At 36.8% G+C, this 72089-nt stretch overlaps 1 non-coding gene across 1 annotated transcript; it reads left to right on the top strand.

Annotated features, from left to right (window-relative positions):
• The first annotated feature begins 39218 nt into the window (after window positions 1–39218).
• LOC130027913 (small nucleolar RNA U13) lies at window positions 39219–39321 on the top strand. The gene has a single exon (XR_008793118.1). It is a non-coding gene; the product is annotated as a small nucleolar RNA U13 (small nucleolar RNA).
• Window positions 39322–72089: the final 32768 nt, after the last annotated feature.

The raw sequence follows: 72089 nt of genomic DNA, 5'->3' as shown, positions 1-72089 counted from the left end.
AGAAAAAGAGGAAGAGGAAGATGAAGAAGAAGAAGAAAGAAGAAGTAAAGAGTGCCTGCTATAGAGTCAGATGGGGGTGGCAGAAGGGAAACTGGGGACATTGGTGGTGGGAAATGTACACTGGTGGAGGAATGGGTGCCGGAACATTATTTGACTTGAAACCCAACCACGAACAGCTTTGTATCTGTGTATCTCACAATGATTTGGTTTGAAAAAGCACAAAACAAAACAAAACAAAACAAAAAGCTATCCTCCAAAAAGAAATAAATAAAAATAAACTTATTCAAGTTTTAAACTAATAAACAATGGAAAATATGTTCATAGTTTGGGTTAGATATAGTTATTTAACATGATATTATAGCAAGCTCATGGAAAAAATATGATAAATTGTATTTTATTAAAATTATTTTTTAATAAAATCCTCAGGGCTTTATTCTAAGTTTATGCTCAGGGATCACTCCTGATGATGCTCAGGGGACCATACATGGTGCCCAGGACTTCAGTGAGGTCTGTGAATATAGGCAATCACCTTAACACATAGACTTTCTCTCCTACCTCTATTCCTCTTTATTGGGAGGGGATATTAAAATTTTCTTCTGGGACAGGATTCAGCCGAAGAGAAGGACTACATGGAGGGCGGGATCCACAGATCCCGAAGGAAAAAAAAAATAAATAAACAGTTTTCAAAAAGAGCCGAGCTCATCGGGAAGTCCGAGATGGGGTAGGTACCGCATCCCGCCTCCCCCAGATGGAACCCCGGTGACCAGAAACCTCTACAAGCACAGCTCGAGTATGTGGGAACTAGGACTTTTCCTAAAATTTTCTTCTGCATAAAGCTATTAAGATAATTAAAAAGCTTTAAGAGAAAATATTTGCAATTCATGCATCCACTAAGTAAGTACAAAATTGGCTACTTTCCTTTCATTATCAACTCTACAATTTAACTACAAAAATTCTGGCTCCAATTGAACAAATCACAAACTATGGACTATATAAATTTTACTTCATACTTTTAGAAATTATCATTTGGGTTTGAACTTCAAGCCTGTGTTTTCCCTTGAGCATGTATCTCACTTGCTTCACAAAAAAATCATTATTTATGTTAGATATCTCTGCCCTAAACACTTAGTATTTGTGATTATCAATAAAAATAATTTTATTAAGAAAAAGAAAAATCCCTGAGTGAAAATATTTAACCATTATTCTTTAAGAAAACAATAATTGCTCTTATGTTAATGTTTCTAAATCTCTCTGTGGTGACCCTTATTGTTAAATGTTGCATGAATTTTAATATGAACTATTTCTTGTATAGCTACATTTGTTTAGTATTTTCCTTCCTAAGTCAATATTTCTAAGTCGGAATTCCATAGGCAGCTTTTAACTAAGAAAGTTTAACAAATATCATAAAATTTCATCATAATAATATAGATCTCAACAACTGTGAAGCTTAACAATTTGGAAAGTCCTAAAATAAGATTATTTCAATGGGTACTTCTAAAAGATATTTGTAATTAGGCTAGTGGGCTAACAAATTATCAGTTCTATAAATTCTATATCAGATAAAAGACACAGTGCAAAATATCACTAAAAACATGTTTTATGTCTGATTTGCAGACTTGTTAAAAATTAGAATTTTAAGTTCTACAATTAAGTTTCTATCTGCTAGCAAGTATACATTTGCATAGAACATGTGCTCTCAAAATGGAAAGTAAAGAGCTGGAGAGATAGAACAGAGATAAAGCACTTGCCTTGCAATGGCTGATCCTAAGTCAATCCCCCAACACCGTATATGGTCACTTTGAGCATCAAAGTCATGAGTAAGCACAGCCTGGTTTGGCCCAGTGTCCATAAACATACATACATACATACACACACACACACACACACACACACACACACACACCTGCAGACCCTTTCACACACCCCCGCATCCCCCTCCTTCCCTCTCCCCAGACACAACTAGTTGAATGAGCTTTGGTGCATACTCAAAAGTCCTTCATTGATTTCAGGCATCTCATGCCCCATCATCCCCACTGCAGCACTATTTGGCTGGTACTGGGTCCCCAGCACTACTGGACTCCCAGCAATATGTCACTGGGCCCCAGTGTTAAAAGATGGAGCTTGGTTGGCTGAATGTTACAGAATGTTAGCCCCTGAACCCTGTTAGCATTGTTTGGGAGGCTTTCCTGAAAACAAAAACAAAAAATGAGAATAAGAAATAAATTAAAATGACTGAACTATTGAGAATAATTTAAAACTTGAGAAAATAATGCTATTTTAGATTTTGATAAAATTGGAGCAATAGCACAGCGGGTAGGGCATCTGCCTTGCATGCAGCCAACATGGCCGACCCGAGTTGGATTCCTCCGCCCTCTCGGAGAGCCCGGCAAGCTACCGAGAGTATTCGATATGCCAGACACAGTAACAACAAAGTCTCCAATGGAGACGTTACTGGGCCCGCTCGAGCAAATCGACGATCAACGGGAGGGCCTTTACTTCTCCATATATTAAACATTTCAGCAATTGTCACATTTTTTATTTTTCTCATCAACCCTATAAGTTTGACAAGTATCATTTCCCCGCCCAAACCCCACCCCATTTCCCAGATGAAGAAATTGAAGTGCTAAATTATTTCATGCCATGTCTTAGAATAATGTCCTAATTAAACTGCCAGATTTGAATTTCAACAGATTCATCTACTCCTCATCATCATCTGACAAAAGAGCTACCTGAGAGACAAAAGATGACCAGGTATTGAAAATGTTAGAGGGAATCATAGATTCTTTTTGTCTCCTAGTTAAAGCTTTTCAATTGATATGAAGAAGAAAAATAATTTAATAGTATTTAAAATACAAAGAAAAAAATGCCCTCATCTATTTGTTTCTTCTCAGTTCAAGAAATGGAAGGAAATTACTATTGGGATAACAGCAAATAATTCAAAATTTAAACACCAGATCAAACCTCTGATCTGGGTGTTTTAACACCCAAATCAAACCTCTAGCAGTTGCTGAAATTTAGAATCATGGTTCATTTTTTGGTTAATTATTATGATTTAAAATATTTCATACAGAAGTGTTTTCTGAAAAAAAGTAAGTGAGCCTAAGATTGACTGGAATTTACAAGCTCATTTAAAGAAAAGTCTCTACTATTTTTTCTTACAAATATAATACCTCCCCAGATGGCAGTCTTTGTAGTTTGTGGCAGTGATTCAAAAGGCATATTAACTGCTGCTCTCCTAGCTGCATCAAGCATTTACAGGCCTCCCTACAGAATGGGTTCAACAGTAATTAAAATAACACCCTTCCTCCTGGTGAAGTTACACTTGAAGAGTTTGGGGATGTTTTTTTTCCCCCTTCCTTTAAGTCAATAATTCCTCCCCCTCCTCTTACCTAAAATATGAGAAAAAGATGAAAGGGAAGAGCTTGAGAGAAAAGAGAAAAGAGCTTGAGAGAAAAGAGACATAGGGGTGTGTGTGTGTGTGTGTGTGTGTGTGTGTGTGTGTGTGTGTGTGTGCGCACATGCATGTGTGTGTATGTTTCTGTATGTTTTGGGGATGCAGAGGTGGGAGTTGTGAAGAGAGATTCAAAATAACACTCCAGAAGCTAAGTCTCATAAATTATGTTAAAATGTTAGTATTTCTTTCATTCCATAGCAGGCATTGATAGACAAACAGCTTAAAGGGAAAAAAAAAAAGAAAAGCAAGTGGGGTGGGGGAATACCATTTACTCACTGTAGCAGCAGGAAATCAAGGAAAGAAAATAAACAGGGCTTGAATTGTGGGCCTTTAACCTGCTAGTCAGACAGTTTCATTCGGTAGGTATTTGTGTGCTGGTAAACGGTGAGGGGAGGTAAAAGGACTGAGGCCTGTGGGATTCTTGGGACTCCCACAGCTACCAGTCCAGCTGTACAAACACGCGCAAGCTTTGTTAAGGTACAGTGGGCAACAGGCTGAAACTGCTGAGCTATCTGACCTATAAATCCCTGCAAAAGCTCCAGTTGAGGGCAAGCCAGAATGTATGTGTAAACGTTTTATCCAGCCAGAAGCCAGCTATTGGTCATTTCCGTCTCTGCTCTCTCTTTTTTCTGTCAATGGATACTCTAACCAGCTATGTTTAAAAGAGTAAGTTTAGATACATAAAAGGCCGTTTTAAATTCTACTTCCTGTAGGCCCAACCAAACAGGGAGTAATGACACAGAAGCTCCACCTTTATGTCTTTATGACTTGGACTGCAAATGTCCCACAATTATAAGCAGTTAAGTATAGGCAAAGCAATGGACATCTCTGTTCTTGGATTTTGAGTGTCATTTTCAAAGTCATTAAATGTATCACTTCGGAATCATTATGAAGCAATATATTTAATGAATTTAAAAAATAGTCTTCGAATTATTCAGGCACCAGTGATTTGAGATATTCTCTGAAATATGATACCACTTACACTGTACCGATTTTTTGTTTTGTTTTCTAACCTGATTCAAAACAGATAGTATTAGCATGGCATGTTATACCTCAAGTAAGAACAATTAAAATGCTTGAATTGCTAACCCCAAGGAGAAAGTTCCCAAGAATTTTTTCTTTCCCAAACATTTCTGAACTCTCAATAACCTCCTTTTATGAAGCCTCAAAAAGACATCTAAACACCTTAAACATCATGGAATTAGTAAGCTACGTAGAGCAATTTTTTAAGGAAACCCCCAAAAATTTGAGACATAAATTAATAATAGCATATTCATGTTGGTTTATTAGCTGTGATAAATGTGGCATAGAATGGCAAGCAAAAACAATGCATAGTATTTAGAATATTTTATCACTTTTTTATAAATCTAAAACTATTCTAAAGAGATGGTTATTAAATTCTTTAAAGGCCTAGAAATTGTTTTATATAGGTAATAAAAAGGTAGCTATAATATTTGTAAATAATTTTTGCCACTTTTATTGCTGTGGCAATTGTATTAATTTGAAGTCTTGATTAACAACGAGTCTATACTTTTTAAAAAATTATTTCATTTTTTGATTTTTTAATATAGCCTAATCCCCTCCCCTCAAATTCTTATTTTGATTTTTATATGCACATCCTTCATTTGATTGTTGTAGCTTCTTGATTCTACTGATTTGTCTGACTTCTCAAGCGTATTCAAACTTCCAGTTAGTCAAAGACCACTTTAATTTATATCTACTGTCCCAGCTAATGATGAACATCAGCCCTTTTCACATAAAAAGATAAATTAAAAGACCATTCTACTATAATCAATTGCTCCCCTCATGTTTTGTGTGCTCTCCCATGAAACTTCATCACCATCCAGCTAATTCTTACTCTATTCCTTCCCATCACTGCTGCCTAAAATAATACCTTAATAATTAAGCAAGATAGTCATTTTGGTTGGTTACAGTCTTCTGCCTCTTACTCTCTACCTGAAAAAAAATCTTTTTAACCTCACATGAAGGGAAATGTGATCTTGGATATACCTCAAAACTGTTCATGACTGCAATATTCAGCAGTCATGGTTAAAATATTGTGTTCTAAAAATGTGGCCCCAGCTTGCTCTTCAAGCCTGTGCTCTCCCTTGAACACTGGTCTCACTTGCTCATCTCTGTGTCTCAGCTTTATCCCACTCTGGAGCAGTTTGTGCTCTCTTGAACACATGCTTTCTCTATCCCTCTCCTCTTGCATCTTTCTAAGTGAGTTTCATTCAATAAAAACAACATTGCGTCAAATAAATAAATAAAAAGTGTGGATCCTTGTGATTTGAAGGGTGTTTTCCTCTGTTCCTTCTCTGTGCCACACTACATTTACAGTCCCTCCCAGGGAAGCTTTGACTGTACTTAACTTGATAAGCACCCGATTTTGTACCACATCAGGAAAGTAGAATTCCCTTTCTTCCTCCCCCTTTTTCCCCTTTCCATTTTCTTCTATTGTTTTCTTTATTTTATTCCAGTTGAAGTGAAACTGGAAAAAAAAAGTTAATATACCATTGCTAATGGTATACATCATTAAAAATCAACTTGGGATAATACTACATTAAATTCATTAAAAATTAGGAGAAAGGGCACAAAACAATGACAAACAAGACAAGCTAAAAATTTAAGTAGAATGCAGATTTTTTGTAAAATATAGAGAAATTTCTACACTAAAAATATTGAAAGTTAATTTGGATTTTCCAAAATCCTGAAGAGAGAGGGAGAAATACTGTCCACAATAAACAAAAAAGATACAGAATAGCATGGTAGATGTTTACTCTCTGCATAGTTTTCAGTGAATTAAATGATTTTGATGACTCAAGTTATATTAAACACAGATATATTAAGACCATATTTTCCAAAAATATCATTCTGTGGAAGTTTAAAGATTTGCTTTAATAAATGACTTCTGACTGAGCAAAAAATCTATCACACTGAGTGGTTGGTAGAATGGCTCCTGAAGAGACAGGGAGAAATACTGTCCACAGTAAACACAAAAGATACACAATATCACGTAGGTGCTTACTCTCTGCAGAGTTTTCAGTGAATTGAGTGATTTTGATAATAACTTCTTACTGAACAAGAAACAAAACAACAAAACCCAAAACTACCAGATAGAGGAAATCAATAGATATTACATTGCAAACATGATCATCTTAAAACTTTTCATGAGTGGGCGTGGCTTCCCCAGGCAGCACGGCACAAGGAAGAAGCAAATGGAGAGAGAGCCTTCTCAGCAGTTGCATGTGCCCAGATAAGTGCCTAGGCACTCTGCGTTTTTAGAAGTGCAGAAACTGGCAATGGGACTAGAATTGTGAATTCAGGATCTACACAAAGGTGTGACCCCTCCCTCACAGGTAAACATTCGGTATAGGGTGTGGCTTCCCAAGTGGCCACCAGTCAATGTCCCCTTCCATTTTGTGTGCTCAGGAGTTTGTGTTGCCTGTTAAACAAGCTCCTATAATGCTTTTGCAAGACGAATTTCCTTTTTAAAAAATTTGATTTAAGTTTTATAAAGTTGTTCACAATAGTTCATTGCAGATACTGTTCAAACACCAATCCCACTACCATGCACCTTCCCACCACCATAAGAGCAAAATGTATGAAGATTGTTATATTTCATCCTGAAGCCATTTAAGCTCTACTTACAAGTACCTATGTTAAACTCAAACAAATGTGTGCTACTTTGTAGCACAGTGGGTACATCAGTGGGTTAGAGTACAAGAGGTCCTAGGTGCCCACTCCAGGACGTTCTGTGTCACTCTCTTCTGGGAGCTTTATTTCATAGTCTCTAGATCCTGGCCATTGATGAAATTATATGGTGCCGGGGGCAGTTTGTGGTATGACTGCCAGGCTACTGGAAAACTGGGGAGCTGTGGGGAGGAGGTTCAGTCCTGATCCAAGTGAACTTGGAGATCTCAGTCACAGGTTCTGCATAACTGGGTTCCTATGCCGGTCCTTTATGCATGAGGTTCATCCGAGAGTGTGGAGAGTGGCCTTGATCATGGCTGTGGTTGGGTTCTGGAGGTTTTCAGCTGGCGAGGTTCTGCTGGGGTGGGAAGGGAAACTCAACCTGCCCCACTCTGAGTTGCCCTGGTGAAGACAGCCTGGCGCAGGGTCAGCATATTCTGTGCAAGATTAATTTTAAGACTATGAATTCTGTAAACTCTTGCCGAAGCTCTATATCATTTCTTCAAATCTGAATGATAATCTAGCTGGATTGAGTCTTGGTGATCATTTCATTCAGTGTTTGTACTACACACCTCCAGTCTCTTCTGATCCATCTAATAGTTCTCATTTGATATATCTCATTTGATAGATCTTCTATAAAACTTATGGGATTTTTTTAAATCTACATTTCCTTTTCAATCTTTCTAGTTTCCTTTCAATAATCTTTCTCTATCTGTGAATTTTGTCTTTCTGTGCAAAATGTGTCCAAAAGTCTTTCTATTTGAGTTTTTTTTTACTGGAATCTTTTGGGTTTCTTGGATCTTGGTGCCTCCATTCCTCAACTCAATTCTCTAAACACTACTGGGTGTGGCCCCCAAGCAAAAATCAAACAAAAACAATAAATGTGGTTTTCACATCTTATCAACATTATGTGCATTTGCTTAGAGGTAAATTCCTACACACAAATATGTTTATACAAATGGCAGAGTTAGGATTTATTCATTAAATTATAGTTGGAGATAAAGGTTCACTTGATCACTTGACATCCTGTTACTCATCGATTTGCTCAAGCGGGTTCCAGTAATGTCTCCATTCATCCCTGTCTCATGCTAGTGTAGTCCAATGGCATCTGCTCACTCCAGGAACATGAAGAGCCTCAAACTGTTCAGGGCCTTGACGAAGAAACATGACATCTCATTGGCAGCCATGCAATCTTTTGACGTCCGTCCAGTGGAATCCAGTCGGTAATGACTCTAGTCCAGCAGTGGCCTCCAAATCACATTATGTGTCCAGCCCATCTGATTTTCAATGCCTTGGCAAATAAGACAGCATCCCTAATTCTTGATCATTGATGGAGTTCGGAACTCCGCATTCTTTCTCTCACTTGAGTGAAGTGTGATACTCCAAGCATAGCTCTTTTGATTCTTCTTTGGGAAACCCGAATAGCATTCTTAGCCTGTTTGCATAGGGCCCAGGTCTCTGAGGCTTATGTTAATGCAGGAAGAACAGTAGAATCGAAGAGATGTGCCTGGAGCCAGAGGTTCTTCATCCTCTTAGCTATTTCTTTGCAGCTCTTGAAGGCATTTCAAGCCTCTCTCTTCCTCCTGTGCAAATCAGGTGCCAGGTCATTCATCATGTTGGCTTTTCAACCTAGGTACACATAACTGTTGCATTCGGAGATGTTCATTCTGTTGAGAGCAAATGGAATGTCAGGAATGAGACCGTTTCTCATAAACATTGTCTTGGTGATATTCAGCTGCAGTCCAACCTTTCCACACTCATGATTGAAGTCAGCCAGTATTTGTGCTGCTTGGCTAATGTTTGGTGTTATTAGAATGATGTCATCAGTGAAGTGGAGTGGAGGTGGTGTAGTTGCCAACCACCTATCTTCACTACCATTCCTTCCCATTCCAGTTGCTGCATGACATTCTTGAGGGTGGCACTGAAGAATTAAGGTGAAATTGGTATCATCCTTCCAAACCCCTCTCTTGACATGGATGATTACTTCCTAGTAGAATGGTGAGATCCTGGTAGTGAATCCGTAATACAGTGCATGGAGGATCCTGATGTATTGAGTTTGAATGCCCTATTTGGCTTAGGGCTTCAATTGATCGCTTCAATCGCAACCAAATCAAAGGCCTTCTTTAAATCAATGAATGTTAGACAGAGCAGCATCTTGAACTCCTGAGAAACCTCAATGAGCTTGGTTATTGTGTGGATATGGTCGATAATGTTGAATCCTTTTTGGAACCTGGCTTGCTCGCATGGTTGTCCTTCATCTAGTCTTCTGCTAATCTTAGCACGGTAGCACAGTCCTCCCATTGTACATCAGTTTGCTAGAGTAGGCCCAGTAACATCTCCATTTTGAGACTTGCTGCTTATGTGTTTGGCATATTGAATACATCATGGGGACTTGCCTGGCTCTGCCATGTGGGCAAGATACTCTTGGTAGCTTGCCGAGCTCTCTGAGAGGGGCGTAGGAATAGAACTCAGATTAGCCATGTTGGCTGCATGCAAGGCAAATGCCCTACCTGCTGTGCTATCGCTCCAGCCCTAACCTATTCAGGATAAATAGGACTAAAGGTTATCCTATTGATCATTTGATCACTTGACTTCCTGTTAATCATCAATTTGCTCAAGCGGGCACCAGTAACATCTCCATTTGTCTCTGTCACGTGCTAGTGTAGCCCAGTGGCGTCTGTTTGTTCTAGGAACACGAAGATCCTTAAACCGTTTGTTCATGATCTTGATGAAGAAGTCTGACCATCTGGTAGGTGGGCAGTCACGTGGTCTTTTGACATCCCATGGAATCCAGTTGGTAACGGCTCTAGTCCAGCGGTTGTCTCTAAAGCTTATTACGTGTCCAGACCATCTGATTTTTGATGCCTTGGCAAAGGAGACAGCGTCCCTGATTCTTGATTGTCGACAGAGGTCGGAACTCCGGATTCTTTCACTCATTTGAGTGGAACGTGATACTCCAAGCATAGCTCTTTCAATTCCTCTTTGGGAGACCCGAATAGCTTTCTCATCCTATTTACGTAGGGCCCAGGTCTCTGAGGCATATGTTAATGCAGGAAGAACAGTGGAATCAAAGAGATGTGCCCGGAGCCAGAAGTTCTTCATCCTCTTAGCTATTTCTTTGATGCTCTTGAAGGCGTTCCAAAGCACTCTCTTCCTCCTGCACAACTCAGGTGCTAGGTCATTCATCATGTTGACTTCTTGACCTAGGTACACATAACTGTTGCATTCAGAGATGGTCATTTCATTGAGAGCGAACAGAGCGCCAGAAATGCAACTGCTTCTCATAAACATTGTCTTTGTAAGATTCGGCTGTAGTATCCTATTGATACTTAGATAAAAAGATAAAGGTTATCCAATTGATACTTATTGATTTTACAGATTAATCACAATTTTGCTGCAATAGTTACCTTCACTTATTATTGAATATATTATGTGAGGTAGGTATATTTGCTCCCTATTCATTCTACAAATTTATTGAACTGATCATTTACATTTGTATTCTAAATATATCCCTGGTTCAGTGAGACTATTTTTGAATTTTTTTGTGTGTGTATGTGGCTATGCAGGACTAATTTGAACACTTAGGTTTTGTTTTATACTACAAATCCTCCTGTGTCTCTAGGATAGGTATTTCCTCGTCTTGTATATTTATGATAGAAAGCTCAGAGACTTGCCATTAGAAATTTATAATTGCCACGTATCACAGAAGGGAAATAATATTGATGAGTCTATGAATGTTCTTATTTGTCATTATTTACTTTTTTATGATTTACTTAATAACTTTTTAGTAAACAATGCAGTTAACATCTAGTTAGCTAGGAGACCTTCAACCTGTACTTAAATAACCGTAAACTATACCACATTTTGAAAATACAAAGACAGAATAGAACTTTTGCATTTAAAATCATTTGATTTATTTCTCCCAAACTAGAAAAGTAGCCTAATCAGGAGAAAAGCTTCAGACAAAGTTAAAACAAACAAAGAGAAAAGGCACATGACTGACCTGAGCTTGATCCCCAGCATCCCATACGGTGCTCTGAGACCTGCCAGGAGTGATCCTTGAATGCACAGCCAGGTATAACCTCTGAGCATCACTGATGATGATGATGATGATGATGATGATGATGATGATTAGGCAGATGATGATGATGATTTTGGGGTCACATCCGATTATGCTCAGAACTTACTCCCGACTGTACTCAAGGATTACGCCTGGTGCTCAAGAGACCATATTGGTTGTCAGGATTGAAGCATTGTCAGCCACTACGCTATCTGTCTGGCCTGATCAGTGATATTACTAACAAAGTTCTTCCTATATTATAAGAGAATGCATTGTCCTTCTCAGGAGATTAATTCATAAATTTTTTAAGACAATACTATATATTGACCTGATAACCTGGACTTTAACATGACAGATTTTACGAACTTCACCCAAATGAGCATAGGCTTTGAAGTTCTATGTCACTTTTGCATTGAAAATAGGAAAAATAATAAATAGTAAAATAGAAAATACAATGTATCTGGAGTCTATTTTTTATTGATAGAGGGAAGAAAATATAGATCTATAGTATTATTTGTGGGTTTGAGGTAAAATAGTGGAAAAGGGGAGCAGAGCAAATAAGTGACAGAAGTTAACATTTAACAAAAAGAAATGGAATATGCCCTGAACACCACTGGGTGTGGTCTCAAATCTCACACCTTCCCAAAATGAAAGAAAGAAGGAAGGAAAGAAAGAAGGAAGGAAGGAAGGAAGGAAGGAAGGAAGGAGGGAGGGAAGGAAGGAGGGAAGGAAGAAAGGAAGGAAGAAGGAGAAGGAATAGGGCCAGAGAGATAGTACAGCAGGCAGGGTGCTTGCCTAGACCTGGGTTTGATCCCCGCAACCTCATATATTCTCCTGAACCCCCCCAGGAATGATCCTAGAGTACAGAGCAAGGAGTAAGCCTTGAGCACTGTCAGGAGTGACTAAACAAACAAACCAAAACTATGTCTCTTTTAAAGAGTATAATAAGAAAAAAAAAACATGCAAATCGTGTATTGGAAAGAGAAAAACAAAATTACTCTATTCATTAGGAGTAAAACTCCTGCTTTTTGTTGAACCTCAGGAAAACACTGATTTCATTTTTTCTAAACATATATCTTAACCATCCCTAGCTATTAGCTGTCACTGTAGCATTGTCCTCTCGTTGTTCATCTATTTGCTCGAGCGAGCACCTGTAAAGTCTCCATTGTGAGACTTGTTGTTACTGTTTTTGGCATATCGAATACACCACAGGGAGCTTGCCAGGCTCTGCCACGCAGGCTGGATGCTCTTGGTAGCTTTCCGGACTCTCCAAGAGGGACTGACTAATCAAATTTGGGTTGGACGCGCGCAAGGCAAACACCCTACCTGCTGTGCTATCGTTCCAGCCCAGCTACTAGCTACTGACCTTTATTCAGTTATTTCCAGCTATGTGGGGAAGACTTCATTCTTTTAAATAAAAGGAAAACATCCAAATTGCTAAAAGTGGGCATGTTTTTAAAAAGTACCACAGAACAGAAGATAATAAAGTCTTCAATTTAAAAAATATAATAATATTGTTTAGGGGGCATGTTTCACACAGGAAATGATGTTTTCTTGGGGAATCATAGCTATCCCCAGCTGTTCTGTGAAAGCCTTGAGCCAATTCAGCTCATAATCTTTTTTGTCTTTGATGTTTCATCATAAATAGGTTCCAGGAGTTACCCAACCAAAAATATGACACCTCCCAATAATGTATATGTATTAATGGTAGACTAATTAAAAATGCTGGAAGTAGAATAAAGATCATGTATGTTTCCATCTCACTATTTCTCTTCCGGTCATTTGTATTGAATAACTTAGCTATACAGTTCCTCAAAGTAGAAATACAATTGGCCAAAAGGCACATGAAAAAATGCTCTACATCACTAATCATCAGGGGGAAGCAAATCAAAACAACGATTAGATATCACCTGACTCTACAGGGACTGGCACATATCAAAAATAATAAGAACAACCAGTGCTAAAAAAAAAAAGAATAACCAGTGCTGTCTCAGATGCGGGAAGAAAGGGACTCTCATTCATTGTTAGTGTGAAAGCTGGATGGTCCAGCCTTTTAAGAAAACAATATGGGTATTCCCCAAAAAACTAGAAATTGAGCTTCCATATGAACCAGCAATACCACTTCTGGGAATATACCCTCGGAGTGCAAAAATACACAGCAGAAATGACATCTGCACTTGTATGTTCATTCCAGCACTATTCACAATAATCAGAATCTAGAAACAAACTGAGTGCCTGAAAACAAACAACTTGTTAAAGAAACTGTGGTACATCTACACAATGGAGTACTGTATAGTTATTAGGAAAAGTTAAGTCACGAAATTCACATATAAGTGGATGGACATGGAGAGTATCATGTTGAGTGAAATAAGTCAGAAGAAGAGGGTCATATATAGAATGACTGAACTCATTTGTATGATATAAAAATACAAGATATGAGGCTAATACCCAAGAACAGTAGAAATAAGGGCTAGGAGGAATGGTCCACACTTGGAAGCTGACCTCAACGTCAGGTAAACAAACCACAGAGGGAAGTGGAATAGAGAAGGGACCATTATGAGAATGATGGTTAGAAATAATCGCTCTGGATGGAAGATGTGTGATAAAAGTGGATAAAGGACCAAACATGATGGCCTTTCAGTATATATGTTGCAAACCATAATTCCAAAAAGTAGAAAGAGAGAATGAAAGAGAGCAAAGAGAGAATAAGCATAAGAGACAGAGTGTATATAAGAGAGAGAAAGACAAAGGGGAAAAGTGCTTGCCATTGAGGGATGCTGGGGGGAGTGTGACTGGAGGGGTATGAGGACATTGGTGGCGGGAAATGTACACTGGTGGAGGGATGAGTATTGGAACATTGTATGACTGAAACTGAATCACAAAATTTTTGTAACTGTATCTCACGGTGATTGGATTTTTTTAAAAAAGAACTTAGCTATAGCTGGTGCTCTTCGTTTAGCAGACACTGTCATTTGCCCACGCACTAGGCTTCCCCACCCTTTTCTTAGTTCTTGACTCCTTCCTATAAGTCGCTTTCACCTGCTTTCAGAAGTGCATGTAAATTTGTTTTCCAAGCAATCATACTCATTCCATTCCTCTTGATAATAACCTTTATGGGTTGATATTCTATGCAGGCTAGACAAATGAGAAAAGGAAATTTGAACATTTCAGACATAGTTCTTCCTTTCTAGGTGGCAAAGGATCCTCTCACTTCAACTCTTCCTGACTTCAGCTAAATCTAGTAATATACTGGAGTCAGTTCTTACAGCCTCCTGATCGTGAGCATGTCTTCGCAATGCTGAATTCAGTGGCATCATATTAGATCTCAAATTGGCATGACTGGAAATTTTGCAACGTGGAAATTGTGAAATGCTGAAAAAGTTATTTTCTTTTGTTTTTGTTTTCAAGAGTATGTCATTAAATATTTCCCAGAGACCTAATAGCATCCCCTGAAGATGAGATATTGGGCCCTAATAACATCTATGAATGTTGTCATTCCGAACACATTGAAACAGTGTGGCTTATGGAGACTGATATGATTGTGATGCAAAAATTGTTTACAATCCTTCATCTACTGATGCTTTGCTTCAACACTACTTAGGTCATGGGCAGGTCCTGACTGTTTAAATGACTACTATTGGACACCTTATAACTTTACTTGACGCTGAAAAAATTTTTTTCCAGGCTGTTAAATTACACGTAGCATAGACCCAATCTCTCAACTAGAAAGCTTTTGAATTTTATCAAAGGAAAGAAGAGAGGAGAGGAATATCAATTGAAAGCATTCCCCTTTGCTTTAAGTTTATGGGCCATTGAACAAGAAGAAAATAAAGTCACACTGTCTATTTCTCTTGTAAGTTAGGAATACGATCACTAACATTTTCCTTGATTGCACTATTAGGGACACATTGAGTGTTGGTGAAGCAAAATGTTTGGAGGAAAATAAAAGAGTCAGGGCTAGAGTAGCAGGGAGAGTGCAACTAACCACTGAAATAATATAATAATTCTTCTCACCACACAGGGACTACGAAGTCATAGTCAGATCCAATTCAGACTAGAGTTTGAGAGAAGGATTTCCATGAAGCTGGGATCTTGCCTTGAATTTCTTGTATTTTGGACTCCAATTCCTTGGGCAGTGTGATGAGGACAGTGTGAAATGAGCTGCTCTGGTTTCATCTGAAACCAATTATCCTGAGTGGACCCAAATGCGCAGACTGCTGCTGAGCTGCCGCATCCCAAGTGCAGCTGGGAATCAGCTGGTGAGTGGCCGGCAAGAATTCTCTCCATTCATTGATTCCAGGCCAGCCTGTGATTGCCTTTCACCTCTCAAACATCACTTTATCCTTGCTACAAAAACTGTTCCAAATGACACGAATTTGCAAATATAATTAAGGAGAGGGCCGGGAAAGATGGGGAGAGAAAAGATCCTAGAAAGATTCTACTAGCAAATTTGGCAGAGGACTGTAAAGAATTTACTTTCCGGGTAAATCCACGTTTATCTCAGCTCAGTTTTAGAATGAATGGATTGTTCTTCCTCATGCCAAAAGACGTAAAAAACTATGCTGCCATTTAAAGAAAGTCTCTAAAAGCAAGAATGATTGGTTGAATAGCTTTGAAATCAGAATTCTATTTTCTGCATTATTTTAGTTCTTAATTAAATTTTTTTAAAAAATTAAATCATAGTGAGATACACAGTTACAAAATCATTTATAATTGGATTTCAGTTGTTTAATGTTCCAACAACCAGTGTACAATTCCCACGATGAATGTCCCCAGTTTCCCTCATCTCCCCACCCCCAAATTCCCCTCACCCCTGCATGCCTTTATGGTAGGCACTTTTTCCTCTCTCTCTCTCTCTCTCTCTCTCTCTCTCTCTCTCTCTCTTGATTACACTCAGTGGTGCTCAGGGCTTATCTCTAGTTTGTGCTTAGGATCACTCCTGGTGATGCTCTGGGGATAATTGGTAGTGCCAGGGACTAAACTAGGGTCGATGTGTGCAAGGCCAGTGCCATAACCCCTATGCTCTTTCTCTGGGCCTTTAACATTTTACTTTAAACTAATATTCCTCAAATCTGTTTTCCTCAGTTTTCATCTTTTTCATTTCATAATTTGAGTAAATGCACAACTTTTGAGTTTCCATGATCAAACAGTAGTTTTAAGAAAGAGATTTTTCTCATACCTTGCAAATATTTTTAGAAAGACAAAAATGTTAATATGTTATTAACATTTTCATTGACAGTTTACTATACTAAAATATAATTTGTTTGCAAGGAGCTATATAGCAAGCAAGCTATAAAGTGTGTCTCATTGCCCAGAAGTTCCAAAATGTTTCTGCAATTAAGAATTATTTTGGTATTTCAAAAAATATACTGAGTCTAATTTTACTCATTATTACTCATATTTCATAATATTGCTAATCGATACCATCAACCCAAAATACATTGAAATAAATATGAAAGTAATAACTACTGAATTACAAAAGAAACTCAAAATCATTCTAAGACATTGGGGCTGAAGCAATAGCACAGTGGGTAGGGCATTTGCCTTGCGCGCGGCCAAGCCGGGTTCAATTCCCAGCATCCCATATGGTCCCCTGAGCACCGCCAGAGGTAATTCCTGAGTGCAGAGCCAGAAGTAACCCCTGTGCATTGCTGGGTAAAGGTAAAGGTAAAGGCCCTCCCGTTGATCGTCGATTTGCTCGAGCGGGCCCAGTAACGTCTCCATGGGAGACTTTGTTGTTACTGTGTCTGGCATATCGAATACTCTCGGTAGCTTGCCGGGCTCTCCGAGAGGGGCGGAGGAATCGAACTCAGGTCGGCCATGTTGGCCGCTTGTAAGGCGAACGCCCTACCCGCTGTGCTAGCATTGCCGGGTATGACCCCCCAAAAAATCATTCTAAAACAAATGTGCATCAGTACCTAAACCTGGTTATTTGGAAACACTATCTATCTATCTGTCTATCTATCTATCTATCTATCTATCTATTTTGCCATGCCAGGAGTTGAATCCAGATATTAATACATGCAACATGTGAACTTTACTGTTAAGCTACATACCTGGTGTATTAATATTGTCTTAAAGTCAAATCAGGACTTTTCAAGAAATAAAGGCAGCATAAAAACTTCTAAAATGCTGAATCCTGAAAAATAAACCCTTTTGCAAATAAATTGAAACAAAAATGTCATTAAAATGGTTATGTTTCTTCCAAGGAATAATAAACACAAGAATATAAAATACCCACATCTTTGTTTCTAACTACCATCTCAACTATTAAAAATTACAGTTTCTTACAAAAATTGCTGTTTTGGGGGGGGGCTACTGGTAGGAAAATATAAACTAAGTCAAAAGGATCTTAAACAGGGAAGTCTCAAAGATTATGAGGACATGTCAAAAAGATACAGAATTTGGGGACAGATCTATAGAGGATTCAACTTAAAGATACTCTTATCATGTCTAAGACAACAAGAACTCCAAAATTGTTCAAAGGTTAGCCCTGGAAATAATGTTAAACTAAACTAATTTATGAAAGTAGATATAAAAATAAAGTAGAGTAAAGTAAAGGCCCTCCCGTTGATCATCGATTTGCTTGAGCAGGTCCAGTAACGTCTTTATTGGAGATTTTGTTGTTACTGTGTTTGGCATATCGAATACGTCACGGGGAGCTTGCCAGGCTCTGCCGTGTGGGCGAGATACTCTCGGTAGCTTGCCGGGCTCTCCGAGAGGGGCGGAGGAATCGAACTCTGGTCGGCCATGTTGGCTGCGTGCAAGGCAAACCCCCTACCGCTGTGCTATCGCAATAGCATGTAAAATATTACAAAATATTTCAGTGGTATCAAAATAAAACATTATGATCGTTTTCCTGCTCCACTCCTCCAGCATTTAAGTTCATTTTTAACTGAGCAAAATAAAGCTGATTTATTTTTCTTTGTTTTTATTTCTTTTCCAATCCAGAGATTAACTCAGGAGTTCACACTTGCAAGGCATATCACTTTATCATAGCCCACTTTTTAATTACAAGTCAAATAATGTCACTTTGCCCTCCTCAAATTACTCAAAGAACTTGTCGTATCAAATAGAGTAAAAGTCAGGTTTTTTGCCAATGGTAAATCCGACGCTTTGTGATCTCTACTGTTGCTCTTTCTTTTATCTTTTCTACTAATCCCTTTTCCCTCCACAACAACTCCTGTCAGCTGAATTCTGAAATATTTTTGAGCATTATATGTAATTACTCTGGTAATATATTACTTATTCATACATTTTCTGAATCTTTAAATTTCTGAGATAAATCTTATTTCAGAGATTCATTTAAATTTGCTCTCTTGGAGCCAGAGAAAAATAGTACAGTGGACAAGGTGCTTGCCTTGCATGTGGCCAAACATAGATTAGACCCCTGGTATTTGTATGTTCACCCATGTGCCAGAGTGATCTCTGAGCCCAAAGTCAGGAGGAAGCCTTGAGCACAGACAGGCGTGATCCCAAACTCCACCCCCTGAATTGCTCTTTCATGTTATAGAATCCCCACATTTATTTTTATTAATAAAACTGCCCTTAGTGATTATTGATGAGTCTTTGTCCTTTATAAACTATCAACTCAGTAATGTTTCCACAGTAAAAAAAAATATAGCCCAGGAAGTAATTATAAACCTATAACAATGTATAATAATAATAATAATAATGTCAGAAATAGAAAATTAAAGGTCAGTATTGAAATATGCACTCTAGAGATTTCCTAAACTGAGCATAGCTTTTAACTTGGAAAATTTTTAGTGAACATTGTTTCACTGAGATGTTAGGAAAATAATGTATGCCTGATTCAAATAGAATTTACAGCAGAGAGGGGTAATAAATTTGCTTTGAGATAATGTACTCTAATTTCTAATGCTCCCACTGCATATGTATTATTCTATCTTTTTAAACAAAAGATATCTTTGAGTTATTTAATTAGAAAAAGAAGATATTGAAGAAACACATGTTGACTCACAGTATAAATAAGTTAGTTCCAATCCTCTAAAATGCACATGTTAGGCAAGTTAAAAATATAGAGTTTTATTAAGGAAACATAGTGAGTGTGACCAAAAAATGAGGCTGTGATTGTGTCAGCTTGAAGAGCATCAGACCATGCAGCAATTTAATGCCAGATGAAGGAGAGATGAGGGGACGACTGGACGGATGTTCCTGAGTACTATCTAGAGAAAGTTGACAAGGCCAACAACAGCTGGCAGATACCTGACTTGGTACTCTTGCCAAGTTCAGTTACTGATTTGGTGCTATAGCCAATGTAAAACATGGCCTTGATCCAAATTGAGTGATGGATTTCAATCTTGGCTGAATTGTTTTATCTACCAGAAATCCCAAGAGATGGGTAAGGTAGATCTCTGTAAGTCATAATACAGAGATGTCTAATGAAGAATCAACAGTTTTCTCTGAGGAGTGGTTAAGGGAATCCATGTTGCTAGCATTGAATATTTCAGATACAGGATAACAGTATTTAGTAAAACAGCAGCTACTTTTCCTCAGAAACTATAACTTTCCACCTTCTTCAACAAGAGTTTTTGTCAATCATAGCATTACTAGCATGGGATTCATGGTCCGGAATTACTGGATATGAGGACAGACAGGCCTTTGGTCTTAATCAACCACAAGGAATCTGGAAAAAGAAGTATCAGACATTTTGTTATTTCTAAATAGGGGAAAAAGAGTTACTTAACAATGTTTCAAGGTGGAGCTATTTTCAAAATAGTTTATAGATTTTCAAAAAGTGATAGAGTGCCATGCCACTACATCACTAAAAAGTGCTGGATATAGTATTTTCAAAACCATCAACATATAGTTATTTTCAATTTCTTCATGCAAAACATACACTTATTTTCAGAATTCATTAGGTCAAGGTACTTATTGATAGCCTACATATTTTTTTAAAAAGAGATTTGGGAAAGAATAGACATATATAGCGTATGTCTAAGGAGGATTAGAAAGCAACACATTTGTCAAACATCTGGAATTTTCATTGAAAATCTTTCTGACATAAATACTTTGACTATATCTGTAACCCTAATAATGCCAAAAGAAAATTCCCAGGTGCCAAATATTTCCTAACTTTGCTGATGTGTTTTAAAGACTCTACAGGTTACTTGTTCTACTCTATAGCTTTAAGGCTTTAATTTTAAAAGCTGCATGAAATTTTGCTCAAGGGCTATTTCCACAGCCAATTTGATTAAGTGCAACTTAAAATTTTCAGGCAATATATTTGAATGTACTGATTGAACCAGCCACAAAGACTGTACTTACAAAACTGAGCATTTTTTTTAACCATTGAATCTCAAAATTGCCCATTTTTTTCAGCTCTCTATATATTATTCCCTTTTATTTTTAATTTTTGGCATCATAAAACAATGCTAATGGTACTAACTTACCAAAACTTCTCAATTTACCTATACTAAAACTTGATTTTCAAGTGTATCTGCTATACATACACATACATTTTTATAAGCATTCGCACACACTGCATCTATGCAGTTATATGTGAAAATATCGCAGAAAGAATATTATTCTATAAATACAATAAAACATTATTAATTAATTGGATAAATAAAGAATAAGTTACACAGCTATATTCTTGAATTCTATGTACAAAGAAAGTATAAGGTACACTAAGGAATTAGTAAATTTTGAGGGAGAGAGGCAGGCCACAACTGACTGTGCTCAGGACTTACTCCTTGTTCTGTCTCTGGGATTCTTCCTGGTGGTTCTCAGGGGACCATATGCAATGCTAGGATGTGAATTAGGTGTTGACCTTGTGCAAGGCAAGCACCCTATTCACAGTATTATCTCTCTGACCTTGTAATAATTAATTGAAAAAAATGCTGTATTTGTTTTTAATTCTCCTAAAAAAAAAGATGCTACAGCTATAAGAAATTCATTCAAGTTTAGATACAATATTTGGGCATTATAACCCTGAAAAGTTAGAATCATTCAAATTACATCATATAGTATAGGTTTAATAAATTCAGTATATAATACTTTTCTCATACTTGTCACAAGTGTGCATTCATGAATAGACTGCAGATGTAATGTTCTGTCTAATACATATAGAATTTCTTCTCCCTCATTTTCATTCCTAGAAAGCAATTTAAAATAGTTTTGAATTCCAAGTTAAATGCTATGTAAGTTCAATCAATTATTGCACTTTTCATTTTAACTAGATATTTTATTAATCACTCTTTTATTTTGAATTACATAATCATATGTGATCATCCAATCTTACATGCATACCTATATAATTGTTCTAGCACTGTGAGCTTTAGGTATGTCAATTTGGATACTAGAGAGCCAATTTCTTGACAAGAAACCATGTACCAGACAGACAACAAAAGCTATTGTCTAATATGGATGTTAGATGGAATCCCATATACTTTGAATTACCATTGTTGTTTTTATTGTAACACTGTATTATTATCAAACTAAATTAATAAAAATTGTGTAGTTTTTAGGTATTTTGTTTTATATAAAGCCGAAGTTACATAAGCAAAAACTTAAAATATTTGAATTATTATGTTTAAATTCTCTAGATTTTGCACTCAGGAACTGGATTACTCCTGGTGGTGCTAGGGAGACCATATGGGATTCTGGGAATTGAACCCAGGTTGGCTGCATGCAAGGCAAATGCCCTACCTGCTGCACTATCGCTCCAGCCCCCAAACCTATAATTTAAAAATTTTTATATTATTCATCACTTGCATATGTCTTAGTGGTCTTATAAATTATGTAGGAAAATTCTTGATAAGTAACCTAAAATTTTGGTGAATTAAGCTTAGACATAATTAACTCCAGCTTTTGCTTCACTATATATTTATTTTTCAGTGCTCTGAAAGTAAAAAAATTCCACTCCACTGAGTTTTGTATGCATGGAAGATGTGAAGCTTATCTGGGAGACACTGTTACTTGTTTACACAGCAGCATCTCTCTTCTTTCTGTCCTTAAAACCTTAAAATTTGTTATAATAGGGGTAGTGATATCTGCAGTGCAAGGAACAACTCATAATTGACCCAACCCAGTCATATTATTCCTGGTCCCCATAAACATATATTTCCCATTTTTATTCTATTATAGCCAATAAGATGTCAGGAATGTTTCTTTAAAGCCTATGCCTTTTTTGATAGAAAAGTATGGCTGAATTCACTCCCCCTCCCTCCTCTATATTTTAAAAATTGTTAATCCTAGAATCAGTGCAGTCATTTTATCACAGTGAATGACCAAGAAAATTTCAGAGCTATTTGTCTTAATGCTATTGCATCTGTAACAGAAGTTCTATTTCCAGATTTTATTGCTACAAGCAAAACTCTCCTTCAAGTCACTAAACTCACAGCTTTTGTTACTTTTATCTAAACGTGTTGCTGCTTGTCACAGTTTTAGTTGTAAATATTGTTTACATATGTTCAAATAGAGAACTCCCAGAATGACCAGCAACTGGGAGTTCTTTGGCACTATTGCAGCAACATGGGAAGATGACGTTGTTGACAATATTGATGAAAAATACGATGACTGCCCACTGACGTCCTGATGGATCCATCACATCTTCCAGAAGGGCAATGGAGAAGATTATCCATGACTTTTACTCAGATCTCGTTAATAGCCAAGTCCACCTGCCCACATACCAAATGCTGCAGGATAGATATGTCGTTCCCAACATTCTACCTTCTAAAATCCTACATGCCATTTCATGGGTAAAGAAGTGAAGAGCACCCAGCCCAGACAAGGACAGTCCCGAACACCTGAAGAACCTGCCATCAGTACTCATCAATACACTGGCTCGGCTCTTCACACGCTACCTGTCTGAGTGCAAGGTTCTGTCCCAGTGGAAAACCAGCAGGACTGTACTACTGTACAAGAGGGGAGACATCCATGACATTGGCAACTATCGCCCAATCTGCCAATTGTCTGTCATCTATACGCTGTTCATTCGAGTCACCCTGAATAGGACTGGCAGAACACTAGATGAACGACAACCATGCGAGCAAGCTGGGTTCCAAAAATAATTCAACATGATTGACCATATCCAGATGGTAACCAAGATCATTGAGGTTTCTTGGGAGTTCAAGTTGCCGCTCTATCTAACATTCATTGATTTAAAAGGTCTTTGATTCTGTTGAGACGGAAGCGGTCATCAAAGCTCTAGCCAAACAGGGCATTCAAACTGAATACATCAGGACCCTCTGTGAGCTGTATTACGGATTCACTACCAGGATCTCACCATTCTACAAGGAAGTGACCATCCATGTCAAGAGAGGGGTTCAGCAGGGTGATACCATTTCACCGAAACTCTTCAGTGCCACCCTTGAGAACATCATGCAAGGACTGGAATGGGAAGGAGTGGGAGTGAAGATAGATGGTTGGCAACTACATCACCTCCACTTCACTGATGACATCGTTCTAATAACAACAAACATTAGAAGTGGCACGAATGCTGGCCAACTTCGACCATGAGTGTGGAAAGGTCGGACTGCAACTGAATCTCACCAAGACAATGTTTATGAGAAACGGACTGGTTCCTGACGTTCCATTCACCCTCAATGGAATGAACATCTTCGAATGCAACAGTTATGTGTACCTAGGTTGAGAACTCAACTTGACGAATGACCTGGCACCTGAGTTGTGCAGGAGGATGAGAGTGGCTTGGAACACCTTCAAGAGTGTCAAAGAAATAGCTAAGAGGACAAAGAAGCTCCAGCTCTGAGCATATCTCTTCGATTCCATTGTTCTTCCTGCATTAACATATGTCTCAGAGAGCTGGGCCCTACCAAAATAAGATAAGAACACTATTCAGGTCTCCCAGAGCGGAATTGAAAGAGCTATGCTTGGAGTATCATGCTTCATTCAAGTGAGAGAAAGAATCTGGAGTTTCGATCTCCATCAACGATCGAGAATCAGGGATGCTGTCTTGTTGCCAAGGCATTGAAAATAAGATGGACTGGACATGTTGCGATTTGGAGACCACCGTTGGACTAAATTCATTACTGACTGGATTCCATGGGACATCAAAAGATTGCATGCTGCCCACCTATGAGATGGTCAGACTTCTTCCTCAAGACCCTGAATGATAAGTTTGAGGCTCTTCGTGTTCCTGGAGCTAGCAGACTCCAGTGGGCTACACTAGCACGAGACAGGGACAAATGGAGGTGTTACTGGCGCCCACTCAAGCAAATTGATGAGTGACGGGATGTCAAATGATCAAGTGATGTTCAGGTATCATCATAATTTAGGGAAATTTTTTGTTTTTCAAATAAAATTGTAAACATTGAGATTGTAGCAATTGAGAGGTTGATTCAACGAAGTTCGTTTTTCCTGTTTAAGTTTTAACATATCCACAAATATACCCTAAAAAGAAGTCCCAAGCCCTCTAATTAGTTTGTAAGCCCTAATTTTCCAGAGAAACCTCTGGTCCTTTTCATCACAGGTAAGCTGCACTGAGGGAGCCCTGATGTATCTATTAGTCTATAACTCAGAATAACTAGAGTATCAGTTCTATTGGTATATGAGCAGCTTTAGCCCCTAAATAAACCTTCCTTCTCCAGCATGAAGGAGATCACAAGTATATAGAAGACCTTCTTTTGTTCTTGTACTTTACTGAATGACCTTAACAATTAAAAGCTTATTTTTATATAGAACAGAATTTCCTTTTCTTCTTAATCTTCATATATTTCTGGATATTGGGGGGGCCATGGAGGAGTGGGGTGCCATGTTCAGTAATACTCAGAGCTTGATCCTGGTTCTATACTCAGGGATCACACCTTGTGGTCTTGGGCCACTGATTAGGGTGCCAGGCATGAAACCTGGGTTGGCCTTGTGCAAGGAAAATACTCTTCTCTCTGTACTATCTATAGCTCCTTTATGGATTAAAAAGTAGTGTTCAACCTTTTTATACATATATATCAATCAAAATAGCAAAATTATATACGTATGTGTACTGCCACTTGAACTTGAGGTCACCAACAGGGCAGTCCTGCTACATGAGCCAAATGACCATGTGTTAATTGGCAATAAACATTTCATGAAACAGCATGAATTTTCTGTGGAGCAATAATGGTCTGAGACCAGTGGCTAGAAATCACTTATTTAGGTCATATCCTTCAGTTCCTACATTCATTTATATTTAAGATTCTATCCGTGCACTCATTTATATTATAAACTTGATATCTGTGGTAAAATCCAACTGGGACCATGAAAACAAATCAAGAGAAGCTCAGGATATCCTTTCCTTAAAAAAGGAAAAGAAGCACAAGAGGCCTCTAAGAATAGATTAAAACATGGATTACAAAGGGCAAAGAAATGAATTTTCTTAAACAGGTTCCTCTAAGAATGACTGCTGAGGACTGAAGCAGCAGTACGGTAGACAGGGTATTTGCTCTGCTTGTGACTCACCTCGTTTCTTTCTTTGGCATGACATAGGTCCTCTGAGCCCACTAGGAGTGATCCCTGAGTGCAAAGCCAGGAGTAAGCCCTGAGCATCACCTAGTGTGGTCCACACCCCAACCTCCCCCCTTGCCCAAATGCCATGTGATGCAAGAAAGAGAAAAATCTGTTAAAAAATTTGCTAAATACACAACTCAAACAAATCTTATATATTTGAATGTGAGATACTTTTAATGTAATATATTGGGTTAATCTGTACTATAATCTTGCAAAAAATACTTTAAAAAACACATTTGATAAAGAAATCAACAACCAAGTAATAAAATTCCTTAAGATTTTGCTTGGTAGCATCTGCAATACTTTTGATGTGCTTAGTACTGAAAATATTGACCTCTGTTATTTGCTTTTTATTTAATTCACTTAATCACTTAACTTCCCGTTAGTCGTCGATTTGCTCGAGCGGGCGCCAGTAACGTCTCCATTTGTCCCTGTCGCGTGCTAGTGTAGCCCAATGGCATCTGTTCGCTCCGGGAACATGAAGGGCCTCAAACCGATCGTTCATGATCTTGACGAAGAAGTCTGACCATCTGGTAGGTGGGTGGCCACGCGGTCTTTTGACATCCCGTGGAATCCAATCAGTAACAGCTCTAGTCCAATGGTCGTCTTTAAATCTCATTACGTGACCAGCCCATCTGATTTTCGACACCTTGGCAAATGAGACAGCGTCCCTGATCCTTGATCGTCGACGGATGTCAGAACTCCGGATTCTTTCTCTCATTTGAGTGAAACGTGATATTCCAAGCATAGCTCTTTCTATTCTTCTTTGGGAGACCTGAATAGCGTTCTCATCTTGTTTGCGTAGGGCCCAGGTCTCTGAGGCATATGTTAATGCAGGAAGAACAGTGGAATCAAAGAGATGTGCCCGGAGCCGGAGGTTCTTCGTCCTCTTAGCTATTTCTTCGACGTTCTTGAAGGCGTTCCAAGCCGCTCTCTTCCTCCTGCGCAGCTCGGGTGCCAGGTCATTTGTCATGTTGACCTCTCGACCTAGGTACACATAGCTGTTGCATTCGGAGATGGTCGTTCCATTGAGAGCGAATGGGGCGTCAGGAACAAGGCTGTTTCTCATAAACATTGTCTTCGTAAGATTCAGCTGTAGTCCTACCTTTCCACACTCACGGTCAAAGTCGGCCAGCATTTGTGCCGCTTGGCTGATGTTTGGTGTTATTAAAACAATGTCATCAGCAAAGCGGAGGTGGTGTAATTGCCGACCATCTATCTTCACTCCCATTCCTTCCCATTCCAGTCGTCGCATGATGTTCTCGAGGGTGGCACTGAAGAGTTTCGGTGAAATGGTATCACCCTGCCGCACCCCTCTCTTGACATCAACGATCACTTCTTTGTAGAATGGTGAGATCCTGGTAGTGAATCCGCAATACAGCTCACGGAGGATCCTGATGTATTGGGCTTGAATGCCCTGATTGGCTAGGGCTTCAATGACCGCTTCCGTATCAACAGAATCAAAGGCCTTCTTTAAATCAATGAATGTTAAGCAGAGCGGCATCTTGAACTCCCGAGAAACCTCAATGAGCTTGGTTACCGTGTGGATATGGTCGATGGTGCTGAATCCTTTGCGGAACCCTGCTTGCTCGCATGGTTGTCCTTCATCTAATGTTCTGCCAATCCTATTCAGGATGACTCGAGTGAACAGCTTGTAGATGACAGACAATAGGCAGATCGGGCGATAGTTGCCAATGTCATGGATGTCTCCCTTCTTGAACAGTAGTACGGTCCTGCTGGTTTTCCATTGGGACGGAACCTTGCATTCAGACAGGTAGCGAGTGAAGAGCCGAGCCAGTGTATTGATGAGTACTGACGGCAGGTTCTTCAGGTGTTCAGGTATGACCTTGTCTGGGCCTTTTATTTAATTATGATGTTATTTTATTTTATTTTTTATTTTTATTGAATCACTGTGAGATAGACCCTCACAAAGCTGTTCATGATTCGATTTCAGTCATATCATATTCCAAAACTTATCCCTCTACCAGTGTACATTTCCCAGCACCAGTGTACCCAGGTTTCTTTTACCCCCAACCCCACCCCCTGCCATATCTAATGCAGAGGATTTTCTTCTGTCTCTGTCTCTGTCTCTGCCTCTCTCTCTCTCTCTCTCTCTCTCTCTCTCTCTCTCTCTCTTTCCCCTTTTGGGCATTATGGCTTGATTTGAAAGATTATCAAGAATATTCCTTTACCTGCTTTTAACACTCAGATCTTGTCCAGCGTGATCATTCCTAGCTATTATTGTCATAAAATTTGTTTTAATATGTATAGAGTATACAAAATGCATAGTACTTCCAAACAACTTTAAAGTTGATAAAAGAAAAAACAATGGGGGTTTTAAAAGATATAAGAAAATTTTGGAAAAGCATCTTTACTATCCTAATTGTGAAGATAGTTTTAAGGGATGTGTATGTGTAAATTCATAAAGTTATATGTTAAATATAAAAATGTAATATTTTGATACCAATTACTATTCTGTATTTCAAATATGCCTCAATAAAAGTGGTTATAAAAATTAGTTTCAAAAGAAATAGAGCAAGAGGTTAGATGGTTCCAAATACAACCATCCAGAGATATTGTCACCAGAACAGCCAAATAATATTGCAAAGTGGGGGAAGGGAGAGAACGTTAGGATAATGGAAGAGAATTATTGATGTTTTGAAGGTGATAATGGTGAAAAAGCATTGCAAACATGTACCAGTAATATGGAAACTTGCTAAGCACATTTCCTCAGCAGAACAAGTATTTTCTAAAAATAAGAAATCATTTTATTTCATTGTACACAAACTCATTCTTTGCAGCAGAGTAACATTAAGTTTCCTGCATAGGATATTACAATATTTGCCAGCCTCTGAAAACCCGAGTTGTTAGAAAAGTGGGTTTGAAATCCAGATTTGTCAGAAATTTAATTTGTGGCATACTAAATGTAACTATTTTCTATTCCTCTTAGAAAAGTCAAAGGGTGATTCAGCCAGATGGGTTACAAATACATCAGCAGACTAAATCTTTTCCTGGAGCTCATTCATCATTGTAACACTCCATTGACGTGAGAGGATGACAAGGATTATTGTTCTTGTTTTAAATCAGATTGAAAAGTCCTTGACTGAACTTAGTTTGAGGGTTAGAAAGCATTTGGACTAGGTTTTACTTGTTTTACTTTACCTCATTTTACTTGAATGCAAATCTCTTAACACTAAGTGTTCTTTGCCATGAAAACTTGAACTTTCTAACTGGTATCTCATGCCAATTCTCATTAGAAAGTTCAAATTACTGACTATTTTATGAAATATAACTATGCCCTAAGTAACTGTTTATAGACATTTCCCAAAAATCACATAAGAAGGTACAGTACAATGAAACCATATACTTAAAATGGATTTAGTAATTAGTAAACAACCGCATCCAAAAATGGAGTGAAGAATTGAACAGAAACTTCCTCAAGGAAGACATATAGATAGTTAATTATATATGAAAATGCTATGTATCACTATCATCAGAAAAATGACAACAATAATATATCACTTCCAACCAATAAGATAGGCAAACATTAAAATAGAATCCTTCATGACATTGAATCTAACAATATGTTCAATACTATAATGCCAAACAAATGGAGAAAAAGATAAATGGTACTACATCAAACTAAGAAGCTTCTGTACTACAGAAAAATAATGATGAGCATGATTAAAAGACACCCCACAGACTGAGGGGAAATATTTACCCATGGTTCAATCATGAGTTGATGTTAATGGCCAAGACACATAAAATACTGATAGAATATTACCCCCTGCTCTCCCCCAGAGACAAAAAGAATATATAAGTAAAGATACAATAAAAATGCGGGAAGAGATGAACACAAACTGCCTCCAAAATAAAAGCTTACAGATGGCCAAAAGTTATATGAAAAAATGCTCTGTATCTCTTATCATCAGGGGAAAGCAAATCAAAACAACAATGAGATATCACTTCATACCAGTGAGACCAGAACATATTACAAAGAAAAGGAAAAAATTGTGTTAGTGTATATGTGGGGAGAGGGGAAGGGACCCTCATTCACTGCTGGTAGAAATGTCTAATTGTTGTAGTTTTTTGATAAATGAAAATGATAAACAAAATGGACCTGGAGGGTATCATGCTGAGTGAAGTGAGTCAGAAGGAGAGGGACAGATGTAGAATGACTTCATTCACTTCTGGGATATAAAAAAAATATATAGTAGAAGACTATATCCATGGCCAGGGAAAACAAGGGCTAGAAGGACTGGTCAATAGTTGGAATTGACCACAAGTGTGTGTGGGGCTGAGGGTAAGAGACCAGTATGACAATAATAGCTGGGAATAATCAGGCTGGGCAAGATCTGAGTGTTAAAAGTAGGTAAAGGGATATTCTTGTTAACCTTTCAGTATCAATATTGCAAATCACAATGCTAAAAGGGAGAAAGAGAGACACAGAGACAGAGACAGAGACAGACAGACGGAGAGAGACAGAGACAGGGTGAGACAGAGATAGAAACAGAGAGATAGAGAAACAGAGAGAGAGAGAAGTACATACCATAGAGGCAGGCTGGGGAGGGGTGATGGGAGGGAACCTGAGGACACTGGTGCTGGAAAAAGTACACTGGTGGAGGGATGGATATTGGAATACTATATGACTGAAATCTAATCATGAACAGCTTTGTAAGGGTCTATCTCATAGTGATTTTACCAAAAAGTTAAAAAAATAGAAAGTCAAAGGATTTTATGTATTTTATGCAAAAATGTGCATAAAATAATTATGTAATGTGCCTATTGTTATATACCATTTCTATAAGCAAGAAAGATCTATGAAGAGAGAATGAAAGTGCATCTTGAGCCAAAAAATAAAAATGGACACTTATCAAACAAACTGGGAATTGAGCCCATATGACTCAGCAATTTCTCTTCTTGACATCTACTCCAAGGATGAGAAAAGCTATTCAAACAAAATACATTTATATTCCTATGTTGATTTCAGCACTATTCATAATAGCCAAAGTCTGGAAATGACCTAAGTGTCCAAGAACAGATGACTGAATAAAGAAATTTTGGTACATTTACACAATGGAATACTACTCAGCTTTGAGAAAACATGAAATCATGCAACTTGCAGCTATGCTGATAGATCTGGAGAGTATTATGGTGAGTTTAAATTAGGAGGACTGACACAGAATGATCTCTCTCATATGCTGAATATAAAAACAATTTAGTAGGGGAATAACAAATGCTCAAAGGCAACAGAAATAGATATCTGGTCTTCAGTAAAAGATTACCATAGGGGATTTATGTGAGGGAGGAGTGGAATGGGGGATATTGGGACAATAATAGAGGAAAGAAAACAGTAGTGGAGGCCATAGTTCTTGAATAATTTATGCATTAAACTCTACTATTGACAGTTTTATAAATGATGGTGTCTAAAATAAAGTTTAAATTAAAAGATGCTCAAAAGTAGCACTGTAGTACTGTCCTTCCGTTGTTCATTGATTTGCTCCAGTGGGCACCAGTAACGTCTCCATTGTGATACTTCTTGTTACTGTTTTTGGCATATCAAATATGCCCCAGTGAGCTTGCTAGGCTCTGCCGTGCAGGTGGGATACTCTTGGTAGCTTGCCGGGCTCTCCAAGAGGGACAAAGGAATTGAATCCGAGTCGGCCATGTGCAAGAAAAACGCCTTACCCACTGTGCTATCACTCCAGCCCTGCTATCACTCCAGCCCCAAAGTAAATAATAATAATTTTTTTAAAGCAACCATTGCTGGCGTCAATATGGGGGGAAAAGGAAACCTCATAAGGAGCCCTGATCCACTGATGGTAGGATTGTTGACTCCTAGTACAATCTTTTCCTAAAATAATATGGACACCCTTCAAAAAACTAAAAATGAGCTTCCCATAGCCCAGATATTTCAATTTTTTTATCTACTCCAAGGACCCCAAAACTCCATGCAGAAAAGATGTTTGAGTTCCTATGTTCACTGTGGCACTATTCACAATAGCAAAAATCTCAAAGCAACACATGCCCAAGAATATATGACTGGATAAAATAGCCATTATGGCATGTAATATACATAATGAAAAACCAATTCAGTTATAAAAAAAAGAGTAGTATTTTTCTGCTATTTGAACAGAACTGGAGGATATCATGCTGAGTGAAGTCAGCTAAAAAAGAGAGACTGATACAGGATGACCTCTTTCTAATGTGTAATATAAAGAAACAAAGTAAGGGAACAATGAATGCCCCAAAGCAACAGAATCTGTGAAGTGACCTACAGAACTGAGGAGCTTGCCGTGGTGCAGAGATGCTGGGGTCTGGCAGGAGATTAGAGGGACCTTGAAAAGTCGGTGAAAGGAAACAGACTTTCTAGTTGCAGGAGTGGTGTTCGACTATTGTATTCATAAAACCCTATCATGTCCAGTAATATAAACCCTATCATTGACAGTTTCATAAATCACATTGACTAAAATAATAACGATTAGTAAATATGCCACATTTGCTTTATTGGTCTAGTCTCCTAATACTGATTTAATGTTAGTGTTTTTTGAATTTGTTTCAGAATTGGGTATCAAACTCTCACACATACAAGCTAAGCATTCTACCACTGAGCAAATCCTCAGCAGCTACTTTAGTATTATACAAAGTTACATTCCTCATGGCAATTGAAATGAAATATTAGGGACTGTATCTTCAAAAATTAAAGTGCTTTCATTTTTAACAATATAATTGTATCACTTGTGTCATTTGTCATCCCATTGCTCATCGATTTGCTCGAGCAGGCACCAGTAACATCTCCATCTGTCCCTATCAGTGCTAGTCCAGCCCAACGGCATCTGCTCGCTCCAGGAAAACGAAGAGCATAAAACTGTTTGTTTAGGGTTTTGATGAAGAAGTCTGACCATCTCGTACATGAGTGGCCAGGCGTTCTTTTGACGTCCCGTGGAGTCCAGTCGGTAACAGCTCTAGTCCAGCGGTCACCTAATTCTTAGAAAATATTTAATTTTTCCTAAATGATACAGAGCTCTATTTCATAACTAACTTATTCAAAATAAGATCAGTTAAAGGCTATAAAGATCACTTTTTTAAAAAATTAAGAACTCTTTTTATCTTTTATACCACTACTTCAGTTTTGTCCTTTAGTTCTCTTTTTTTTATTTTTATACCAACTTCCTAAAAAGAATGGACAATGTCCTGTATTTTGTATGTTTTTTTTATGACTACTTCCTCATTCTGCTGTTTGACTTCTTTTCCACCTTGTATTTGCTATAAAATCATTCAAAGAAATAACAGATTAAACATTTTTGGCAGTCTTCTTTAGTGATGCCAGCAAGACCCTATTTATAATGAAAAAAATAGTAGAATAAACCAAGATTTTAATTTGTTTTCACAGGGATAATATAATCATTTCTGATTTTATGGCAACTAATGGCCTCAAGTGCTAGGGAATTTGGAAGATTTTCTTATTCATTAGGTGACAATCTGGGCCAACCGTTAGGTATTTAAAAGCTTTTAGGGACTGGAATATGGAATAAACTTTGCAAAAATTCTGATGTCAAGAGGTTTCCATCTCAGTTAATAAAATTAAAAGGATCAAAGAGGTTCTGAGAAATTTACAGAACCAGACTTGGAAAACATGCTTCGCACTCTTGATGACACACACACTCCAAGAAAATTTCATGACTAAGAGACATGTTCTAGAAGGAAAAAAAAAACTTTTAGTTTGGATGTTGTACTGGGTTATTCTCTTTGGTACAGCTACAAATATTCACGGCAACAGGAACCTTTCCTTCTTCCAATTATGCATCTGTTCTCCAAATTATGGTTGGCATGACTCATAGCTATTAGAAGATCTTTATTTAGTTGATTTTGTCAAGTGTGGGGAAATAATTTTTCCATTTTACTTCTCTGATTTTTGAATCAAATGCTTTAAAAGGGAAGGACAGAATAATCTTACTCCCTGTGTGGTTTATAAAAGAAAATAAGGATACAGTGCAATATGTGGAAAAGAACTCCGCATGCTAACTTCTACTTCCATAGAGAGGTTCTACTTATGACACGACTGTTGACTTGAATTGCAATCTAATTAATAGGAGAGATTAACAATATGATGATAAAAGAATATCATTCAATTGGTATCAAAATAAGGGAGGCTAAACCTTCAAGGCAAAGTCTTTGTGACCATCACTAAGGTTTCTGGAGTTTGGGGTCTGAAACAATGTCAGTTCCATGGATAAAAGAGTTCTATTCCTTCTTCCGTTAGGACTTCTGGCAGCAAAACCTGGGGAAAAACTTGTGTAAGCTCCTGGTCATGGAATCCTAAGTACCTCAGTTAAACATCTCTGACTTGATTCAGCTACTAGACTAATACTATTTTAGAGGTTTATATCAGACCGAGCCACTTACTAATTTTGGAGTCTTATTTTTTTCCCACAGGTAGACCACTATCTATTTTTGTCTGCTGCTTATTTATCGTACTTGATACAAGTATCTGTTTCACATTATAAATTGCAGAATTTCAACTATACCCATTTCTTGAATCACTGCATTATCAGTACATATGCCATAAGGAAGCAGAGATATGATACGAAGAGAAGCATGGCTGTGTTCTGTTACATTTTTAATTATTGATTTTTAGTCTTAAATTCTCTGTAAGATCGCTGCCATGTTGAGATAGCATTACTAAAATGTTTGTAAAATGAAAAATTAATATTTGAAAAAAGACTGAATTCTTTTCTTTCAGACCACACAGAGCTGTTTTAATTATGCTTTTCATATGTTTTTTAGATCAGATCATTTCCCCCACCACAGTTTAAAATCTAGTGCTGATACATTTATTTATTACTCCCTTAAGGTATTAACATGATTTTGATGTATGCTAATAAAAATAATGATAAAATCTTGTGTAATAATTTTAAGAAACATAGGCTTATGAAAATTGCTAAAACCAATAGTTTTAACTTTTTCATTTGTATTTAATTTTAGTTAATGTAAATTTTAATATGTATTAAAATGTGAAATTTGTATATGTTTTCTATATCCATCTTCCTTAATGATACTAGTTTAGAAATATAACCACTAGTATTGAAAATTAGTCAGAAATGGTTTTTCATTTTTCTTTTGACTCTGAGAGCCACAGAAAAATTTGAAAAATCTTTCAAATTAAGATTAAAATTCTGGATTGTGTGTGTGTGTGTGTGTGTGTGTGTGTGTGCATACATGAGTGTGTGTTTACTTTTGGTTTCATTTTTGCTAGTTATACAGTTTGATTATAAAGTTGTGTTAAACCAGTAACAACTGAATGCTAAAATATAGGCTTAATACTAAATAAACTGTCAGTGTAGGGTATGTTAAATTCTTCAAAATAATTTAGTCAATATTAAAAGAAGCTATGCAAATATAAACATAATTATTCATTTTATGCTTTAAACAATTATTAAATTTAAAAATATTAAAAACACATTATTTTTTATTTATGGAAATTCTACAAATTTTACATTAAATTAAAATTAAAATAGGTGTTTCAAATAAACACACAGATTTCTATTTGTCTTTCATTTTAGAACACTTCTCTTTTTAACACCTTAAACTATACCAAGTTTATAGTAAAGATTCTAACATTGAGTGTTTATATGGAAACTTGCTAAAGAAGAAAACTCCAACCATATCCTCCACAACTCTTTAAGAAGCACTGGAGATGGATTCAAACATCTGCATTTCAAACAAACACTCCAGTTTTTCTGGCTCAGATGTTCATGGCACATGCTGTGAAAATCACAAGTCTACATGTATACAAAGACTTTAGATGCAAAATATTTGAAATAAAGTTAAATACTGATCAGGTAAATGGTCATTATTTAAGAAACTAGATATATGTGTTATATAAATATTATATAGTTTTATAACTCACGGGGTATTCTAGTTGTATAAATTGTAGCCAATTCTATGTCATATAGTATGTTGCTGCATAAAGGAGTTTTTTTATAAATATTGATTATTATAATTGTATGTGGATTTACACTTAAACTAAATATCATCATTTAAGATGTGGTGGCATGGATTCAGTTCTGAAGATATTACATTTAATTTACACTTATTTAGAACCACTAGAAGACTCTACGTATGTTTCACCACATTATATTCAACATGTTATTGATACTACACTTATAGTTTTATTCTACAATAATAGATGTCATGTTTTAGCCTGGAAAATATGTTTATATTCCCTTTATTTAAGGAATTTAAGCCATATTTTTGCCAAAAATAATTGCAAGTATAATCATTATTCAACTTACAGTTTCATCTTCTGTTGACTTTATCTTCTTCTTTATCTTCTGTAGCCATTCTCTGGATAAACAAACTAATTCTAATTTAGTGACTTAAAGAACTTATTTACTAAAAACAATATGAGTTTGCCTAAATTTTTGTTTTTCTTTAGGGGCAAAGACAAAAGCATTTTTGTGACTTTTGTTAGCAGGTGGTTCAGAAATGCCTCACTCAGAGAACTAAAGATTGTTACTCTGTCAATCAGAGTGAAGGGGAAGTCAAGATTCATCTGAACCATAGAACCATAGTAACCATAGCAACAGAAAATGAGTTTTTTGAGAAAAAAGTTCAACATAGTCAACTTTATACCTTTTGAAGTATTCCATAAAATATGGAACAATTTTATCACACTTGTTGTTACAATTAGAAGTTAGGGTTTACTAAGAGGAAAGTTTATAGTAATAAAAGCTTAAATTGGGAAGTAAGGAAAAGCTCAAATAAAAAAAACATAGCTTCATAGTTTCATGACTAAAAAAGAACAACAGAATCCTAAAGTAAATAGAAGTGAAGAGATAAGAAAAATAGAGTGGACAAAAATACAAAATTAAGAAAACGATTCACCACAATAAATGAAACCAGAAGATGATTTTTTTCCAGAGCAAGCAAGAATAATAAATCCTTAAACTCATGAAACCCAAATAAATTGGATCAGAGATTAAAGGGAAACAAGAATAATACACATTTTAAATCATAAGTAGTTACTATGAACAACTTTATGCCAATAACTTTAAAAATCTAAAAGAAATGAATTCATTTTTAGAACCATATAACCTGCCAAAACTAAATCAAGAGGAAATAGAAAATATGAACGGACATATCATGAGTAATGAAACTGAAACAGTAATTAAAAATGTACCTGAGAACAAAGCCCTAGTGGAGTTGGATTCACCACTTGGTGGAAAGCTCAAGCTCTCCCTTTTCTTTTGTTTCTTTTCATTGAAATACCATGAGGTACACAGCAGTTCATGATTGAGGTTCAGTCATACAATGTTTCAACATCCCTTCCTCCACAAGTGCACATTTCCCATCACCAATGTCCCAATTCCCCTCCCATAGGAGTACTGCCTCTGCCCTCCCCTTCCTGCCCACTGCCCCCCAGCCTCCCTCTCCAGTAGGCATTTTTTCTTCTTTCTCTTGTCTCTCTCTCTTTCCTTTGGGGCATTATGGTTTGTAATACAGCTAATGAAAGGTTATCATGGGAAACCTCAAGCTTTTATAGAATATCAAAGAAATGGGAATTACTTAACTGTTTCTATGAAGCCAGTATTACTCTATTACCCAACACAGCAGAGATCATACTGAGAAAGAACATTTCAGACTAATATGCTTGATAATTTCAATGCAAAGGTCTTAAGCAAAATATTAGCAATGAAAATTTAACAATATCAAAAGGGCAATATCTTATGATCAAGTGGAATTCATCACAGAAAAGCAAAAATATTTCAATATACAAACATCAATCAATGCAATACCCACCCATGGTTACGGTCCTCCTGTTGTTCATTGATTTACTCAAGCGGGCCCAGTAATGTCTCTATTGTGAGAATTTGTGTTACTGTGTTTGGCATATTGAATACGTCAGGAGTAGCTTGCCAGGCTTTGCCATGTGGGTGAGATACTCTCGGTAGCTTCCCAGGCTCTCGAGAGGGGCAGAGGAATTGAACCCGGCTTGGCTGGGCTGGCTGCGCACAAGGCAAATGCCCTATCGCTGTGCTATTATGCAGTATCCCATATCAATAAAATAAAAATTATATGACCATATAATTTGTTGCAGACAAAACTTGTTGACAAGATTCACAACCACTCATTTTTTATTTAAAACTGAACAAAATAGTAATAGAAGGAATGCACTTCAAGATAGTGATAGCCAGATACAACAAACTAACAGCAAACATGATATTGAATGGCAAAAAATTGAAAGCATTTTCTCCAAAATCACACACAAGGTAAGGATATTCATTCTCTACACCATTCAATATAATTTTTGAAATCCTTGCCACTTCAATTAACCAAGAAAATTAAATCAAAGACATTTAATTTGGAAAAGAAGTTAAACTATCATTTTTTGCAAATGACATGATAATATACATAGAAAATAACATATTCTACAAAAGTGTCTTAGAAAAAATAAACCAAAACAGCATAGTAGCAGGTTACAAAATCATTACCCAAAAATCTGTTACTTTTCTGTGTGTAAGCAATGAATTAGAAGAGAAATAAAAAAAGACAAGTTTATTCAAACTGTGTCCAAAAGCAGCAAGAACTAACTCTCAGTATGATTGGGGAACTGAGAGACTCATACATAAAAAAATTCATCACTTTTGAAGGAAAAGGTAGACGACATGAGAAACTGATGTTCATGGAACAGAAATGATGTTCATGGACTGGAAATACTCACATTATGCAGATTCTGAGAAATTCACAACAAAATACCAATGTCATTCTTCAAGAATTTAGATCAAATCCTACTGGAATTTGTATGGAGGGGCTGGAGAAATACTATAGCAGGAAAGGTGCTAGTCTTGCATGCTGCTGACCTAAGTTCGAATCCAAGTGCCACATATGGCCCCGAGCTCTGCAAGAAATGATACCTGAGCTCAGAGTCAGAAGTAAGCCCTGAGCACCTCTAGTTGTGACCTCCAAACAAAATCAAACAAGCAAAAATTGGTGTATGGATTGATAAAACTTCCCTAATGGCCAAAACCATTCTGATCAAAAAGGAGATGGGAGATATTACAGTCTCTGTTTTTAGACATACTCTATAGAGAGCCATAGTGATAAAACTCTGTCGTATTAGGATAGCAGAAACTCAGACAAATGGAATGTAATTGAAATCCAGAGATAAAGTAATTAGGTACATGAAGATGAGAGAGGAAGGAAGGAAGGATGGAAGGAAGAAGGGAGGGATGGAGGGAGGGAGGGGGGAAGAAAAAAACAAAAAAGAAAGAAACACACACAAATATTATAAGACACCCTACTGAATGGAAGAAAATATTTGCCCACAGTACATCAGATAAAGGACGAATATCTAAGTTATATAAATCACCAACATGCTCTACAAAAAAAATACCAAAAACACCATCAAAAATGGCAAGAGGTAAACAGACACATAGAGTGGTCAACAGGCATTTAAAAATGCTCATAATATTTTTATTGGATAAAAATAATAATTAGATACTACCTCACACCATTGAGAACGGTATATATAAAAAATACTGGATCTTTTTCCAGTTTATATGCATGATGATTGGGTGTTCACAAGATTTTTTAACATGTGTCTCCCTTAAACATTGTTATGTATTTGGTGCTTACTCACCTGATGTAAACAAGTAGTTTTTTCATATACCTTAAACATATATATATATACACACACACACACACACACACACACACACACACACAATGAAATATGGCAAAAGCAGAATCTTTTATCACTGTTGGTGGGAATGTCATCTCATTCAGCCTCTGTGAAAAATAATATGGACATTTCTTTAAAAACAAGAATAGAGGTTTTGTATAACCTTGTTATCCCACATTTTTGCATTTTCCAATAGTAAAAACTATTCATTCAAAAAGATATATTTACACCTATGTGTATTGCTGGGCTGGAGCGATAGCACAGCAGGTAGGGCATTTGCCTTGCACGTGGCCAACATGGCTGACCCGAGTTTGATTCCTCCGCCCCTCTCGAGAGCCCTGCAAGCTACTGAGAGTATCTCACCCACATGGCAAACCCTAGCAAGCTACCAGTGATGTATTAGATATGCCAAACACAGTAACAAGTCTCACAAAGTTACTGGACCTGCTCGAGCAAATCAATGAACAACGGGAAGACAGTGCTACAGTGCTACTTTAATATTTAATAAATTTAAATATTTAATTTTAATCTTGAATAAGGTGTTAAAATATAGCATATATATTATTTTCCTCAGTAACAAAAATTCAATTTTTACATAGATAAATTTCATTTATATTTACTCTAAAAAGAACTAACCTGAAGGCTATCATGCTTGATTTTTCATGTCTATAGCTGTAGTGCTATGTATGTTGCCTAACCTATAAGATAAAGATAAAGATAAAGGCCCTCCCGTTGATCGTCGATTTGCTTGAGCGGGCCCAGTAACGTCTGCATTGGAGACTTTGTTGTTACTGTGTCTGGCATATCGAATACTCTCGGTAGCTTGCTGGGCTCTCCGAGAGGGGCGGAGGAATCGAACTCGGGTCGGCCATGTTGGCCGCTTGTAAGGCGAACACCCTACCACTGTGCTATCGCTCCAGCCCTAACCTATAGGTTACTATAGGTTAGGTAACCTAACCTATAGGTTACTATAGGTTGCCTAACCTATACTAATAACAATTTATGAAAAACTATTTTTTAATTTTTTCTGCAAATATGGAATTACTGCATAGTAATTGAGCCCAAATAATTACATCCTAAAAGGAAAAGTAGCCTTTGATTGTCTACAGTAGGAATTAAATGTTCGTTGCCTCTTGTCATGCCATTTTTCTTAGTTAAACTATTTTCCTTTCAGTAATTGTCATTTGGCCATTGGCAGAAATTATCATGGCTGAACAGGGTTTCTTTTATTTCTACCAATACTTAAAGGATTTCTGCCTCTCCCAACACAATAATAGAGTATCAAGAGATTCATAAAATTTAATCTTCTTAATTCTGAATCATATTAGGAGCACTACAAACTGCAATAAAAAATTACTATGACATCTTATTACAAAGAGTGTTTCAGAAGTAGAAATCTGGCCAAAAATCTATGATTGTACTGATATCAGACATTCTTCAAATATCATGAGACATATCAATTAGATGATCAAGGAAAATTAAAAGTACTTTAAAACTAACAGGTCTTGAGTGTAATAAAAAAGTCAGTAGAGGCCTCAGTGGATTGGCTCTGTTAGTATTTAAAGGTACTCTCTAATTTTTTATCAATCATATTGGGAAGAACTTCTAAATTAGACTTCAAAGACATTGAGTCTTTTCTTGATTAAAATATAAATTAATTTACAAAATTTTGTCACTGTCACTGTTACTGTCCTCCCATTGTTCATCAATTTGCTCGAGCAGGCCCAGTGATGTCTCCATTGTAACAATTGTTACTGTGTTTGGCATATTGAATATGTCACTGGTAGCTTGCCAGGCTTTGCCATGGGGTCTGATACTCTCAGTAGCTTGTCAGGCTCTCTGAGAGGGGTGAAGGAATCGGGTCGGTCATGTTGGCCGTTTGCAAGGAAAATGCCCTACCCACTGTGCTATTGCTCCAGCCCAACTTTACAAAAATTTTAATAACTATTATTGGTTCAAAAGCCACTGAGATTTGCATACTGAGCTACTTTCTTTGCTTAAATAATCAAGAATTTGTTATATGAACAGAAAGTGATTATGAACATTATCTTTTGTTATTCTTCATTATTCTTCATGGCACTCAGAGGCTACTCCTGGCACGTTGGTTGGGGATCACTGTCAGTGGAATTTAAGGGCCATGCAGTTGAGGGGAGTCAGTCAAGTGCAATCTGGGGCCAGAGAGATACTACAGGACATTAGATACTTGTCTTCCACATGAATAACTCTGGTTCAAGTCACTGGCACCAAATATGGTTCCCCAAGCACTAATAAGGGTCGCTCCTGAGCACAGAGCCAAAAATAACCCCTGACTACTGCTGAGGTTGGTCCCGAAGCAAAACAAAGTCCAATCTTTTCACTTGTAAGTACATGTAATATCCCTTTCAACTAACTCTAAGGTCCTATTATTATATTTTTAATAAGTAAATAGTTCTTATCTCATCAATTGAATTTCAATGTGATTGAAAGTAATGTTTACATTTGCTACTTATTATTACAATGATATGGAAGAACATTGGGTGCAGCCACTTTATGTGAAAAATCTTATTAAGTTATTAAGTCTTGTTATAAACTTACCATACCAAAAAAATAGATGAAAACCTGATGCTTGGAAAGGTTTAGTACTTGCCCAATAGTTCAAAGTATTACATAGACATGCATTAAACACTAAAACCTGCATTACTGACCACAAGTTCAACACATATGTTTAGTTATGTTTAGTTATATATTCAAGTTGACATTAATTGATCCTCAAGAACTTGATTAAAATGATGTGAGTCAACAAAGTCAAACTGTCATTACCGATGGAAAAAAATTGTAGACAAAAAGCAACATGGGTCTCAAAATTAAGCGGCTGAAGAGAACCAGATACCATCTGTCCAGTTCCCATTTTGTAATCAACTAGAGTTAAGTCATGCAATATATTCATAATTTAACCTTCCTGGACATCATCAGTAAGAGTAATAGCACAGTGCTCTCATATACCAATGAAATATGCTCACAAGGAGAATACTATGAAATGGTGTTGTCAGCATGTCTTTCAAATAGACAACAATGAATGACAGTCTAAGGATTGTGGGAAAAAAATTCAGGTTGATGTATAGCTAATTAAAAAGTAGAGAAGTCTGGGGGGGTGCATTTAATAAAACACACCTTTGTGAAAAAGAACACGAGAAGGGATATTAACACAGGATGCTAAAAGTAAAATAGGGTAAAATGATAACTTAAGGGGATTCCTGGAAGATTCTGATCCCATATAAGGCCCTCGGGAAATTTACATTCATTCTTTAGCTTCAATCATAAGTGTGAAGTTTGTATCATACGGAATGCAGGAAGTTGAGAAGCTGAGAAACTTGAAAAGTGATGGTGGAAACTGTAGGGCAAATAAATGCAAGGATTTCGTTTATATGGAAGAGTTGTGATATTTCCTTTTAATATAGCTTACATTCACAAAATTCAGTTGTTTTCACAAACCTCCATAAAACTTCAGAATAAAAGAAACAATATAAAAGAAATAAGAAACATTTGAAGTATAAACTGTACTATTAAAATGTCCAATTCTAAAGAAAACGATCATATTCACTTAGTTGTATGTAGGAGAAGCTTTATGAAAAGATTAGAAAATTTCTGTATCAAATATAACTTTCACTTGTGTCTTTGTATAACTAAAAAGGAAAAAAATGAGGAGGGGGAAAAAGGAAATAGAGAGCCAATTATATGCTGATTTGCTAATGTTATTTTTTAGATTAAATGCCACTTCACATTACAAAATGTCTGGTACTTGAAGCTGTCAATTTTCTGAGCACTTTCTTGAGAAGTCTTGTCTTAGCAAAGAGAATGTTGAAATACAGGGCCTCAGGGGGCCAACCAAACTTTGACAGAGGTTTAACAGTCCTTGAAATTATATCCCTAAACCTTGGAGAGCCTGCTGATTCAGTGGGAAAGGACATAAGCCAAGCAAGTTATAAATAAACTCTTTTATCAGAGGCTATGGTGTCATGGTGACTTCAAAGACCAAACCAGGGATAGTAAGGTCTCTGATCTTCTGAAGACAGTAAGAACTTTATTATATTGGTCAAGCCATTCTTGGACCTAAGCTGAAATTCAATAACTAAATGTTTTTTATCTCTAATTAATAATTTTGAATGAATTCTAGTCAGTCAAATTCACTAATATGTATCACTTAATTTGAAAGACACAGCATGGCATTTCTTTTCTGATGTTATTACCTGTTCATTCTTATAGAAATATAAGTAGTCTAAAATAAAATGTCTTTATACTTTTGTCTCTCATAACAAAAAAATTTGTTCTAGAGAGCAAATTAAGTTATTATCAAGGCACAGAATATAGTACCTCTAGATTGCCTTGAATAAGTTAATAATGTGACTTTCTTGGTTCCAAAATAACTATCAAGGAAATAGTTTGATGTAGTGAATTGTATTCTTGTATATTTTCTGTTAGAGTTCAAGAGAATAATAAAGATAAATGTAATAATAGCCAACATTTATGTAGCTTCCAAGGTAAATATTCACTTGGTCAATATGAAAAGATTTAAAAATATGAACTGGAAAATAATGTTTAGAGAACCATTTTTGGAAAATAATCAAAGTACTATTTAAAAATCACTTAAGTACAATTTGAACTCTAGTGACTTCGAAAGGGAGTCAAGCAATTAAACATATGTCATACTATGACAAAAATTTTAGCACATAATGGATTAATCAGCTATAAACAGTACCTTTGTGTATGAGCATATATGTATGTATGTGTGTATGTTGTAAAAATGATAACCACAACTACCTAATGTATAAAACAAGAATTTTACATATGTCAACATACACATTATTTTATATATGAATGTATTCTTTTTTTTTCCTTTTTTGGGTCACGCCCAGTGATGCACAGGGTATACTCCGGCTCTGCACTCAGGAATTACTCCTGGCTGTGCTCGGGGGACCATATGGGATGTTGGAAATGAAACCTAGGTTGGTGGCGTGCAAAGCAAATGCCCTACCCGGTATACTTTTGCTCCAGCTTCATGAATGGATTCTTAAGCTAAGAACACATTTGTGCACTGGAGATGGGACTCTAGAGATAGTGTATAGAGCATTTGTCTTGCATGTGGTCAATCTGGTTTTGATCCCTGGCATCACATATGATCCCCCGAGTCTTCCAGGATTAAGTCCTGAGTGCAGAGTCAGGAGTAACCTCTGAGCACTGCTAAGTGTACCCCATACCTACCAAAAGGAAGAATACATTCAGTTATAACATAATGTACCATAACAGTCAGCTATAGTAAAGATATGTATAACATTTGCTCCTGATTCTATTGTAAATTACAGTCAAGTGCTTAGCTCTTATGAACACTTGAGCATATATGTTCATGCACATTTGTTGTGAGAAAAACTTAGAAAGTTACTCCAAAGGAAGTAAAGAAGGAAGAATATTGTCATTGGCAAAGGAAACAAAATATGTGGAAGCTTTGCCAATATCTGAGGAAATTGGCGGAAAAGAATTTACCCTAGAGGATTCAGAACTTCTAGTGCAGAGGTGTTAGGATCATTTATGTCAAATAGAAAAGTAATATAAAGATGTGTGCTTGTGTCTTACAGAGAAAAATCAGTTAATACAGATTTAAAAATTATTCATTAAATATTGTACTCAGGCTTATGAATGTTATTCTATGTTCATTTATAGAGAATCATATTCTGCTAAAATGTGAATTTTAAATCATAACATTTTATAGAATTTATAGGCTATCTTCACTTGTACAGAAAGCATAAAATTTATTAAAACTAATAATTTTTGAAATTATTTTGTTTTAGAAAATTAAAGTGGTATATAATTTATTGTATTTTCTTCCTCTTTTATTCTCTTTTAAAAACTTTCTGTGAAGTCTGTTCTTTGTAGGTTATAACAGCAGTTAGCAATCCCAAGGAAGAAACCATTAACATAGGTTATAAAAAATAAAGGAAAGCAAAGTGTGTGACATGAAGGAAAGTAAATAAGAGGCTGGGTTTAAAAAAAATTATAGGGGTTAGAAGTAATGTGGAAACAGTGTCAGTAATACTGATGATGTTGGAGAATGGTAGAACTGTATATTCAAAGAAAGATACAACAACACTGAGAACATGAAATCTAAGTGCAATCACTGAACTCTGTAATGTGTCTCTCAAAGTGGGGGCGGGGAGAGGGATGGAGTACAGTAACACTGGCGGAGGGAAGTTGTCACTGGTGGTGAGATTGGCATTTAAATATTATATGAATAAAACTCAGATATCAATACCTTTGTAAATCATAGTTCTTTAATTTAATTTTAAAAAATTTAATAACAACAACGAGTAAAGGTAAAGGCCCTCCCGTTGATCATCGATTTGCTCGAGCGGGCCCAGTAACGTCTCCATTAGAGACTTTGTTGTTACTGTGTTTGGCATATCGAATACTCTCGGTAGCTTGCCAGGCTCTCCGAGAAGGGCGGAGGAATCGAACTCGGGTCGGCCATGTTGGCCGCTTGTAAGGTGAACGCCCTACCTCTGTGGTATCGCTCCAGCGATAGCACAGCAGTAGGGCATTTGCCTTGCACGCAGCCAGCATGGCCGACCCGAGTTCGATTCCTCCGCCCCTCTCGGAGAGCCCGGCAAGCCACCGAGAGTATCTCGCCCACACGGCAGGGCCTGGCAAGCTCCCCGTGATGTATTCGATATGCCAAACACAGTAACAACAAAGTCTCCAATGGAGACATTACTGGGCCCGCTCGAGCAAATCGACGAACAACGGAAGGGCCTTAATAACAACAACATTTACCCTAAGCACAAGTCTATGTTGTCCACTTTCACCACTATTCTTTAATATAACATTAGAAGTCTTTGCCATAGCAATTAGAGAAAAAGTAATATTAAGGAGATCCAGATTGGAAAATAAAGGGTGAAGCTATCACTACTTGCACATAACATGACACTATGCTTAGATAACCCTAAAGACTCTCAAAAAATTAACCATCCTAGAAACAATAAAGTGGTAGAGTTGTGTAGTAAAATGACTAGCTACAAAACCAACATACAGAAATAAATGGCATTTATTGAAGTTTATTTTATTTTATCATCACAACCAGCAGTGCTTTGGGGTTACTCCTACCACTGTTCTTAGGGATTACTTTTAGTAGTGCTCAAAGAAACATATTTAGTGCCAAGTATAGAACATTGGTCAACTGCATGCAAGACAAATACCTTACCCATTTTTTCTATCTCTTCACCAGCACCCCCATGAAATCTTTATATACAAATAATAAAGTAGAAGATGGATAAATAAAAGAATTTCATTCACAACTATGCCTCAAAAAATTAAATATTAAATATCTGTTGATTACAAGCATATCATTATAGAGCAGCACTCATATTCTGGGTCCAGAAAGACTTTGAGTCTGTGTTCAGATCCTGTAACTCATGAGCCACATTGTCTATATCAATTTATTCAATTACTTTTGTTTTCTCATCAATAAAATGTTTGTTGTATTAAAAAATATTTCTTGAACTTCTGACCAGTCCTTCTCATCCCCCCATCCCCATGGGACCGTGGAGGTCACGCCCACAAACTGCCTCTGGCTGCTACTTGAGCTCCTTAACGGCCATGATCCAGAGACACACAAACCAAGTCGGTGTTCCTCCAGGACTAATTATCTAAAATTTTAGAATTCCAGGAGTGCATGGCCATGTGACATCTTATGCCATTCATAACAAGCAATACGAAAGAGTATGGGGGGAGATTGTCTGCCATAGAGACAGGAGGAGGGGTGGGATGGGGGGAATACTGAGGACCTTGATGGTGGAAGATGTACACTGGTGGAGGGTTGGTTGATCAATCAATGTATGACTGAAATTCAAATAGTAAAGCTTTGTAACTGTATCTCATGATGATTAAAAAATAATAAAATAAATAATAAAATACAAAAATCCTTATTTTCTTATGGCACTTATTTAATTACTTTCACATAGTAAATACTAGGTAAATGAATATTATCACTTGTTTCAAACAATTTGAGCACACATTATACACTGTCTCTGTCACTGTCCTCCCGTTGTTCATTGATTTTTTTCTTGAGTGGGCCCAGTAACGTCTCCATTGTGAGACTTTTTTGTTACTGTGTTTGGCATATCAAATACCTCACGGGTAGCTTGCCAGGCTTTGCTGTGTGGGTGAGATACTCTCAGTAGCTTGCCGGGCTCTCCGACAGGGGCGGAGGAATCAAACTAGGGTCGGCCATGTTGACGTGCAAGTCAAATGCCTTATCTTCTGTGCTATTGCTCCAGCCTACATCATACACAAATTTTATAATATATTATATAACATATTAACTCAAAGAGTTTATTATTACAGAAGTCAGTTTTTATGAGGAGAAACTAATTGATATAACATGAATGGATTGAATTTTTTTTTTTGGCTGGGAATCATTTTACTTTCTCTTAAACAAAAGTAATTTTGGAAAAAGTACTTAAAAGAGCCTAAATTTCTTGTCTTTAGAACAATGCTAACAAATGAAGTCCTTGATGGGGTGACAGTTGTTTTTCTATTCCCACTTTTCACTAGTAATTTTTTTTTTGTGAAACACCATGAGGTACAGTTGTAGACTTACAAGTTGTTGTGCTTGGGTTTCAGTTATGCAATGATTGAGTACCCATCCCATCACCGGTGCCCATTCTCCACCCCTACCAATCCCAGCATCCCTCCCATCCCCCCATCCCTCATCCCACCCTGTCTCTGTGTCAGGGCACTGCCTTTTGTTCTATCTCTCCTTTTGGGTGCTGTGGTCTGCAGAAGAGACATTGGTTGGCAATCATGTGGATTGAAATTTTTTTAATAAATTGATGCAAAGATCATTTCATTTATAAATAAAAAGAGATAGGACTCTATATTATTGCACTTAATCCTTACAAATCCATTTGATCTTATCCTACAACTTCTTTATGCTGAATAAATTAAGGCAGGAAAAACTTAAATTTCATGTCCAAGTGAAAAGAGTTTAAGGTTCTAGTTTATTTTTTATCCTAAATCCAATATTTTACTGATTACATCAGGAATATAAATTGTAAACAAAAATAAAAAGTTTCTCATTTGACAATATATTTGATCAAAATGTTAGAGGACCAATTACTAGATTGTTTCTAATTTAACATATTTTAAATATTTCATTTGAAAGTATTGACTTACAGTTGCTATAACATATTATGTATATGATAAAGGATAAAATTACAGAATAAATAACAATGCATTGCTGGTATTAAGAAAGCTGGGGCATTCAAGATTAATTTATTTCTGAATAAACTTTTACTTTCACCTTACACCTTCTAAAGTTCACAATTACTAATGTGCCCTTTAGCATTGACTTTCATAGTTAATGTTCTTTACAATCATTCAAACTTTAATATTATTTGGGATAAAATTAATAGTAAACTTATTCATACCTAGTAGTTCACCCTTGGGATATAGTGCTTTTTTTATTGTCTAGTACTATTTTTGGCAAAAAACACAATGAGATCATATGGATTTAATATGTAAGAATTTAGGGACATTACATTGAAAATATGCTTTTTAATTATGTATAAAGTAAAAAAAATTGTTAATCTGTGTATCAAGGTATCACTTTCTATTCATGCCTGTTTTTAGTGAGCTATCACTTTTCTCCTCACTGAGAGCCTTTATGATCCATCTTGTGGAGGAACCCTATCAGTTTTTACTCTTTCAACTCAGCTTGCTGAAGGCCCCAGAATATCATCAACAATCCCAGCTGTGACTTCATGAACAATACTTTCTTTTGTGGCAGTTGTCAAATCCATTTAAAGTAACCAAAGAGAAAAAATACCTTAATATATGTTTTCACTCAAAGACAACTTCCAGAACTTCCTGGCAGACTCTAAGTAATGATCTATCTTTATAATTTTGAGTTGAAATGAAATGATAGATTTTAATACAAACATAGATAATGTGACCTTATCTGATACTCATGAGTAAATGAAGTGCTTACAAATTTAATTTAAAACATATACAATTTTTCTCTGAGCATAACTAAGCTATCTCTTCTAATTATATTGTATGCATAGCAAGATCTTGAACTAAATATTTTAGGCACATTTTCTGTAAAGTGTTTTGCAATTTTAGTTAAACTTGGTTCATCCAATGCTATTCCAAAGTTTTCTTCTTTTTCACATGATAGAGGGGTGTGAGCACATATTCAGCAATATTCAGGGCTTACTCCTGATTCTGCTCAAGGATCACTCAAGGTGGAGCACTGGAAACCAGATGTGGTTCCAGGGATCTAAGTTAGCATATGCAAAGCAGTCCCAATTTTCTTCTTTATTTGTAATGATAAATTTATTGTTTTTATTATTTTCCATTTTAATGAATTCCATCTTAAATTTCTCAGAAACTACAAGCAAGAAGTAAGATAAACTGAAACTAAAATCTGTAACAATTTTTTATATATTCTATCTAGAATTTTTAAAGTTTCCTCCAAAATATTTTCCTATTTCCAAATAGAGAAAAAGGAAGAGAGTATTATTTTAGCAGTACTAAACTTTAGGTTCTCAAAAATCTTTATTCAGTTATGAATACTTTATTTTAATATTTAAGACTATATGAGTTAAGTTTTCAATGCATCTACTTTGATGCAAACATCTTAAAATTTAGAGTAAAATATTTCTATTTTCACATTCAAATAAATAGATTTTAAACATTCAAATTGTTTTAAAAATTTTCTTTGTTGTAATAAACTGTAAAGTGACAAAATAGCATAAATTATATTGCAAAATCACTAGATAAATTAGAATACAAACAAAATAAACTTTGCAGCTAGTTCTTAAATCATTTTAAAGTTATTTTTATATTTTGATAACAATCTTTTACCAGATATATTTTTCCTTCTTCCAAATAGTGCCTTGTCTCCTAATTCCCTTGATAATTGTCTTTTAAAAGAACAGCATTTCTTTCTTTAAAAATTTTAATCAAGTTCAGCTTCTCAATCATTTAATGGATTTTGTCTTTTGTTTAGTGTTTAGACATTTATTGTCATGCCCAAAATCACCTAGAATTTTTTTCCTGTCTTTTCTGATAGTTTTACAGTCTGGCTTTTTTCAGTTAGTTCTGCTATCCATTATAAATTAATTGCTTGGAGGGGTCTTAGGTCTTTATTTCAGTTAATTTTTTTGCATGTAGTTGTCCAATATCATGTGCTATAGAAAACTATCTTTCATCCATTATGTTGATTTTATTACTTTGTCAAAGATTAACTAGGTAAATTTTTGGAGGTATATTTCTAGATTCTGAATTTGTATGACAATGCCTAAAAAAAGGTAAACAATAGTCTTTATATAGCAGTTTCATGCCTAGGCATATACTCAAAGGAATTAAAAGTCAGTTCTGGAAGAGATATTTGCATACCCTTTTGCATGGATATTTGCATACCCTTTTGCATGGATACATTAGTCAAAGTAAGAAGTAGTCTATGTCCATTGATGGATATTATGATAAATATAAATATATATATATATATAGTGGAAATCATTAAAATTTTAAAAGGAGAAAAACTGATGAATGCATATGTTTCTGAGGACAACATTCTAATGGAAAAAGCAAGTAAGTAAGTGATAAATAATGTTTGACTTCATTTCTGTAAGATACCTGTCATTATCACACTTATGGAGACAGCGGGGTGGTTTTTACCATGGCAGAGAGTTGAGAGTTGTTTAACAGGCAGAGTTTTAGCTTTTATAATTGAAGATAAATTCTGGAGATGGACAGAACTCTACACTTAGAAATGGTTAAAATAGTAAATTTTTATGTGCATATTGGCTAAAATAATTTTAATTGATTTCCAAAACAAAGACATTTTGGTACATCATATATCAGTAGGAACTTGTAGAAAAAGAAAGTAAATGGTAAATTATTTTATATTGTAATGTTGCCAGTAGCAGTGAATACTTCTTAGTGCCTTCCATGTTCAGCTTTTAAATGCGCTCTTTCCTTTAGTTCTCACTCTAGAGAAGAGCTAGCATTATTTCAGCCTACAATCAGTAAACTACATTACAAAGAGTTGAGACCCACCCATAGTCCTACATATCAGTGGTTAAAAATAAATGATTGCAAAAGCAGAAATTCCCATTAACAAAACTAACATGATTTACATAGGTAATTGTTTTTTTAAGCATATAAACACACAGTTCCATTCACAAAGCATTTATACCTAATCTTCATGAAGGTGTGTTTGTTTATGAGAAATCTATAGTAATCTTGCTCATTCTTATGCATGACATGGAGAAGTGGACATTTGGAAATGGAGGCATTGCTGATCTATAATTGGGACTGACTTGGGTTATCAACATTCCTGCTTCCATTATTGTCATCGAAGCATTGGACTGTGTTTTAAATTTTTCATTAATTAAATAGTTTTATCCCTTCACCTCAGTATAGTGAGTACTAGTATCAGAATCTAAAGATAGGTTTTAATTTGGAAGAGGTTGAAAGATAATGTTTTTACCAGATTGTTTTCTAAAAAGAATTTTTTAAAAAAACTTCTTACTAGGAAAAACACTACAAAAGAGAAAGAATTCATTAACATGATATTTACTTTCTTTCTGTCTTCCTGCACATAATGATGATCCTTCTCACTCCATCATTCTATCATCATCTTGACAGACTCCAAGCAATATTTCATTCTTTCCTTTTCATCACCATCCTTATTTAGTACATTCCTTCAAGAAGCAAAACAACTCTCTTCTCTCAAACACAAATAATTTAAGGAATCTCAATACATATACAAAGTATATTCTGTTCAACTTCTCCCCTTTAAAAACTTGCATTTCCATTTCAGTTTTGAAGGTGGAAACTTAGTTTCAACATATCTCAATATATAACTCTCCACAGTGTGTCATTCATATTCTATTTTCAGTGAACATGATATTCTCTAATCAGTGAAGAAGAGGAAACTATATCTGGATGGTCAGCTCAGGCCTGTATAGGTCAATAATGCACTCCTCAGAGGACCAGTCAAAATAACATGATGACTGGAATGAGGGTATAATTCAGACAGAACAGAGAGTTTGCAAATGTCGAATAAAGTTCGAGATGTTTTCTAGGCTTCTTTACTACTTCCATGTTTATCTATTACCTCTGTGACTTTATTCTGGCTGCCTTTAAGGACTGCTGAAATCTTGGTTCAGCTTTTTGATCAGTGATATAAATTACATAAATTAAACACCTTGATTTGACCTTAGCAAGTAAAACAAAAGGTTTTTCTTAAATAATTTTAAAACTATTTTTAAATAAAATCTAACATTTTATTATTTTTTTAAATTTTTATTAGTGAAGCACCATGAGGTACAGTTGTAGACTTAGAAATTTTTGTGCTTGGGTTTCAGTTATACAATGATAGAATACCCATTCCTCCACCAATGCCCATTCTCCACCACCACTAATCCCAGTATCCCTCCCACCCCCCATCCCTACATTCCACCCTGCCTCTGTGGCAGGACATTCCCTTTTGTTCTCTCTCTCATTTTGGGTGCTGTGGTTTGCAACAGAGGAATTGAGTGGCAATCATGTTCGGTCTATAGTCTACTTTCAGCATGCATCTCCCATCCTGGGCGGATCTTTCCAACACCCTTTATTTGGTGCTCCCTTCTCTATCTGACCTGCCTTTACCCATAGCGTGTGCTGCTGGCCTCCAAGCCATGGAGTAAACCTCCTGGTACTTATCTCGTCTATTCTTGGGTGTTAGTCTCCTATTTTGTTACTTTATGTTCCCCAGATGAGTGCAATCTTTCTATGTCTGTCCCTCTCTTTCTGACTCATTTCACTTAGCATGATACTTTCTATGTAGTACCACTTGCATGTAATTTTCATGACTTCATCCTTTCTAACAGCTACATAGTACTCCATTGTGTAGATATACCAAAGTTTCTTTAACCAGTCATCTGTTCTCGGGCACTCAGGTTTTTTTTCAAGAAAATTTAACATTTTAGTAATTATTTTGCTGTTCATTTACTTTTACGTTCATATGCATACTTTGAGAAAAATTTTAAATTGTTATTATAGACTCGGTGAAATTTATAGGGCACTTGTTATCCCAATCTAGCAACAAAAACTAAAAACAATATTTTGGTATAAGCTATTATAGCAACAGTATATTTGGTCCTTTGTAATTTGTCATTAAAGAGGTCCCTGTCATTTTTATTATTAGTTCACATATCTCCTAGCGCAAAAAGAATGAAAGAAGTACAAATCATATTCCTTCTTTGTAGACATAGAATTTCTCCTTTTAGACCTATGGTTTAGTTTTCTAAATTGCTTTATTAATCAGTGTCCTCAACTTTAGGTTAAGCCATATATCAGATAGTTGTAAAATTCATTTCATAAATTAGAGTTTCCTGAGATTATTTGGCCTATCTCTCACTTTTCAAAAAAAATCACCCATTGCCCCACTGGAAATGTTCCTTCTTAGAATCAAGAAACATAAGCCCATCCATCCATTATATCAGAGGTATCCTACCACCCTAACCCCAGAACCCTTGATCCAGAGATTTATTGGTATCAATCTTTTCATAAAACATCAAGAGAGCTGTGTTCTTTGGGAGCAGTGTAAAAATAATTACATTTACAGTTTTTTATGTTGAGATTTGAAAATTTAAATTTGCAAATTTACATTACATGTTTATTGAGCTAGTAAGAATTGCTCAGAAGTAGTAATTTAAGCAACATACAACATGTTCACACTGGTTTTTAAGAATTACAGAATTAGGAGTTTTCTACATTTACAGTGGAGTTTTCATTTGTATGACTTTGTAAATATGTATATGGAAGAATTCACAGGTATGTCATTAAATATAAAAGACTTAAGAAGTAAAGACATTTATCTTAAAAGAGCCTGTACAATGTCTCCAATTAGGCAAATCCTCTCATTACAATTATATTCTTCACAACATATTATACAGTCCCTTAGATAATTGTTATCAAAACAGCACTCTTGATTGATTTATCTACAAAAGTTGTCCTTATCTTCTTTTGGAAACAGTACTTCATATTTTAACTTTTCTCAGGAACCTTAATTGTCAGCGATTTGTCACTAAATCAACTGCCAAGGACGTCACACCAAAAGAAAAAAGTTACAGATAGGAATTCTGCAAAGCAACCATTTTAATTAGTCCTTCACTTTTCATTTCAATAGCAACATACCTAATGAATGTGATTTCCAAATATTTCAGTCTAAAGTCCTTACTGTCAAGAATTTATAATCCATAATGAGGAAAACCCATCAACAGTAAACAAAAAATTATAATAGCATTGTTACTTTATTCACAAATATTTGTAGTACCAAGAAATTGCTACTGAAGTTTTTTTTTTAAATTTTTATTAGTGAAACACCATGATGTACAGTTGTAGAATTACAATTTTTTGTGCTTGGGTTTCGATTATACAATGATCAAAAACCCATCCCTCCACCAGTGCCCATTTTCCACCACCAGGGATCCCAGTATCCCTCCCACCCCCATCCCCCCCATCCCACCCTGCCTCTGTGGCAGGGCATTCCCTTTTGTTCTCTATCTCCTTTTGTGTGTTGTGGTCTGCAAAAGAGGCATTGAGTGGCAATCATTTTCGGTCCATAGTCTAGCTACCAAAGTCTTTTATTTCCCATATATGTCACAATAAGTTAAACTTACTAACAATCCTATACAAGTGAATATTTACTTGATGTTTTTCATATTCTGAGTGGCAAAAAGCTCATGAGTTATCTTCCCCATTAGATCTTAGTAAATGTTTATGAAATTTTTCATATTACATAAATCCCAGTGGAGAATCCACCCAGATTCATGCACAGTGCAAATACAACATTCTGCTGATGGTATAGAACGCTTTTTTTAAGAGTAGAGGCTACTCCTGACTCAGTACTGAGAGGGTTGCTGGGACACCTTGCAGTGTTAGGGATCAAATTCAGCACTTTTCCTTTGAGACATACACTCCATCTCTGTGCTATCTCAGCTCTCCTGAATGCTTGCTTTTATTTCACATCACCATGGGGTGGGATGGCAGGTCGAAGGGATTTATGAGAGTATTCAGTAGGCTGTTTGTTCCCTAGTGTCAGTGATACTTAGAATGTCACAGTGAATAAAGGTTGTGATTTTGAGGCTGTTGCAAAAGCACCTCCTATTGATAAGATTATCAGGAACTTATAATTTGAGTTTGAGACATCTCAAATCATGCTGGCTCATGGCAAAGGCTGGCAAGCTACCCGTGACATCATTCACTCAGCTGGCTACCAGTGATAGGTATGATGAGCAGTGGTGACCTGGGCTGTCCTCTCAGGAAGGAGCTCTGATGGGGATGGGTCACCTTTCCATTTGTAATTTTTAAATAAGAAGGTTTGGCTAGATATTTTCTCAATTAGAATATTGGTGGGCTGGAGCGATAGCACAGCAGTAGGGCATTTGCCTTGCATGCGGCCGGCCTGGAAGAGCTGGGTTCAATTCCTCCGCCCCTCTCAGAGAGCCCGGCAAGCTACCGAGAGTGTCTCACCCACATGGCAAAGGCTGGCAAGCTACCCGTGATATATTAGATATGCCAAACACAGTAACAACAAGTCTCACAATGGAGATGTTACTGGGCCCGCTCGAGCAAATCAATGAACAACGGAAGGACAGATACTACATACAGATTCAGAATATTGGTTCATGGCAAAGCCTGGCAAGCTACCCATGAAGTATTCGATATGCCAAACACAGTAACAACAAGTCTCACAATGGAGACGTTACTGGGCCCGCTGGAGCAAATCCATGAACAACGGGAGGACAGTGCTACAGTGCTAATGAGGAAAACAAGTAACATATTCACATATAGGAAAATTTTCTTTGAAGCAATTGCTATTTTTGCCTTTCTTAAAAATCACACTGTGAATTAACAATATTAAATACTTGATTAAAGAGTGTAGAAGTGAGTTTTTCCCCTATGTTTCTCCATCTGTACACCTTTTCATATCTTTAAATATTTCTCTTTGTTAGTTTTACTGAGGTTATTTTCACCTCCACTCACCTTGGCGGTAACCCCATTGCCATCAACAGATCCATTTTACTGTTTTTCTAATTGATACTCAGTTTTAAATTTAGGCTTTTAATATCATTCTCTCCATTTGATTCATAAAGAAATTTTTATTTCTCTACAAACTGCAAGGAATATTCATTATAGAATCATGTATAAGGAGTATTTGCTTTTGGTCATATAAACAACTCAGAACTAAAAATATAGTTCATTGCATAGGTAAAGGCAGTTTGACTTACGAGCAATTGTTTTCTGAAAACACACTGCATTCCATCAGTTCTTTGATGATCACCAGTCTTTCGATCTGGGCGGGTTGCATTCCACTGATGATGTACTTCAGTTTTGTATTTAATTCAAATGTCACCATTATGGATGTTGGATTTTCAAGTTTTTAGGTCTGGAGACCCAACAAATCCACAGCCAATGAAAACTCATTCTTTTAGTTTTGTGCCCAAAATATATCATCATATAACTTAAAAAGAGCATACTTTTTATTACAATATCAGATGGGCTATGTTAGTTACCTCCCAGCAGATTAACCTTCAGGTCTACCAATTCATTAAACATGCACATCAGTCACCAGAATGCAGCATAATTTACTGCAATTAAGCACTTCTGTGTTGGAGAACCAAAATAAGATTGTCCATTATCAGTATTGTTAATGGTTTTCTGAACAGTTGCCAGTTCGTTCACCCCACCCACCCTTCAATAATAAAATAATTTTGACAAAAGGCCCATGTTTCAACATTTTTAATAAAAACAAAATAGAAAAACCATCAGTAACTGAGCAGTAAAGTTTCCTCTCTCTTTCTTCCTTGCCAAAACTAACAGAAAGGAAATGTCAGTTTGGCTTCTTGCCAGAAAAAGAGGAAATTGAATGGTCTCTGTTCTTATTCTTTGACTACCAGCATTGTGCACAGAGAATGTTTGGCTCTTAGGCTCAGCTGACAGAATTGAAACACAGATAAGAAGTTTTGAGGACTCCGTTCTACAATTTATGGACCTTGATTCTGTTTAAGATCTTTCAATACCACATAACAAATCAATGTGATTTAGAAAATAACGTTGTTTCTGCCATTGACACAAGCCATATGTGAACTGCTAAGCTACTATGCAAGCCACTACTATAAATTTTGGTCACTTGTAGGAGATTCCTTAGTATTTGGGGGCTCAAAATAATTCAAACGGTTATCATCATCTTGAGTGATGTCTCACTAAACTGCCCACAGGTAATGAGCTAAATGGCCTCTCACTGAGAGTAGATAAAGTTGTTCTTAAATGAATTTTCCAGGTAACTCATTCAGTCTATAAGATAGTAGCCTCTGTTTAAAGAACAGACATTGATATATCAAAATAATCATTGCTTCTTTCACAGAAAGTCTAAATATAATCTATATATTTCAGTTGTGTTAAATAAATGATGTTTGGTCCAGATAGCAAAGCAGTTAATTACTAAACAAGGATCCTTAATTAATGGTGGAAATTTTTCTACAGAAACAGTGTCTTCTTACAGCCCTGTTAAACTGAAAATGGGCAACATTTTTACAAAATAGCTGAGTTAGTGTATTTGGTGAGGACAGATGAAATTTGTCCACCAAATGAAAATTATTTTGTTAGACTATTTTTACAGAGCAAACAAACATCAGTTTCATTAACAATATGAATTCCTTAGCCTGTATGTTTTTAAATCTCAAATAATAAGAACTAAAATTAATTAAGAAACATAATTACCAATCTTAAATTCTGTTTTAGGCATATATATATATATGCACATATATATTAAAAATTTAGAACCAGAAATTATTTCTTTAAACATCAGATTCACTATTAAGCTCCATTTTTAATTGTCCAGGAAGCATTTATCGGACACAATAAATTAGATTAATATATCAAAAACTGTATCACTGTCATCCCATTGTTCATCAATTTACTCGAGTGGGTGCCAGCAATGTCTATTCCTCCTAGCCCTGAGATTTTAGCAGCCTCTCCTAGCTCGTCTTTCCCAATGATTGGAGGCTCTTTCAGCGACAGGGGAATGAGACCCGTTATGGTTACTGGATAGCTTGCCAGGCTCTGCCCGTGCAGGCGGGGTATTCTCAGTAGCTTGCCACTCTAAAAGGCATGATATGCTGCCTACTGTCTGAACTCCATCAAACATGGTGTGGTAATTATGGACAATAGGTAGGAAGCATCCCATGATGTGTCCAGAAAGTGGCCTGGATGGCAGCGGTTGCGTTGGGTAGTGGAGTTCGGCTGCTGGGGCTGGGTCCCTTGGGTAGGGGAGGGCTCTCATCTGCCCCGCTCTGGGGCTCCTCGAGTGGAAATAGCCTGGCATGGAGTTCGATGTATCAAAAAGGAGTTGTATTCTTAAAGATATTTTTAATAATGTCATTTTCTCTGCATTTTTTATCCTTTTGTAATGCTTCTTTTCATGCTATGCTTCATTATTCTTTTTATTTTATTTATCTATTTATTTTTGCTTTTTGGGTCACACCCTGCGATGTTCAGGGTTACTCCTGGCTCTGCACTCAGAAATTACTCCTGGCAATGCTTGGGGGACCATATGGGATGCCAGGGATCAAACCCTGGGTCAACCACTTGCAAGGCAAACGTCCTACCCACTGTGCTATCACTCCGGCCCATATACTTAATTATTTTATATTAGCAGAAAATTATTCAAACCCATACCCTTCTTTAAAATCAGCTCACATTCTCCTTCATGATAATTATATGTCACTGTCACTGTCCTCCCATTGTTCATCCATTTGCTCGAGCGGGCCCAGTAACATCTCCATTTTGAGACTAGTTACTGTATTTGGCATATTGAATACATCAGTGGTAGCTGCCAGGCTTTGCTGTGTGGGCAAGGCATTCTCGATAGCTTGCTGGGCTCTCTGAGAGGGGCAGAGGAATCGAACTCGGGTCTACAATGTTGCCTGAGTGTAAGGCAAATGCCCTCCTGCTGTGCTATCGCTCTAGCCCAATAATTACATGAGTTAAGGTTAATTATTTTCTATTTTTATTTTAATCCTTTCAAATTCTAGAAATGTCCTTTTCAAAGAGTAATATTTACTAAATTTTTACTGACTTTACTTTTACAAATATTTACTAAATTTAGGAATATTTAGTAAAAATTACTCTTATAATAGAAAAATAAGAGAAATTAGCAAATTAGTTGTATTTTAAAACATTTTTGTTACTGAAATTTAGTGACTAATTTTTAAAAAATTTTATCCATTAAAATGATGTCACATGAAAACTCTAAGGAGGTACTAGATTCTTGATGTGAAAAGCCAATATACTAAACAGTGAATTTGATTTTTAGATTAACATCTATTCTCTATTTAAAGATTACTTTCAAATTTAAAAAGTGTACAAGTAGGGGACAGGTGTTGGATCATTGTATGACTGAAACCCAATCATGAACAACTTTGTAACTGTATCTCACAATGATTCAATAAAATAACTTAAATAAAAATAGAAACAAATGCCCAAAGACATAGTTCAAAAACATCATTTGCTGATTTTGAATAATAAGTATAAATTTAAAAACTTGTTTTATAAATCCAACATTAATATAAATATATATATACATATAGGATGTAATATGGGCTGGAGTGATAGCACAGTGGTAGGGCGTTTTTCTTGCACACTGCCGGCCCAGCCGACCCAGGTTTGATTCCTCTGCCCCTCTTGGACAGCCTGGTAAGTTACTGAGAGTAATTCCACCCTCACGGCCAAGCCTGACAAGCTACCTGTTACATGTTTGATATACCAAACACAGTAACAACAAGTCTCACAATGGAGACGTTACTGGGCCCGCTCGTGCAAATCCACAAGCAATGGGAGGACAGTGGACAGTGGATGATGTAATACAATGCCAGAGAGCACACTTTACTGTGTTCAGGGATTACTCCTGGCTCTGTGCTCAACGACAACTCCTAGTTCGGTTTGGAGGACCATATGTGTGCCAGTCACCAAACCTAGTTCAGCTGTGTGCAAGATAAGTACTTTACCCATGACACTACAGTCCTCTCTCTCTCTCTCTCTCTCTCTCTCTCTAGAAGAACAGAAGGACCGTGACCGTGACTATATATATTCACTTGCATGTAATACCTTGTATTAAGAACTCAGCAATATTGAAATCTAAGCCATAGATTAATGGATAAAATAATTCACAACAAAATTAACAAAATAAAAAGCTATTAAAATTTGTGAAATTACTCATAGTAGGAAATTAATCATTTATTTAAGGTTTATTATGGATTGACTTTGCTGTAGATTGAGTTTTAATGAAAAGAATTTGCCTGTCAAACATAGAGCAGTTTCCAAGAGTGGAATGTGGAATAAAAGCAGGAGAGTGGAAGGTGCACCCCATAGTTAGAAGGGAATGAAGCCAGAATAGTCATAAGGTGAATGCCGGGTCAAGTCACCAATAAAGAAAAATTGAAATAAAACTCTAGTGTAAAGTAATCGTTTTCTAATTATAAATATGCTTGGATAGGATGACAGGATGAATTGGCAAGAAAAAACTAGCATTAATTTGGGTGGATATGTTGTATGAAGTAATTCTAAGGGCTTTAGAAAGCACTATCCATTAAAATGCAGTGTGTATAGTGCAACCAATTAAAAATGAGGAAGTGGCACATGATTGCTGAAGCTTAAATCATAATCTCATTCTAAAATTAATAGTTCATGTTGGGTATGGGAATCAAAGAAGAAAGTGAAACTATTCTTGGCTCCCTTTCATCGTTGGAGAAAAAAATATTAAGGGTGTTTAAGTTAGTATCATGGGATTCTTGCACAGCACTGAAGAGCAAGTGGATCAAATACCAGTAACCAAAACAAGGAACCCCTTAGTACAAGGTCTGAAAGTTGAAAGTCTTTTGTGTGTATTTCAAAGAGCTGTTTTAAATAATAGTACAGGTTGGCAATCATACTAGAACAAAATAATAAAGAATTCTTTGGTTTGGCAGGACTCTGCCTGGTATTCACCTTTAACCACTTATGCTTCTGAAGCAGAGAAGAGGGTTCCCTGAATTCTGATTTTCTAAATTTTATTTAAAATTTTACAAGCTTAAGAGAGACATAATGCGACTCCCAAGAGAATGCATGGTACTTGTTGGACATACTTCAGAGCTCTGGAAAAGTTGATATGGCGGACAGGCTGCAGGGAATGCACACTTGGGTGAACACATTTGAATGGAAGCTGGTTGATGACTGAATCTCCCAGAGAAAAGAGCAACAAGCTGTTTCCTTTGCCTTCTTTCCCTTCTTCCTCCCTTCTCCTCCGGAAAAGTGAAGTCCCCCCTCTCCTTTTTTTTTGGTAGCTCAGGTGATATTAAAATACTATTCATTTTCATGGTTTTAATGATTAAGCTTACTGCACCTCCACCACCATAAAAGTCCCCAGACCTTCCTCCATTTCTTGTACAAGATCAGTACCTTCAACTTCCCACAACTGTTGGGGAAGCATTTGAAGTTGCTGATGCTGCAACTCACAGATATTTCTTGTACTTTCAGTTTCCTCTACCTGAACTGAAGAGTTTTTATTTAGGTATTTATTTTTAATGTTTTTGGGACAACACGATTACAACACTGTTTGTGCTTTATGTTTCTGGTGGGCAGAGTCTTTACCACCACAACCTCCAAAATGCAAAGACCCAGAACCAACTCTCCTTAGCTCAGTTCTAATCCACTGCTTCCTTCTCCTTGTCTCTCCCTACCTTCCTTATTTAACATTAATGTGTCTTCAACACAAGTGAAAGAAGGTAGAAAAGCACCTCTTCATAACAATCTAGAGTGTTTGATATTGTTTTCCCTTTAAATTGCCTCACGGAAGAACAGGCCACAATGTTAAGGTGGATCTGTGATCTTTACAATATCCAAGGAATCACTAATACATTGTAACACCACCAATTAGATCTCAAAAACTAAACTATGTGAAATTCAGTTTATCTGCCTCAGAGGGATTAAAAGTAGAGTTCAGTCTGCCAGGATTCAGGGCTCTGGTTCCACAGCGTCTACATACTAATTACCTGGGCCTGAACTGCATCCCCCCACCCCCTCCGGCTATAATGATACAAGACTTTTATTAAAGAAAACGGCCATAGTTAAACTCACAATATTTTTTAATAATAAAATATTCTCTTATTGGTGTATAACTTGTGAAAGAATTGTTTAGTTGTCTGAAAGTTTATACTTTGGCATTACAGATTTCTTTGAAAAAAAAAAACCTTAAAAATAATGGATCAACTCCTTTGGATTGAAGATTATATTCAAAATGTGATTATGAGTTAACAGTATATCTCTCATCTTCCAAGGCAAGATTTTTCCAAGGCAAGCTTTTTTTAAAAGTTACTACAAGTTTTCTTACCAGACTAATTTGATTTAGTATGTATGTAAACATATTTTAAAAGAATGTGGGATAAATAAGTAACAATAAGCTTATTAACATGAAAACCGTACCCTAAAAATATGATTTCTAGCATTCTGCAAATTCTGTACGTACATATCTCATATCTTCAGTTATAAAATTCCATGACACCAAGATTAGTATATAAAATGTTACTGTTCCCTTGGGGCGATAGCACAGCGGTAGGGCGTTTGCCTTGCACGCAGCCAACATGGCTGGCCTGAGTTCGATTCCTCCGCCCCTCTCGGAGAGCCCTGGCAAGCTACCGAGAGTATCTCGCCCGCACGGCAGAGCCTGGCAAGCTCCCTGTGACATATTTGATATGCCAAATACAGTAACAACAAAGTCTCCAATGGATACATTACTGGGCCCGCTCAAGCAAATCGATGATCAACGGGAGGGCCTTTACTTTACTTTACTGTTTCCTTCAGGTTTAAAAACCACACAGATCCATCAATAAATGTTATTGACCTCTCAAATATAGGGAAATAACATATTTTTTTAAATCATGAATCATTTATAAATTATTTGCATTTTAAATAAACTAAATAACATTCATGGAATTGAAAGCATGAACTAAAACTCAAGGGAGATATTACACTGAGGCTTTTTCATGGATTTTGTTGGTTGAAATCAAGCAAATAAAACCACATCAGTAATTAAAGGAAAAATAATAATGTTCCATTTAACTAGAGTGAAGTGAACAATGGAAGTGAATGCTACTAGGAAAGCTTGTGCTTTAAAGCCAGTGACTGTGTCTTTATACTGACATTTGACCAAGACGGACTGTCCTCCTCTGGGGATCCACTCCAAGGGCAATAATAATGTCCTACTATAAAGACAACACACAGGAGGCCCAATAAGGTTGTTTGGTTTCTTCAACCTTTTTGCTTCTTCACATTTCACTGCATGCTGGGCATATATCACTATGGAACAGATTCACATAAAATTTTCTCTCTTTCACTTTTCTCCCAAAGGATTTCAAGAGGCTTATTTTTCAAGTTAAGTAAAAGAAAAAAAAAAAAGCCTGTTAAAAGCTAAGGCAGAAAAGACAACAAAAATGCTAATCAAAACACAATATCCAGTTATAACTCTTTGCCTAAAGAGTGTTATAGAAAATGCAGTTGTTAGTTGTGATTAAAAAGAGATATTTATCTAGATAGTAAGATATTCAGAGCATGTCCTAGATTTCTATGTTTGCTAGAGTAAAAGTGATTTTCTTATACCCTTTTACTGAAAGAACTTTTTACAATTCTCTAACATTAGGAGAACAAAGTTTTGTTGTGCACTTCTCAGTGGAACTAATAACCATAGAAATTATTTTTTGAATATGTTGCTCTGAAAGCGCAATGGGTAGGACAGTGCGTAGGGTGCTTGTTCTAGACAAGGCTGACCTGAGTTCGATCCTCAGCACCCCATATGATCCCCCAAGAACTACCAGGACTGGGAATTTCTTAGCACAGAGCCAGGAGTAAGCCCAATCATCACCTGGTGTGGCCCCAAAAAACAAAAAAGCAGTTAAAAATATTTTAAATGTGTTGCTCAATAAAATTAAATTATGTTCCAGCAACTCTTGATATATGGGTCTCTGAAATATTACAAAGAAACTCTTATGATGTGCTCACAAAATAAGAAATGTAACTAGTTTCATCAAAAGATAAACACAACCCTTTAACCTGTTCTACTTAGACATATCACACAAATATAATATAAAATCAGAATTTATCAATGGAGTAAAAATACCAAGAAAACAAAGGACATGGTCTTATATTTCTGTACATTCTCAATGTCTAGAACAACATCTACTCTATAAAGAAATACTTTATGATGTGTTATGAAACGATGTATGCTGTGTAAACAAATTAATTGAAGTTTTATTCATAAGTATAGACTAGATGTAGGTAGTTAAAAATCGTTTAGACTTTCTTTTTTCTTTCTTTCTCCATTTCTTTCTTTCCTTCTTTTAAATTTTTTTGTATATCAGGGCTGGAGCGATAACACAGTGGGTAGGGCTTTTGCCTTGCACGTGGCCAACATGGGTTCGATTCTCAACATCCCATATAGTCCCCCGAGCACCACCAGGAAGAATTCCTGAGTTCATGAGCCAGGACTAAACCCTGTGCATTGCCAGGTGTGACCCAAAAAGTGAAAACAAATTAATAATAATAAATAAAATAAAATTTTATGTATTTATTTATTTGATTTTGGGGCCTCTCCCAGCAATGCTCAGTGATTACTCCCCTGGATTTGCACTCAGGAATTACTCCTGGCAGTGCTCAGGGGACTATATAGGATGCCAGGGATTGAAGCCAGGTTGGTCTCATGCAAGGCAAAAGCTTTTCCTGCTGTGCTATAACCCCGGCCCCTAGACTCTCTTTCAATGTGAAATTTTCTGGAATCACTAAATTCAATCTAGAACCCAAAACTAATCAACATTTGAAAGCAGTTTTTGCGTGGTTCCATTTTCTAAAATCTTACAGCTATTTTAAACACTGTTTAGGAAAGTAAACAGATCTTTGAAAATTTAAGAAGAAAACATTACAAGTTATAATTTGTTAACAGGAACTTTCTTTGGGGTTGTGGGCAGGGATCATACTAAGAGATGCTCTGGGCTTCCTCATGGAGAGGCCAAGGATAAAATTGAGGTCAGAAAGTGCAAGACACGTGTCTTAAACCCTGCACTATTTTTCAGGCACAGTAGAAATTTTCATTACATAAGAATATTAGACCTCAACAGAAATTTAATATAAGAAAACTTTCTACTTGTCAGAAATAAGCACATATCATTAATTTCAACAAAAAGTGACTGTCTTGTGCTAGAAAATAAATAAACCAGGAGATTCCTGTAATCAGCATTTAAAATGCACAAAATTATGATTGACTATGTATTTTGGATAATCCTGAGTAAAACATTGAGTAAAAATATGAAAACAGATGAATGCAATTTTTCTGTCTGTCCCTCACTTTCTGACTCATTTTGCTTAGAATGATACTTTCCATGTAGTACCACATGTATGTAAATTTCATGACTTCATCTTTTCTAACAGCTATGTAGTACTCCATTGTGTAGATGTAACAAAGTTTCTTTAACCAGTCATCTATTATTGGGCACTCAAATTTTTTGTAAAGAGTGCTGCAATGGACAAACAAGTGCAGATGTCACTTTGACTATATTTTTTTGCCTCTCTGGGATATATCATCAGGAGTGGTATTGCTGGGTCAAATGGGAGCTCAGTTTCTAATATTTGGAGAATCGTCCATACTGTTTTCCAAAAGGGCTGAAGCATTTAGCATTCCCACCAGCAATGAATGAGGGTCTCTTTCTTGCCTCATCTGCGCCAACATCGTTTGTTTTTGTTCTTTTGAATGTGGGCCTGTCTCTGTGGTGTGAGATGATATCTCATTGTTGTTTTGATCTGCATCTCCCTGATGATTAATGATGTAGAGCATTTTCTCATGTGCCTTTTTGCCATATGGATTTCTTCTTTGAGAAAGTTTCTGTTCATTTCGTCGCCCCATTTTTTGATGGGGTTGGATGTTTTCTTCTTGTGGAGTTCAACCAGTATTTTGTATATCCTTGATATCATCCCCTTGTCAGATGTGTATTCGGTGAATATTCTTTTCCATTCTGTAGACTGTCTTTGTATTTTGGTCACTGTTTCTTTAGAGGTGCAGAAGCTTCTTAGTTTAAGATAGTCCCAGTTATCTATCTCTGTTTTCATTTGCTTGGCCAGTGGCGTGACATCTTTGAAGATACTATTAGCTTCAATGTCATGGAGGGTTTTGCCAACTTTGTCTTCAATGTAGCTTATGGATTCCAGTCTGATATTGAGCTCTTTAATCCATTTTGATCTTACTTTTGTACATGGTGTTAGGCAGATCTGAGCCCACATTTTTTGCATGTAGCTGTCCAGTTTTGCCAGCACAATTTGTTAAAGAGGCTTTCTTTGCTCCACTTCACTTTTCTTGCCCCCTTATTGAGGATTAGATGATCATAAGCTTTAGGGGAGATGTCAGTATATTCAACCCTGTTCCATTGGTCTACAAATGACCTGGCACCCGAGCTGTGCAGGAGGAAGAGAGCGGCTTGGAACGTCTTCAAGAACGTCGAAGAAATAGCTAAGAGGATGAAGAACCTCCGGCTCCGGGCACATCTCTTTGATTCCACTGTTCTTCCTGCATTAACATATGCCTCAGAGACCTGGGCCCTACACAAACAGGATGAGAACGCTATTCAGGTCTCCCAAAGAAGAATTGAAAGAGCTATGCTTGGAATATCACGTTTCACTCAAATGAGAGAAAGAATCCGGAGTTCCGACATCCATCGACGATCAAGAATCAGGGATGCTGTCTCATTTGCCAAGGTGTCAAAAATCAGATGGGCTGGTCACGTAATGAGATTTAAAGACGACCTCTGGACTAGAGCTGTTACTGACTGGATTCCACGGGATGTCAAAAGACCACGTGGCCGCCCACCTACCAGATGGTCAGACTTCTTCATCAAGATCATGAATGATCGGTTTGAGGCTCTTCATGTTCCCAGAGTGAACAGATGCCATTGGGCTACACTAGTACGTGACAGGGACAAATGGAGACGTTACTGGTGCCCGCTCGAGCAAATCGACGACTAACGGGAAGTTAAGTGATTAAGTGATTAAGTTCCATTGGTCTACAGCTCTGCCTTTGTTCCAGTACCATACTGTTTTAATTATTACTGCTTTGTAGTAGAGTTTGAAGTTAGGGAAGTTGATTCCTCCCATTTTCTTCTTCCAAAGCACTGCTTTGGCTATTCGTGGGGGCTTATTTATGATCACGATCATACCTTTGTTCGTCAATTGCCTTAAGAAGGCACCAGTAATGTCTCCTTCATCCTAGACCTGAGATTTTAAAAAGTGCCATATTCAAGGCTCTGCCAGGGTTAGGAGAATGAGACCCATCATTGTTACTGGTATTTGGCATATTGGGTACGCCACTGGGAGTTTGCCAGACTTTGCCTTGTGGGCAGGTTACATTCGGTAGCCTACCAAGTTTTACAATGTAAGAATGAGATAATGAGATATCACGTAGCCGCAAATGTGACCGCATGCTTCCAGGAGCTGGCTTTTATAGTCTCTGGGTCTTGGCCGTTGATGGGATTAAAGAGCACTGGTGTGGGGGGGGGGCAGTTGGTGGGTGTGACCCCTGCCTACTGGAAGATAGAGGATCTGGGTGGAGGATGCTAAACCCCGATCTGAGCAGACTTGGAGATCTCAGCCCCGGGAGCCGCATGCCTTTGTTCCTCTGCCGGTACCTTCATGTCTGTGGAGAGTGGTCTCAGCATGGTTGTGGCTGGTTCTGGAGGTCTTCGGCTGCCGCAGCTCTGCTTATTGTTCCATATAAATTTCAGGAGTGTTTGCTCCGTTTCTTTGAAAAATGTCATGGCTATCATAATAGGGATCACATTGAATTTTTACAGTGCTTTGGGAAGTATTGGCATTTTGACAATGTTAATTCTCCCCATCCATGAACAGGAGATATTTTTCCATTTCCTCGTGTCCTCTTTTATTTTCTGAAGTAGTGTTTTGTAGTTCTTTGCACAGGTCCTTTACTTACTTAGTTAAGTTGATTCCTAGGTACTTGATTTTCTGGGGCACAATTGTGAATGGGATTGTTTTCTTCATGTCACTTTCTTCTCTCTCACTGTTTGTGTATAGGAAAGCCATGGAATTTTGGGTATTGATTTTATAGCCTGCAACTTTGCTATACAAGTGTATTGTTTCTAGGAGTTTCTTGGTAGAGTTTTAGGGTTCTCTAAGTATAGTATCATATCATCTGTGAATAATGAGAATTTGATTTCTTTCTTTCCTACCTGGATGCCATTAATATCGTTTTCTTGCCTACTCGCTTTTGCAAGTACTTCCAATACTATATGAACAGTAGTGGAGAGAGTGGGCATCCTTGTCTCATTCCTGATCTTAGGGGGAAGACTCTCAGTTTTCCTCCATTGAGGATGATGCTTGCTGTATTGCCCCATTTTTTTTGATGGGGTTGGATGTTTTCTTCTTAAGGAGTTCAACCAATACTTTGTACATCCTTGATATCATCCCCTTGTCAGATGTATATTGGGCAAATATCCTTTCCCATTCTGTAGAATGTCTTTGTATTTTGGTCACTGTTTCTTTGGAGGTGCAGAAGCTTCTTAGTTTAAGATAGTCCCATTTGTCTATCTTTGTTTTCACTTGCTTGGCCTGTGGTGTGACATCTTTGAAGATACCATTAACTTCAATGTCATGAAGGGTTTTGCCAACTTTGTCTTCAATGTATCTTATGGATTCCGGTCTGATATTGAGGTCTTTAATCCATTTTGATCTTACTTTTGTACATGGTGTTAGGCAGAGATCTGAGCCCATTTTTTGCATGTAGCTGTCCAATTTTACCAGCACAAAATAGGGGACTAACACCCAAGAATAGCCGAGATAAGTACAAAGAAGTTTACTCTATGGCTTGGAGGCCAGCTGCACATGCTAGGGGAAAAGACAGCTCAGATAGAGAAGGGAGCACCAAATAAAGGGTGTTGAGAGGATCCTCCCAGGAAGGGAGATGAATGCTGAAAGTAGACTCTGGACCGAACATGATTGCCACTCAATGCCTCTTTTGCAAACCACAGCACCCAAAAGGAGAGAGAGAGAGAGAGAGAGAAAAAAAAAAGGAATACCCTGCCACAGAGGCAGGGGGGGGTGGGGGGATACTGGGATCAGTGGTGGTGGAGAATGGGCACTGGTGTAGGGATGGGTACTCGATCATATTATAACTGAAACCCAAGCACAAAATTTGTAAGTCTACATCTGTACCTCATGGTGTTTCACTAATAAAAAATTTTAAAAATATGAAAACAATTCTTGTTTATTAGAGTCATATTAGTTGACAATATTTTTTTTATCCTCAGTAAACTGTATCATAGTGGGCATTGTAGGTTACAAGGTGTGTTGGCTAAAGTAGACTATTAGCATCTTTTATTTATTCTTTCTTAATCTCCCCTGCATAAATTTATATGGCCTTATATGTTCTCTGTATAAAAAATACAGATACTAAAATTATTTAGTACCTACATCTTAGTAATCTGGCAGGAGCCTGGGACAATGCAACATCCTATGGCAGATTAGATAGTAATTTCAAATGTTGGATCCATAGGTCCATTTTCAATAAGAAATAGAAAAATAAGTCAATTGAGTGGATTGAGGCAGTGTGTGTTGGGGGGAATTCCAAATAAAGTATCATGAATTAAATTTGATCTAGCGTCTTGAAAAAGAAACATTTTTATAGAGCTATGTATAATCTTTTATACTTATTTTTTCACGGTCTTCAAAATTCCTAGATAATAGGGATTATTATTTTTCAGAAATTTTTTTAAAATTTATTTATTTATTTATTTATTTTTTACAGTTGTAGATTTACAATTTTTTGTGCTTGGGTTTCAATTATACAATGATCAGATACCCATCCCTCCACCAGTGCCCGTTTTTCACCACCATGGATAATATCCCTCCCACCCCCATCCCCCCATCCCCCCCAGAAATTTTATAGAAGGAAAACACATTATAGGCCTATTGAGTCAAAACATAGTGAGCCAGGATTCAGGCATAGTCTGTGGATTTCATACTCCCATGGACGTAATGGACTTAATTCCACCATTACTTTTGTAACTTTGGCAAGTCACTGGCAGTTCATAAATAGAATCTGAAACAAATTTTAAGGCCAAGACAATTAAAAGCTCTTATCAGGTGCTTCTTAGTCTATTTCTAATGGGTCTCAAGAACTATTCAAATTAATATGATACATCTTTGAGTACAAGTATTCTTTTTCTGTAGGTATAGAGATATTACTTCATTTTATTTTATTGATTTTAGGAACTGAACCAGTAACATAGTTTCTTTTTTCTTTTTTTCTTTTTTTTAAAATATTAGGTGTCCTGATTGACACCTAATTCATATTGATTCATTGTACATGCACAGGGCTGGAGCAATAGCACAGCGGTAGGGCGTTGGCCTTGCACGCAGCCAACATGGCCGACCCGAGTTCGATTCCTCTGCCCCTCTCGGAGAGCCTGGTAAGCTACCGAGAGTATCTAGCCTGCATGGCAGAGCCTGGCAAGCTACCCGTGATATATTCGATATGCCAAAACACAAAACGAGAGGACAGTGACATTACATGCACAGTTATTGCATCATACCCAATACCAGAGTGCTAATATGTGTTGACCACTGTCCATAGGTTCCTTCTGGTCTCCCATCTCACCCAACTCAAAAACAAATGCCTGAAGAGTACCCCAAAATTGTTCCTTCCTCAGTCTACTTCACATTTTTTAAATTGAATCACTGTAAGATACATTTACAAAGCTTTCATGTTAGAGTTTCAGTCATACAATGATCGAACACCAATCCCTCTATCAGTGCACATTTCCCAGCATCAATGTCCCCAGTATCTCCCCCCCATCCCAACCCTCGCCCTGCTTCTATGGAAGACAATTACCCCCATTCTCTCTACTTTTGGGCATTATGGTTTGCAATACAGATATTGAGAGGCTATCACATTTGGTCCTTTATCTACTTTCAGCGCATATCTCCCATCCAGAATGATCCTTCCAACCATCATTGACTTAGTGGTTCTTTTACTATTCCACCTGCCTTCTCCTCCAGCTCATGAGACAGGCTTCCAAGCATGAAGCAATATTCCTGGCCCTTGTCTCTACTGTCCTTGAGTCTCAGTCTCATATTATGTTATTTTATATTCCACAAATGAGGGCAGTGATTCTATGTATGTTCCTCTCTTTCTGACTCATTTCACTTAGCTTGATATCCTCCATGACCATCTACTTATAAGCAAATTTCATGACTTCATATTTCCTAAGAGCTGCATAGTATTTCGTTGTGTAGAAGTACCTGAGTTTTTTTAACCATTACTCTGTTCTCAGTCACTTGCATTGTTTTCAGATTATGGCTATTTTGAACAGTGCTGCAATAAACATACAAGTGCAGATGTCATTTCTACTATGCTTTTCTGCATCTCCAGGGTATATTTCCAGAAGTGGTATTGTGAGGTCATATGGAAGCTCAATTTCTAGTTTTTTAAGGAATGCCCATATTTTCTCAAAAGGCCGGACCAGTCGGCCTTCCCACCAACAATGGAAGAGTCCCTTTATACCCACATCTGCACCAACACTGGTTGTTCTTGTTCTTTTGGATGTGTGCCAGTCTCTGTGATGTGA

This window comes from Sorex fumeus, unplaced genomic scaffold (assembly GCF_029834395.1).
Source record: "Sorex fumeus unplaced genomic scaffold, SorFum_2.1 ptg000037l, whole genome shotgun sequence".
NCBI classification, from domain to species: domain Eukaryota; kingdom Metazoa; phylum Chordata; class Mammalia; order Eulipotyphla; family Soricidae; genus Sorex; species Sorex fumeus.
This window is presented reverse-complemented; position numbering and strand designations above follow the sequence as displayed.